At 40.7% G+C, this 72,089-nt stretch overlaps 2 protein-coding genes across 2 annotated transcripts; both read right to left on the bottom strand.

Annotated features, from left to right (window-relative positions):
* Positions 1 to 12,649: 12,649 nt before the first annotated feature.
* LOC132607880 (uncharacterized) lies at positions 12,650 to 15,457 on the bottom strand. The gene is made up of 6 exons (XM_060321957.1): positions 14,714 to 15,457; positions 14,470 to 14,620; positions 13,846 to 14,090; positions 13,607 to 13,735; positions 13,268 to 13,396; positions 12,650 to 12,901 (listed from the first exon to the last, which is right to left on the bottom strand). The coding sequence occupies exons 1-6, from the start codon at positions 15,455 to 15,457 to the stop codon at positions 12,650 to 12,652; spliced, it is 1,650 nt and encodes a 549-aa protein (XP_060177940.1).
* Positions 15,458 to 15,523: 66 nt separating this feature from the next.
* On the bottom strand, positions 15,524 to 16,387 carry LOC132607879 (uncharacterized). The gene is made up of 2 exons (XM_060321956.1): positions 15,815 to 16,387; positions 15,524 to 15,754 (listed from the first exon to the last, which is right to left on the bottom strand). Exons 1-2 carry the CDS (start codon positions 16,385 to 16,387, stop codon positions 15,524 to 15,526), a joined length of 804 nt encoding a protein of 267 aa, XP_060177939.1.
* Positions 16,388 to 72,089: the final 55,702 nt, after the last annotated feature.

The following is a 72,089-nucleotide window of genomic DNA, read 5'->3' as shown; positions in this document are numbered from 1 at the left end:
CCGATCGGGAGATTGATTTTGCCATTGATATGTTGCTAGACACTAAGCCTATATCTATTCCTCTTTATAGAATGGCACCCGCAGAATTGAAAGAGTTGAAAGAGCAATTGAAAGACTTTCTTGAGAAAGGCTTTATTAGGCCTAGTCCATCCCCATGGGGAGCACCCGTATTGTTTGTCCGAAAGAAAGATGGCTCCTTGAGAATGTGCATTGACTACCGACAATTGAACAAGGTGACGATTAAGAACAAATATCCTCTTCCAAGGATCGATGACTTATTTGATCAATTACAAGGTGTCAAATGGTTTTCAAAGATTGACTTGAGGTCCGGGTATCATCAAGTGAGAGTTAGGGAGAAAGATATCCCTAAGACATCCTTTAGAACAAGATATGTCCATTTTGAGTTCCGGGTAATGTCATTTGGGCTAACTAATGCACCGGCAGTATTTATGGATTTGATGAACAATGGGTTCAGGCCCTTCCTAGATCTGTTTGTGATTGTATTCATCGATGACATCTTGGTGTATTCTAGATCCGAGGCAGAACATACGGAACATTTGCGTGCTGTCCTCAGAGTTCTTCAGACTCGGGAGTTGTTTGCAAAATTTTCTAAGTGTGAGTTCTGGTTGAACTCAGTGTCATTTCTGGGGCATATTGTTTCAGCCGAAGGTATTCGGGTAGATAGCCAAAAGATTGAGGCCGTGATGACTTGGACAAGGCCCACAACCCCTACGGAGGTTCGTAGTTTTCTGGGCTTAGCAGGTTATTACAGGAGATTTGTTGAAGGTTTTTCTTCTATTTCTGCACCTCTCACAAAGTTGACCCAGAAATCAGCAATGTTTCAATGGACAAATGCTTGTGAACGTAGTTTCCAAGAGTTGAAAGATAGATTGACTTCTGCCCCAGTCCTGACACTTCTAGAGGGATTGGAAGGATATGTCGTTTATTGTGATACTTCAGGCGTTGGGCTAGGCTGTGTGTTGATGCAACATGGTAAAGTGATTGTGTATGCTTCAAGGCAATTACGGAAACATGAGAAGAATTATCCAACCCACGATCTAGAATTGGCTGCAGTAATTCATGCGTTAAAGATGTGGAGACATTATTTATATGGTGTCCATGTGGATATTTATACAGATCATAAGAGTCTTCAGTATATCTTCAAGCAGAAAGAGTTGAATTTGCGGCAACGACGATGGTTGGAATTGCTAAAGGATTATGATGTTGATATCTTATATCACCCCGAAAAAACAAATGTTGTAGCTGACGCCCTCAGCCGTAGATCTATGGGAAATTTGTGTGATGTACAATCAGAGAAAAGAGAAATGGCTTGTGAGCTCCAGTAGTTAGCCAGCCTAGGAGTTCGAGTAGTGGACTCAGATATCAGGGGAACCACCATTTAGAATTCAGCAATCTCATCGCTAGTAGCGGAAGTGAAAGAGCGACAATATGAAGATTCCATGCTAATGCATCACAGAGATACACTCCCTCAGAAAGAGGAATCATCATTTGAGATTTCAGAAGATGGAGTTCTTCGATGCCGAGGCAGATTATGTGTTCCCGATGTGGTAGGTCTACGCCACCAAATATTGAGAGAAGCTCATTGCTCCCGTTATTCTATTCACCGTGGAGCAACGAAAATGTATCATGATCTTAAGTCTATATACTGGTGGAATGGGATGAAGAAGGATATAGCAGAATTTGTAGCTCAATGTCCCAACTGTCAACAAGTACAATCGAGCACCAAACGCTGGGCGGATTGTTGCAAGCTATAGAAATCCCAGCTTGGAAGTGGGAAGTGATTAACATGGACTTCATTACAGGCTTACCCCGTTCTCAACGTAAGTATGATTCTATATGGGTGATTGTGGATAGGCTCACGAAGTCAGCTGATTTCTTACCAGTCAGAACGACATATGTGGCAGAACACTATGCAAGGCTCTATGTTAAAGAGATAGTGCGACTTCACGGTGTTCCAGTATCTATTATCTCAGACAGAGGAACCCAGTTTACAGCTAATTTCTGGAAGTCCTTCCAAGAGGGTTTGGGGACTCATGTGAGCCTTAGCACAACATTTCATCCACAGACCGATGGACAAGCTGAACGTACCATTCAGACTCTTGAGGATATGTTACGGGTATGTATGTTAGATTTTAGAGGTAACTGGGATGATCACTTACCACTCATTGAGTTTGCTTACAATAATAGTTATCATTCTAGCATCCAAATGGCACTGTATGAAGCGTTATATGGGCGAAAGTGTAGATCCCCAATTGGGTGGTTTGAAACAGGAGAGGCTAAATTGATAGGGCCAGACTTGGTCCAGCAAGCCATGGAGAAGGTTAAGCTCATACAAGATCGGTTGTTAGCAGCCCAAAGTCGTCAAAAGTCCTATGCGGATAATCGTCGAAAGGACTTAGAGTTCCAAGAGAAATATTGGGTATTCTTGAAAGTGTCACCAATGAAGGGTGTAATGAGATTTGGCAAAAGGGGGAAGCTTAGTCCCCGGTACATTAGGCTTTAAGAGATTGTGCGCAAAGTAGGCAAAGTGGCCTATGAGTTAGATCTACCTCCGGATTTGGAGTCAGTCCATCCAGTTTTCCATGTCTCGGTGCTTCGTAAATGTGTTGGAGATCCTACTAGGATCGTCCCAGTAAATGATGTACAAGTGACAGAAAGGTTAACTTATGACGAAATACCCATTGCCATACTAGATAGGCAAGTACAGAGGCTTAGAAACAAAGAAGTGGCCTCAATTAAAGTTTTGTGGAGAAATAATAACCGAGAAGAGATGACATGGGAAGCGGAAGAAATCATGAAATCCAAGTACCCACACTTATTTTAGCCCCCGGAAGAGGGCCAAGATGAGACATCAAGATCATAAGGTATGTATGTTTTCCTTTTTATGCATTTGGGTCGTGTGTGGCCAAATTCTATTGCTCTTATGTTGTGGCCCTGTGAGGCATTGTTATTATTGGTTGTTGTGACAGGATGGTAGTGCCACATTATAGGGGAAACTCTGGCAAAATTTTCATAGAATCCCCGAGTGCTTAACATTCGAGGACGAATGTTCTTAAGGGGGGAAGAATGTTACACCTCGGAAAATTTCCCGTTGATGTACAGTGAATGGGCTAACGAAGAGCATGAAGTGTATGGTATTTCAATAAGTAAATAATTACATTTGATGACCTTAAGTAATATTTCAAAGACATCCGATGTTGGACAAGAAAGTTGCCAAGAGAAGGCAAGGCATACGATAGGTATCGGACGAGAATTTTGAGTAACAGGTTGTTGACGGCTTAATGATGTTTTGGGGAAGAGTTATAACGTCCCTTAGATTGTTAATGAAGTGTTAAACAAGTGTTAAGAAGATCCCATAAGGATTGGAGATCAAACGAAGTAGCGAGAACAAGTTCAGTGGACTGATGGGTTATACGGCTCATTATACAAACCGTATAATGTTATACGGGCCATATAATGGACCGCAGAACCATCACAGTGAAGATCACTCACTGGTGCGATTATACGGTCAGTTATACGGACCGTATAATGGTCACTGGGACGAGTGGATGAAAGGTCCATTTCACGATCACTTATACGGACCGTATAAGTTTATACAGACCATATAACTGACCGTATAATGTCCCGATAGATCAGATTTTTGGTTTATTAAAAAGGGGACCAAGTTCATTATTTCATTTCCACATTTCACTCCTTCTCTCTAGAACTCTCTAGAACATTTCTCCCACAAAAATTCAAGAGATATTAGTGATCATCTACATCAAGCTAAGTGAATCAAGTGTAAGAAACCCATTAAAGTTCATCCAAAACAAGAAATCCAAGTGAACATGGAACTAGGGTTTTTCCCAAGTGAAGTGTTTGCACCCAAGGTTCATTCCTACACCATCTAAGGTAAGTTTTATGCCATTTCCTTGTTGTTTAAGGTACTTGAAAGTTGAAACACTTGGATTATATGAGGAAATAGGAAATGGGTCATGAATGTGGGAATAGTGTCACTTTTGAGTAAATGTTTGGATTGAGTTACGATTCTTGATACATTATTATTATAATCATGTTATAAATGATATTGAGAACATGGAATAGACCTTGTAAATAAAATAACGAAATTGTGTGATATGACCATGAATATGGATGAATTGAAATGTATGGAGAAGTAAGGATAATGTAGGTGAATAAAGACTATTGTTATGATATTGTGAATGTATTGTTGACGTTTGGGAGTTGATTTACGATATGGAGGAATGTAGCATAAACAAAGGAGATGTTGTCCGATTTTCTCTAGCTTTAGTCATGTATGCTAGCTATCTATTTCCAATGATAGTATGACTTTAATGAAGGTAGAAACGTGAGCATTGAAGAAGCACGTGCAAGTGATAGAATAGTTGAACGGAAAGGTATGTAAGGCTAACCCTTCTTTCATAAGGCATGGTTCTTTGGCCAATCATCTAAATCTCTTATAAGTCAATGATGTCCTCTAAATGGTTCCATCTTCAGAGCTATTAAGCTCATGATTCTTGATACGTATTACGATTGTACTAAGCTCTTTATATGACGAGTAAGCCTGTAAAGATAGATGTAATGAATGACAATAGTTGGGATGATAATGACAATGACAATAGTAACGATGCTTGAGCTATTATGTATATGTGTCTATGTATGACTATTATGGAACCCCGAGCTTATAAGGCCGGGTAGAATATGTATATAATTATATAACGCGCGCACACCTTTGCAGATGGTATGGATAGCCCTAAAGCCTTGGTAGGGCTAGGTAGATGTAACCCTGAAGCCTTGGTAGGGCCAAGTAGATGTAACCCTGAATCCTTGGTAGGGCCAGGTATGTGTAACCTTGAGCCTTGGTTGGCCAAGTATGTATGGAACTCCGAACCTTCGTGGTCGGGTATGCTATGTAAATGCTATGTATATGTTATGGTTATGTATATGGTATGAATATGAGTATGAATAAGGATATGTATATGAATACGAGTACGAATGTGGAACGGATACGGATACGGATACAAATGTATGTACACTAATATGTGTATGAAGTGGAAAGTCCCTATGAAAAGCAAGTAAGTGCTTACGACGATGATATTACTATCTCCCATCCTATGCTATTTCTTATGCTGCTTATTATGATTCTATATTGATATTGATCATGCTTTACATACTGAGTACATTCTTCATACTAACGTCCTTTTGTTTGTGGTCGTTGCGTCATGTCCGCAGGTGCACAGGGAGACAGACTTGATCCATAGCTACATTCTCAGGGACTACATAGCGGAGCTCCATTTCATTTGGAGCTATAGCTTTTGGGTACTTATTCTTTTGTGTACATTATTATGGGCATAGCGGGGTCCTGTCCCGCCTATATGATATGTCTTACTCTCTTTAGAGTCTCGTAGACAAGTGTATATGGTTAGATGTGTTTGGACTTGTCGGCCTATATTTTGTATATCATTTTTGTTAGCCTTGTCGGCTTATGTACATTGATATGGCATAGATGCCAACGATGATATAAAGGTATTGTTGTCCAATGGGACTAGCATGATGGATGAATAGAAATATATGTTTTATTATGTGGCTCACCTAGATATAAGTGTAACGGTAAGCTAAGGGGTGCCCGTCGCGGCCCTCCGGTTGGGTCGTGTCAATAAGGTATACCGGAAGGTTTTATAAGGAAATGAGTGGAAGAAATGGAGTAGTACGACTTTGGAGAAAGGATGGGTAATGTTTTGTGTGAACATTTTGGTCCAACTTGGGGGATGAATATCTCTTGGTATATGAAGTTTTTTGAAGCGAAACAAAAGCCTAAAATGAAGTTCTTCGAGTCTAGTTTCAACGCAACAAACTGCTTGTCGATAGGACATCGTAGTAGCGAATTATGGACGTTACAAGTTCGGTTGACAGAGCAGAAACTTAATCTCGCCTAAGTTTCGGTAGGTCTATCTTATGGGCGATTTTCGTGAAAATGTGTTGAAAATTTGGAACACCTCCTTAATGAAAGTTGTAGATCTATGAAATATCTTTCCAACGGTAGGTCACCTAATGCAAGAACAGTTAAGTACAAAAAGTTATGCCTATTTTGCTGAAGCCTGTCTTTGCTGGAATTTTGGTCCACGTTACGGTGAGGCGTTACGGACCGTAACCCGTGTTACGGACCCGTAACGTCAACTTTTTTCACCAAACATTCTGGAAATTTTGGTCACGTTACGGTGAGGTGTTACAGTTCGTAACACACTACCGTAACGTCAAGTTTTCACCCGAAAATTATAAATAGTTCAGTTATTTTATTCACTCCTCCATTTTATGAAAAACTCTAAGAGCGAAAACCATTCCTACAAGTCTTGAACTCAAAGGTGAGAACATCTTTATCATTATTTATCCATCCTAGCATCAAACCCATGATTCTTAACATAATTCTTGTAACAAAAACCTAGGGTTTGCAAAGTAATCCTTCTCAATATTACTCAATCTCGGGTTTTGGGTGTTCTTCACTAAGAAGGTGAATTGTTAAGATACGTAAAGTATAATTAAGGTACGTATCTCTTTTGAAAAATTATTTTGAATGAAAATCATTTTTTGAAACTATTGTTGGAAATACAAATTTCATTCAGGGTTCTTTAATAAATGAAAAGAAAAGTAATCTTTTCATGTTTCTTAAACTCTAATTCATGTCTAAATGGTGGTTAATGTGTGTGAGGAGACAAACCCACATTAAACCTAGATTGTAACAAACCCTATATATGTATATGATATTATGAACGTTTTCCTCTATAAGAGATGCTTAATAATGATGGTTAAGGGTTGGTAATGATATTCTCATTGATGAATTAGGACATGAAAATCTTTCGTAAATAAGTTAAACGTTTTCAAAACATTGATTGGAATGACTTATTCTTTCAATATGGCATAATGAACCTTAATGGAAATTGATGATGTGACTACATTACAAATGAATTATGAATTGGCTTCTATGCTATGAAAACTGGTTGTTGTGTTTTGCCTAGCTACTCGGGAGGAAGGGTAGCTACTATGGATCCTATTGTGTAATGCCTAGCCATTCGGGAGGAAGAGTGGCCACTTTCGGGTTCGCTACCTGGGGTGTTATTATGCCTAGCTATACAGGAGGAAGGATAACCACCGTTGAATTTCATATTCTGGTGTGATGCGCTGCTATGATTAGGGAACCTCAAAGGTCATCTCTTCGTTATAATTGATTTTTGGGCCTATATTGGCAAGTTTGATATTCCCTATCTTTTAATGGAACTTTTGTTAATAATCATGATCAACTTAAATGGCATATTTGGAGGTTGGAACTTGACAAGGACTTTATAACCTATTTTGATAATTGTCTTTCATTTAGATAAACAAGCTGAATAATTGTTTCCATGTTGTGTCACACTATCCTCAGAACTAATTTCTTTATATGTTATTACACTTTATTTTCATATCACTTGTTGTTCCCGAGGCATTGACTGAGTACGAAGTACTCAGGCATTCCATTGTTGTTTTTTATGGTATGTTAGGTAACGAAGAAGAGCAGGTTCGTGACATTCAGAACGTTTAGGAGAACTTGTTGATGCTGCTGATTTGGTGAGCCCACATGCTTGTTCGTGGGACACCCCATTTATTGATTCCATTTATTTATATTAGTTTTCGGCTGCGTCCTGATGAGTTAGACGTTTATTTCTTATTCTTAGAAGCTCCTTAGTATTCTTTCGGGCATACTATCATGTTGGTTGAATTATTTAAATTATAAAGACTTCTGCTGATTTTATTCTTACATCATGACTTGTTTAAATTTATTTTATAAACTGTTGGAGGTGATTATTGAACCTGGCGGGTTCAAGTGTCATTGAGCATCTTTTAGGTTCTTTCGATGTTGTTCATGACGTCGGATGCCGGTCACGTCTAGGGTGGGTTTTGGGGCGTGACAGAAGGTAAACCGTAACCTACCTGGCTACCGAGTTAGAGTCACAAACAATCAAATCTGTGCCTTGCCTTTCCGGAGAGCCTCCAAGTACTCAAAGTCTATCCATTATCGAATTCTAAGTTAGAAATAAGAAACAACGATACCCATATTGTTGTACCATCGTTAAGTAAAAAGGGAAAAACGGGCCAACAAGGGTAAAACGAGTATTCTAAAGATGGAATAGGTAACCCAATATTATAGAAGTTCAATTCTACTCCCCAATTGCTAAATTAGCTCAAGAATTGGCCAATTTCATCATTCAAGTCAAAAATCCCCAATTTGGGTATAAACCTGAACTTTTAATCTTTCAATACTATAATGGAATATTCAAGCCTACTGGTCACTAATTCATTAAATTCCATGCTTAGATTAGTCAAATATATAAACAAATCTCATATTGAAAGACTAAATATCAAATAAATAAAGTAAATGTCAAAACCTATCGTCTTCCTTAGCTTCTATAGATTTCCTACCAGGGATTCATGCTTAAGAAAGGTAAATAAATGAAATCAAGGTTAGAGAACTTACCCTAAAGAAGAATTTGCTTAGAACCTCTGTAATTCGCCTTAAAGACACTTAGGAATAATAAATGTAGGAATAGGAGATGAAGGGTATTACTTAGCATTAAATAGGATACTGATTTGCGTTTCCCACTGCAGCGATAATGGGACCACTACAACGGGACCGTTCCTTTGTCGTCCCCATCGCTACAGCGCATCCACTCCAGTGGAGCTCCATCTGTTGGAGCAGATTCCCACGAATCCACTAAGCTCGCCCCAGCGGACCAGGCTTTGCCGAGGCTGTTCTGCTACAACGCACCTAGCCGTGGCCAGGTAACAGACACAAGCAGATTGCTGGTTTTTCACTATCTCATTCCCAAAACTCGACAATCACCCGAGATCTCTCAGATGCAAACCAGATATGAAATCATACATAATAGATATGAAATCATACATAAGAACACGCTGCAGACTCACTCGTGCTCTCAAAATTTCCAATGGAGGTCTATTTGACCGGGTCAACACCCAATGGCCATAGACCAACTTTCCAACCAATAACCCAAACGCTCCCGAGTGCCTCGAGAACCAAACCGAACATCCCACCAAGTAATAATTGACTATCTAGAGCTCTTAAAATTGACAGATTTTTTTAAAAAGATCCGTTTACCCAAAAATCAACTATCGATCAACCGTTTTTCACTTCAAGGCTCTATCTCTCATAAGTCATCATAAAATTCACCAGAATCCCTCGGAAACCATGCCACCCATCTTCGCAGGTCAAAATCGTACTTATAGGACTCAAGGAAGGGTCAACAGGGGTAAATGGGTCAAAAGAACTATAACGACCAAACGGGTCGTTACATAAAATTTCAAGAAGTTCCTCAAAAAGAAGAAATAACATGGCAACCAAAACATATCTGAGAAGGGAAGGAGTTTTGAAAAATCTCAAGCTGGAGGATGCTTCAAGTGTGAGAAAACTGATCACATGATCAAGGACTTTCCACTATGGATAATAGAATGGAAACGTGAGAGAGCTAGGAGAGAAAGGAAGAAGGAACAGGTTCATGACAAGACAAACAAAGAGGAAGAAAAGGCTATGGAGGTAGCTTGGGGCTCAGATGATGAGTCGGAAGAAGAAGCTAATCACTCAACTCTCATAGCTGTTGAAGAGTCGGACTCAGACCCAGAGGAAAACACAAAGGTAAAGGTTCACAATCTGAAAAATAATCTGGATATTTTCTCTAAGAAGAAACTTATTTCCTTGATGATCACTCTCTTTGATGAACATCATGACATGAATATAAAAAGAGTTGAGTCATTTAATGCCCTCTCTTGCGTGAAAAATGAATTCATGGAGATTGAAGCCATCAAGGAAAGGGCTGAAAAGGAAAACTGTGCTCTAAAGGAACAAGTCACTCGACTAAGTTCATTCGTCTTGGCACTTCAATTTGAAGTTGTAGATCTATCCATTAATACTGGATCTGGTGAGACTAGTGACAAACTACTTAAGGCTTAAACTGAATTGAAAAGGATAAGAAGGGAGTTGCTTGATGAAGAGGATAGAACTAGAGAATTCAACAAAAGATTGTCTAAAGAAGAAGTTGATCTAGAGAAAGCTAACCGCTAGACGAAGGCTTCTCAATTACTCTCTAATCTCACCAGTAAAGCACAAAATGTAATTACTAGATTGGGGTATGATAGAAGTATTGAAGTAGAATTCATAGAGGAAGAACCGTGCACTCTCTGTGGAAAAACTGGTCATTGCAAACATAGATGCACAGTGAACATGAAACATAAGAAAAGAAATCTTAAATTTGCAAGGAGAAAAACCAAGTGTGACACCAGTTTTGGAAAAATTTAAAAAACAGGGTTCTTGTAGGATTGCCAGAATGGACAAGGAAGGAACTAATTTGTCCCATTATTCGAGGAAAAGGACCAAAGCTTGCATTGGTTCTCAAAATTAACCCTTGATTATTTTGCAGGTAAGAGTGGAAGAAGAAGGCAAACTAGACAGACATCTAAATAAGGGCTTTTTGCAGATACAAAACTGTAGACAAAAACTAACTCTACTCACTCAACATCAAATTTTTATACCCCTTGTGAAGCACAAGAAAGGTAGGCTGACAGAGGGAACATGTGCTGACAAATCAAACGAAGCCTTGGAAAATGAAAATTGGACTATGGATAATCATGTGGAGTCAGAAAAAGTTCACTATGTAGATAAGGCAAAAACTGGGAATGACTAAGTTTACATTAGTTTCTCTAAAGTTGGTTAGACTAATTGTCACAGATAAAGCAATGCGTCAATTGAATAATATTTTACTTAGCTTTGTACATTTACTTGTATGTCCTATACCATGATAGACATTTATATAATAAAATCTAATGAATATAGAATGTCATAGAAATTGGGCTGGCTTTTGAGATTGCTGAGAATCCATCAAAGAAAGGTATGTATAGCATCCTCATGTTTTAAATAAATATGCATACCATAAGGAAATACTTGCACCTCTTATTCTGTATTCAACTCTGAGTTCAAAAGAAATAGGGGGAAGAAATATTCCCACCATCATTTTCCATAAAGAACCCTTCACCATGATGACTCTTTGTGGGACCATTAAGTCAATCACTTCCCAATACTCTTACATGGTCTGAAATACCTTGAAACAAGCACTTTGTTCACTGCCTTCCTCAAGAATCCTACATCATCAGATTATCTCCAATGTAAAATCCACAGCCTCATTCGATTCTCAAATAGAACAATAAGCATCAACTTCCACTACTCCTAAAAAGCCCCAAACCATTTCTCCAATTACTCTCAACCCTATCACCATCACTACTGATACAATGTCAAACCCAACTATCCCTGAACCCTCCAACATAGAAATACCCATAAGTACGGTTTAAACCTCTAACCCACAAATCCAAAACTCTAGGAGAACCAAAGCAAAAACATGTCTCATAGATGAACCAATTCATTATGATGAGTCCCATTTCGATCCATCTCTAGTATCCTTCGTTGACCATTCTGATGTTCTCGAAACACCTGGTGATCTATTCGAAGTACAGAGAGATGAGACTCGAAGCCTTGCTTGCAAAATGTCCGAATTACAAGGAGTATACTATGAGGGTCCACTCGAGCGGGTAGCTCTAATTGTTATACCTAAGGTTGTGGTAATACAGGAGGTAGGGATAGCTCATGTAGTAAGATCTATTAAGAAATTAGTGGTTGAAAAGGACAAAGTAGATAAAGAAATCGATGAAGCACAAAGTAAGGGGGAAAACTTGGGAAAATCCATAGCTGAAGCAGTCTCACCTGATGGGTAACCGATACTAAAGATAGAGTAAGTTTTGCTGGTATTGGTTTTTGTTTTACTAAAGGCCACCATAAAGGTGGAATTTTATTAATAAAGAAAATATATACACATCAATCCAGAAGAGATTGATCCAGCTAAAAACAAAGAACAGAAAATAAGAAAATATCAATCCAACAAGATTGATCCTAAAATGAAAGAAAACACAGTAAATCTAGTGGCTTATGACCAGTAGAAGTAGACATGAACAGATTACACCAACTAGAATCCAAGAGCTTTGGCTTGATAACTTCTATCATACCTCAAAGTCTCACAGGTGGAAAGCTTCAAGTCATCTGAATCATTCTTCAGGCAAGCTTGAAAGTAGTTGTATATTGTTGTGTATATCACCTTCTGCATGAAAACCAGGTCACTATGTTGCTTGATCCATAACCAGTACAATCTACTACTTAGATCATGAGCATCACAACATTTATATTAAGGAATGAGCATGACAAGCACACTGATACCACCCTAATACATATGCTGCAATAACTCACAATCTGTTGAAAAACTGTACTCAGCAATGGTTTAAAGTTCTGGTATCAAAGACTAATCTGGTGCTTTGTCTTGAAGAGTTCTTAATCTCAAGTTAGGATTCCTATTTTTTCCAAATTCAGAATCTTCTTAGCTTGACTTGGTAATTCCTGAAAATTATGAAACTGAACTGCACCTGCAAAATCAAAAACAAAGTTAGTTAAAAAATCTGCAAGTCCATTTCCTTCTCTATGTATATGCTCCACAGTCACTCTTTGATCTTCCATCATCCTTTTGATATCATCCACCAACATTGAGATGCTCTAAGGGATCTTCCATTCACCATTTATAATCATCTTCATGGTCATGGAATCAGTCTCTTTAATCAATGGAAACAGTTCCTTTTCCACACAGTACATCAGACCCATTCTAATAGCCTCAGCCTTAGCAACAATATTTGATCCATCTATCAGAATTTTAGCAACTGCATGCACCAAATCTCCTTCTTCATTTCTGATACAAAAAGCAGTAGAACTTGGCCTTGGATTTCCTTTAGCAGCTCCATCAGTATTACACTTGTAGAATCAAGATGCAGGTCTCATCCATTTAATAATTATGCAGATAACAGTTGGTTTATATCCTTCAAAGAATTGAATAATCTGATGCCATCTAGTTGGAATATTTAGCCCAAGAAACTGAAATTTACATAACATATAAATGTTCAGATTTATGTCATATATCACTCTATTCAGATTCATATTACAACCATGTAGCCTATTGTTTCTCCACTTCCATATTTGCCACACAATGAAAGCAGGAACTGCTTTGTATATTGTCTTCAGTTTGAAATGGCATTTTGCTTCCCACCAACTTCTTATGGTATGTTTCATCTGAATACAATTCATGCTCAATCCAGCCCCTATATTAAAGAATCCCCATACCTTAGTAGCCAAATCTCCCCACAGAAACAGATGGTTGATGGTCTCAATCTGAGCAGTATGGCAGCAACAACACTTTGAAACTATAGGAATGCCAATACTTGCCACCACTTCATCAATTGGCACTTTAAACTTCCACAATCTCCACATGAAGAATGAAATTTTAAAAGGCACACCTTTGATCCACATATTCTGAAATAGTACTGTTACATTAGCCTTTTGTCTCAACAGCTCCCATGCACTACTTACTGTAAACCTTCCTGTACTTGTCATCATCCACCAAGGTCTGTCCCATTCATTTGATGCATATTTAATATCAATTTCCTGTATTATATGCTGCACTATATCTTCAGGAAACAGCTGCATGAGTTTGTTGATATCCCATCTTCCATTTGAAATAAGCTCAGAAACATCTTCAGCATGATCATTGATTTGCCAGGATTGGGGAACCACATAGCTGAGAGCACCTAACTTAGTCCAATTGTCAAACCAGATGTTTGAACTTCCAATCTTTGGCTCCCACCAGATTTCCTGCTCAATACTTTCCCTTGCTTCCAACATCATCTTCCAGACTTGAGAACCTCCCTTCCATTAAACCACTTGAGGAATTTGCTTCTTATAGTATTTGTTCCACATGAAATTTGCCCAAAGAGAACTAGTGGTTCTAAACTTCCACCAGAGTGTAGCACATAAGGCTTTGGACATGTCATAAATAGACCTGAAACCCAAACCTCCTTCATGTTTAGGAAGGCACATATTAAGCCAAGATGACCAATGTCTGCATCTTCCTTCCTCCTTATTATTCCAACAGAACCTTGTAAGGATCCTGTGTAGTTCTTTTATAACACATTTAGGAGGCCTTATAGCAAATAGAACATGAATTGGAATACGTTGAAGGACACTTGTAATCAACACTGCTTTTCCCCCATAAGACAGTAACTTGCCTTTCCAAGTTTGCAACTTGTCTTTGACTTTCTTCAATAACTCAGTATAATCCACTTTCCTTTTCTTGGCATGAGTAATTGGTACTCCAAGATATGTAAAAGGAAATTGCCCTCTCACAAATCCTGTTACTGCTGCAACCTGCTGACTTAACTCATCTGAAACTTTACTGAACATATAAAAAGAACTTTTCCTCTTGTTTATCAGCTGTCCAAATATTTTCTCATATTCCTAGAGAGTATCCAGATGATTCAGCTCAGCACTCCACTTTGGCATCCCATAACCAACAAAACCAGGCTGATCAAACAAAGAGTTTAATGCTCTTGAAAGATCTTCTGCAGCTATAATGAAAAGAGCAGGAGAGACTGGATCCCCTTGCTTGACACCCCTTGTAGAGTGAAAGAAACCACGTGCCTGACCATTTAGAAGTACAGAATACTAATTATTTGCCAACAGCCTCCATATAAGATCAATGAAAACTCCAGAGAATCCCATCTTCTTCATCACCTTACAGAGATATAACCATGAGACCCTGTCATATGCTTTTGTCATATCCAACTTAATCACAACATTTGATGGTTTTCCTCTCTTCCTTATATCAGTTACAATTTCTTGTGTAAATAATACATTCTCAATTATATTCCAGCTCTTAACAAAACCTGACTGATTTGGAGAAATCACCCTTGTGAGTAACTTGTCCACTCTATCATGAACTACTCTTGATATGAACTTATTGATAAAGTTGTTATGACTTATAGGTCTCATATCAGAGAAAGACTCAACAACATTCTTCTTTGGCAGCAAAACTAGATTAGTGTGAGTGATTGACTTGGGAAGAGTCTGTCCTTCAAAGAAAGCTTTAACAACACTAAATACATCAGCCTTGATCACCTCCCAACACTTCTGATAAAAGATCCCAGAAAAGCCATCAGGGCCACAGGTACTGTCCCCATTTAATTGAAACACTGCCTTCTGTACTTCCTCCATAGTAGGTTGTTCAGCAAGTAGCCTATTATCCTCCTCTGTAATTAGTTCAGGAATATGATTAAGAATTGGAGAATCTTCACTAACCTCCTCCTGAGTAAATGTCTTATGAAAAAAATTTACAGCTTCACCAGCAACTCTATCAGCATCCTCTAGCCAATTTCCAGTAGCATCTTTAATCCTCTTAATCTGGATTCTTTTCCTTCTTCCTTTTACCAGACTACGGAAATATCTTGTATTTTTATCACCTTCTGAGAAACAGTCCATCCCAAATTTTTGCCTCCAGAATTCTTCCTCATAGTGAAGATACAGTTTAAGTTTTGCTTGGGCCCTTTACATGACCATTCTATTTTCTTCAGATGGGTTCTCCTCAAACAAATGCTCTTTAATGTTAACTATATCCTTTCTGATGACTAGTTGTTTAAAAATGTCCCCAAAAGTAGCCTTACTCCATGTACTTAAAGCAACTTTCAGTTTCTTCATCTTGAGTTTAAAGGACAGAAAATGAGATAAGTCTGCTTCCCATTGCTGCTTAATAAAGTCAAGAAAAGTATCATGCTCCACCTAGAATTTGAGAAATCTGAATGGTTTGATAAAATTCTCCACTTCATCTCCACAAGATACAAGTAATGGTGCATGATCAGAACCAGTCCTTGACAAATGTTCCACTTCTAGCTGTCCAAACCAATTCTGAAATGTATCATTATGCACAATCCTATCCAATCTCTTAAAAATGCAGTCATTGGCAGCCCTACCATTCCACCAAGTGAAAGGACTCCCTTTGAAAGGCATCTCATGCAACTCATAAGAATTCAGACAAAAGGCAAAATGTTCATATTCTTGTGGCAATATTGGTAAACCTCCTATTTTTTCTTCTTCATTCAATATAACATTGAAATCTCCACCAATCAGCCAAGGAGATGTCATGTTACTAGCCAAGAAGTATAAATTATTCCATAACTGCAATCTCTCCACTTCTGAACATTTAGCATAGACCATTGTAACCACCATATCTCTATTCAATTCTTGAAACTTCAGCTTTACAGTATTGGATTGTTCAGTATCCAAAAGAACCTCAACATCTATATTGTGTTGCACAAAACACCAAATTTTACCATTACAGTTGAAATTAGCATAAGGCATTCCAAGTCTCCTTCTATAATTCTGAATCTGTGTATGATGCTGAAAAGGTTCCATCAGAGCCACCAAAAAGAACTTGTGATGCTTATTTAACATTTGAACTCTATGAAATGCTTGTTGTAACTTCACTGATCTTATGTTCCAAAATAAGGATTTAAAAATCATTTAAGAGATTTCTTAGAGTTATTCCTTGTTGAGTACCTCACTGTATGTGGAACATTAGAAGAAGTTTGCGTTCTTCCTTTTCTTGGCCCTTTGCTTTGTGATTTTGGAGATAATCCTGCTTCTATACACATCTGATGAAGATTCATATCAATAGCAGCACCATCAGCATCTTCTATCTTATTTTTGGCCAAAGTCAACTTATCTTTTTCATCCTGTAGCTTATGAGAAACTACATCATGCAAAGCCTTATTAGGAGATATCCTTAGAACAACACTTAGAGGCTAAACATCCTTGACATCAGGAATAATGGCCAAAGCTAAATTCCTTTGTTCTGCATCTGCAACTTTTTCAGGATAATAGCCAACCAACTGCAAGTTACAACTAGAATTATCTACCTCCTCATTAGAAATCTCTTCAGTCACCCTATCTTCATAAACCTGTATGTTCATATCACCACTACTCTCATTATTCATGCTTACATTTGTTGATAACAGTTGAGTGACCTGTTCCAACTCTAAAGTAGATTGCATTTTGCTATCATACTCAAGTATGTTATCAGATATACAGAAATTAGTTAAGCACTCTTTTGTGCTATCAGCATTGTTGTTATCAGGAATCATATCTGATCCAATGACAACATCCTCATTCTTATCCAGCACCTTATCTTACTCTATCTCTTTTTGTTCACATTGAGCTGAATCAGCATGATCATCTATAACTTTCAAAGTATCAGTTACAATTTTTGGCTGAGCCTCCAGATCATCAGATTGCATGTCTTTTCCTTGAACCAACATCTGAAGAGACTGAGTTATATCTTCATGCCCTTCAACACTGATAAGCTCCACTTCTGCAATTTTATCATAATCAGTTGTGATCATTTGATCTTGTGAATTCTCCAACTTGTTCTTCACTTTAACATTTGCTATCAGTTCTGAATCATCCTTCATTACCAATAAATGTTATTTCTAATCACCAAGACTTCTTTGATCTTCAGGAATAATTAACACCTGCTCCTGGCCATCATCTGCATTGTTATTTACGACTTCTACATCGAGATCATCTCCATTATTCTGGTTTTGTAACACCTTAAACTTGTTTTGGACTCTCATATTTGTATCTTTAATCTCAGTTGGGGTGATTTGTGACAACTTTGAATCTGAGTTATCCTGCTTGGCACTCGAGAAATCCCTATTATCTTTAACAACATTCCAATTCCCAGGATCACCAAGTAATTTCCCGCTGGCCAATCTCCTAGCATTAAATCTCCTCCTATTCTGAAAAAAATGATTCCTTTGATGATGTGCATCAAGTAATTTTCCATTTTCTACCTCATCATGTTTGACCTCATCTATCACAATAGCCTCCCCTTTCTTAATAGAATCATTTTCCACTTTCTCAATCTCATTCACTATATGCTCAGCATCCTTCTCATTGTTCTCATCAAATAGTGCTAGTTCTGGATGAAGTCTCCTGCATTCAGCCTCATTATGCCCTTGTAACTTACATTCTTTAAAATATTTTGGAAGATAATCATATTGTATCTTCACTTTTTCAACTCTAACCTCCTTAGAATCCTCATCTTCAATATCCATATTAACAAAATTAGATAGATCTGCCTATAAGTCCATAAGCACTTTGACTCTTGCACCACCTGGTCTTGTGCGATTAATAGTGGCAAGATCCACATAAAGAGGAATACCAACAGCAGATGCAAGTGAAAATAATGCCTCCTTGACAAAGAAAGTAGGCGGCAAGTATGGAAAGGAGATCTAGGAAATAACCTTTGATGTTTCTTGATCAACTTTAAACTTAGAATCATATATCAAAGGTCTCATTTGGTACGAATATACATCTCTATATTGTAAGTAATACACACCTTTTGAACAAAGAGTAACAAAGTCCTCCTTTGTCGAAAGTCTAACAAGCACATGTCTATCACGAAACAAGCCAATGGTGCACTTCCCTTTCATCCCACATTGAACAGGGTTGATAGATCTTAGTTCCTCCAATGATGGCCATCCATATGAAAATTTTCCAACAACTGCATGCTTCAAATCTTCCAATTGCTCCATCTGATCCACCTCCTTCTTAGTCCATCGCAATACTGGAACACCATTGCGATATTCCACCATTTTAACATAAAGTTTTGACGTACCATCTTGCATGGGATTAGGGTTTTGTGGCTGAAGTATATGTCTATAATCCATCATAGGTATTATAGGTTCATTATGGGAGTCTTTCATGGTTATAGTAGGTGTAGGAATAGATGTAGAGGTCTGGCCGGCTATCTGAGATGACTGACTAGTGGCCACGACGGCCATACTGCCGGCGGTAATGGTTTAAAAGTTAGGGTTTTGTATGGAGCTAGGGTTTACGTTGAGAGCTTTTTTTTTTATCGTCCAAATTTTTTAGGGGTTCGCTACGCTATTTTGCTGGTATTGGTGAATGGAAAAATGTGTTGAATGAGCTGATGGAAACTGTAAAATATGTAAAAAACAAAGTAGTTGTTAAAGTACTAGAAAGATTGGGTGAGGGTGATGTAAGGACAACTGAAACAAATTAAAATCTTGAACCCTCAGTTGATGCTTAAGAAGAATCACCGATAGTTGTAACCCAGGTGCCTATGAAACAAGTTTTTAAACCTGGTCTAACAAAAGGAAAGGACATTCTGATAGAATTGATATCCCAACCGGATTCAAACAAGGTAGGTGCTGAGAAAGGAAATAATGACGATGATGATGTGCTTAATACCGAGTTTGTGGTGAAGACGGTCAATATTTGTGGTTAAGACGGTCATATCCATGCTTAGAAAGGCATCTGTGAGCCTGTTCTAAGGCCTAAAAATGAGGTAACAGAGAAACAAGGTTCCTTCAACAGTATGCAGAACCCCACACACTAGGAGACAAAAGAGAAAGGCTGAGGAAGAACTGAAAAAGGCATTGTAGGAAAGCAGAAGAAGCACTGCTTCAAGAACAAGGGCTACTAAGCTTGCTTCAGTGTCCTTTACTGAATCAGCAGAGGAGACTGATACAACTGAGAGTAAAATAAGAAGAAAGAGTAAAGCTATAGTCACTCCAAAGACAAGACAAACTGCAACAAAGAAATGGGTCATGTAACGAAACCATTCTACCCTTGTTGACCAATTTCCGAGACTATTAAGTGGTTCAAGTGAAAACTGAAGGATTTAGAATCCTTAAGTGAAATATTTGACCAATAATTCAATTTTGGGTAAACGGACCATTTTTTTGGGTTTTCGTCAATTTTGTGAGGTCCAGAGGGTCGAATATGACTTGGTGGGGTGGATGGTTTAGTTCTCGAGGTGCTTGGTTGTGTTTCGGGTACTTGGTTGGAAATTTGGTCATTGGCCATTGTGTGTTGACCCGGTTAAATAGACCTCTGTTGGGAATTCCGAGACCTCAAGTGAGTCCGTAGCGTGTTTTTATATATGTATGCATGTTTGGTTTGTATCTGTGAGGTCTCGGGTGATTGTCGGATTTCGGGATTGAGACAGTGAAAAACCAGGATTTTCTAGTGTTTGGTATCTGCTGTAGCAGCACCAGGACCGCCATAGAGGGACTGCTATGGCTGGGTCTTGGCCGCTATAACGGGAGATCGATGTTGGGATTGGGCGTTACATCGGACAGATATCTGCTGTAGCAGATGCGTTGCAGCGAGTGAGGTCTTGCTAGCGCAAGCCTACTGTAGCGCACTAGCGATCGCAGCAGCGGAGTTGCGGGATTTCCAGAATCATTAAAGGTAAGGTAAAACCCTTAAAGCCCCTATCATTTCATTCATCACTTTCTAAGCATATTTGGGGCGAATTGAGGAGCTCTTGGATGAATCTTCATTGTGGTAAGTCTCCTAACCTAGTATTCATTGATTTAATCTTCCTAAGCTTGAACCCATGCTAGAAATCCCTTAGAATCTTAGAGAGAAAGTGGGGTTTGATGATAAAATCTTGAAATGAGTTCTAATCTTTCTAAAAGGGAAATTGTTGGTGGATTTGATGAATCTATTCATAGAATTTGATGATTTCATAACTAATATGCTTGAATCTTCCATTTGTGTTGATTAATTTGAAGGTTGAAAAACTAGTGTTCATACCCAAATTGGGATTTTCACTTGAATCTCCAAATTATCATATTCTTGAGTTATTTTAGCAATTTTTTAGTAGGATTGGACTCCTAGATCATGGAATTATATATTTCACTTTCGAAACGACCATTTTACCTTTGTGGACCCATTTCCCCCTTTCTCCATAGTTCAATTTGACCCAAATGATGAGTATAGTAATATGGGTGGTGTTCTTCATGATTTTTAATATATAATTCAAATATGATTAGACTTTGAGTATTTGGAGGCACAACAAAAGGGCAAGGCAAAAGTGTGATTGTCTGTGGCTCCTGCTCGGCTACTAGGTAGGTTACGGTTTACTTAAGTTAGACTTTGATTAGTCGATTGTATACATAGGAGAATTGATAGGAGAAAGCATGATTAGGCTTTCAGTCATGAAGTCTAGTTGGATATTACCTAGGTTTGTATGACTTCTGATTATGTGGGCTTGTCGTCGTTACTTTACGCATTGAATCATGAGCTGTATGTGTTATATTGGGAAGGAAAGGGTGACATAGACTCTTTATATTGATTGAGCTAGTTTGATTGATTCATACTGTCATTGAGCTGGGTTACCTATGTGTTGTATTGATAACCTCTATGTCTCGAATTGCAACAGTAAGATCAAGAGGCTAAGTATGAACATAATATCATGCATAAGTATATGTACAATAGACCCATGATGTCGACATTACTACTGTCACACTATGACTATGCTGTACACATGAACTGTCTGCAAAGCCTCTATGAACATGACTGAGGTATACAAGTCGGGACAGGGCCCCCGACGTACCCTTAACGCAATTCATATATATATAGACTCAGACTTGGCCATGCTCCAGGAAGAAGTGGAGCCACCACTCGAGACCAGTACCTGAAGGAAGCCTACGATGAAAGATCCTCGTCTCGTCTATCTACACCTGCGGGCATAAACGCAGCGTCCACATCAGTACAAGCAATGTACCGAGTATGTAAGGCATAAATAATAACATAATGAAAGTATGAAGACAACGTAATATAAAAGAGATTAGCTTGTGTCTCTGAAGAATGCCTTTTTAAGGCGAATGTCGTGCACGCTTAGCTTTTTAAAAAAAGAACTTTTCCGTATATAGCCATATATAATATCTTGTCCGGCCGTTAAGGCGCGGTAATATATATACATATATATAGCATCTTACCCGGCCATTAAGGCACGGTAATATATATATATAGCATCTTGCTCGGCCATTAGGGCACGGTAATAGATATAGCATCTTGCCCGGCCATTAAGGCACGGTATTATCTTGTCCGGCCATGTAGGCTCGGTGTTACCTGTCACACCCGACCTTACTAGGGTGTGATGGGCACCCGACCCCATATCCGGAGCCGAGCGAACCCACTGACTCTTATTACACATATAAACTCTTGAATCAATTAAGAATAAAATACATAGTGAGCTCTCAAATTTTTTTTCATAAGTAAAGTCTACCATCATATGGGACCCGTGATATGAAACATAATAACATATCGACAGGCGAAGCCGTCTACAAGCTGACACTCTATACCCACGACTCTGTCTGCAAAGTCTCTAACCTCGAACATAGCGTCATAGCACATATACTCTGACTTGGTAGCACTCCAGGACAAATGAAGCCTACCGACTCTGCTGGAACATCTTCTATGCTAACTTCGCATCCTTTGGGTGTACCTGCGTGGCATGAACGCAGCCCCCGAAGATGAGGGGTCAGTACGAGTAATGTACTGAATATGTAAGGCAAGATTAGTAACTTAGCAAGAAATATGCGTATGAACAATAACTGCATGGAAACATAGAACATATCATAGGATAAAAGCGTAACCTGTACATATGAGGGCCGCTGAGGGCGGATACCATGCATGCTTAGCCTTCTTTTAAAAAAAACATTTCTTGCTCATATATATAAAAATAGAACATGTCATATTGCCGAGGCGTCGGCAGCCGATCCATTTAACCATAAATATGTACATCCCGCGTCCGGGCATCCCGCGTCCGGGATGATGTCATGTCATATAATGCCAACTGGTTAGGTGGATATGCGTATATAACGCTCTGGCCTCATTCCCATCTTCCCCGTATACATATGCATACATCATGTATATATATCAGCGTCTATGGCGCTCTGGCTCTTTTATCATATACATAGACGTGTATCATGTACATATATCAGCGTCTATAGCGCTCTGGATCTTTTATCATATACATATACTTATAACATGCATACAACACGCTTGAGAGCCCAAGAAAACCATGTCCACGTCGGAGTGACGTATGGTCGGTAGCCTCCGATTACATTATGAAATAATCATGATCGTTATGCCTCACCTTGAAGGAACTAATATGATGAGGCGAGACTATCAATGAAAAATAGCATTAAGGGAAAACATGGGACAAGATCGTAAAGCCTATAAAACATTATTTCATGTACTTTAGAGTCTTTAGAAAAATAGAGTCATGACAAAGGAATAGGGTTGGACTCAAGAACTAGTCCATTATTCTTGTATTCATATTGAATCCTTCACTTAAGACTTTTAGGCATGCAATCGTTCTCGTCGTTCTCATCATAGACATATTCTCTTCCTTACATCGTCATTATCATTATCATCGTAGGATTATTCTCATTAGAATAGCTACATTACTTGTCATTAGATAAGCGGCATAAGGATCAAAGGTTTCCTTTAGGTTCTATTTCAAAATAGGTCAACCGGAACAATAAATAAAATCCGGGATCCATGGTGAAGCCTTACATACCTTTTTCCGCTCCTTACGCTTCTCCAAATTCACGTTCCAAATTCGCCAAAATCTACAATTAGGTCACATTTACCAAACCTTAGTTAAAGCATTTAAAAGTTGATTCATAAAGTAACACTTTGTCTGCCGAAATTTCGGCAGCATTTCCCCTGTAAATACACCATTCCCCAAAATCTAACTTGGCCAAATTCTTAATCGACAACAATCCGGGAATTCAACCCGGCCAAACTATCAACAATACCAACAATTTTTCTAGCAACACTTTAATATTCAATTCACGTATCTTTCAAAATGATTCAATCAACATACTTCTTTGTCCAACATTTTCCAATTTCCACAAGAACAATAACAACTTCACTTCTAACCATTTAATTCTCATTTCGCCTCATGAAATCCACAACGACATCAACTAGAACATCACATGACACCAATTCACCATAGCTTACAAAATATCACCATTCTCGGCCACAACATTACATACATATTTCCATGAATTTTTCCATCTTTTCTATACACTACGACAACAATCAAGATACTAGATAAAATTGGTTCATCATCCTTACATGCAACAACACACACACGGCCACACACACCATGCACACGACCACTATACAACATCCATGACTTCATGTTTTTCATCCATTTTACATCATGGAATTCACAACACAACAATCAAATTACTTAATAAAATTAATTTATCATTTCTACACCACTACTACTCTATTCGGCCAACACCATGCATATGCATATTTCATGAGTTCCATTCACTTCTACGTATCACAACATGCACAACCATCCATAATAAATATAAGAAGATTGGATTCTTACCTTTTCTCTTCAATTACTCAACTTAGCCAAGGTTGTCATCTTGCAAGAAAGAGGAAGATTTTTGTTTCAACAACTATACCATGTTAAAGAGGGCCTTCAAATTAGTAGGATTGCATGAAGAAATAAATTTTTGGAACACAACTTCCATGGCCTAATTTTGTTAAGCCTTGGCCGAAACCCTCCTTATCTCACTCTCTTCATCTTTTTTTTTGTTTGTTCTTGTTTTCCTTGTCTTGAATTGGAGGGTAGACTCATATATATATATATATATATATATACCTCCAAGCATGTGAGGGGCACATGCCCCTCTCTAGAAAATTCTTGCTTTTTCTTAAAATTAAAAGAAGATTACTAATGTCTTCTTAAGAAGCTTTGGCCCCTAACTTTTTAAAATTTACAAATAGCCCCCATTACTTATTAAATGGCCACATGCTCCTTTCTTCATTTCCTAGAGAATTCTTCTCTTTTTCTTGAATTTTTCTTAAAGAATTAAAAGATGACTCATTGTCTTTCCATGTACACTTTGGTCCATAGATTTCCATCACATGGCCAATATGCCCTTTTTGGAACCTTCATGAACTCCTTTTATAAAATTCCCATTTGCTCCTTGACTTTCCTCAATATTGCCATTCCGCCCCTAGCCTTCCACATTATTTCCACGACTCCTTTTTGTGAATTTCTCTTCTTATCCTTAACCTTTCTCAATCTCTCCATACTACCAATATTCATAAATAATATTCATAATCGACTTGTATACAATAATAAGTTTTGAAAATGGTCTCGCCCTTAACTTTCCACGACGACCTTGAAATATCCAAACGCACAATGTACGGGCTATAACATTACCTTACCCGGCCATGTAGGCTCGGTGTTATTTTACCCGGCTATGTAGGCGCGGTGTTATCTTACCCAACTGATCAGTGGGATGCAATGCATACATACATACATACACATAAAAATACATAAATGAAATTAACATCATCATTAGCATTACCATTGTCACTATATCATTCCTTGAAGAGTCAACCATCGTAAGATGAAACCGATAATGTCATGGAAGTCTCAAGAATCATGAACTTAGATAACATTGAAAATAGAATCATTATCTTTGCTATATCTCACCTCGAAGGAATGAGTAGCATGAGGTGAGACCATCAACAATAAGTAAGATCAAGGGATTCATGGCGTGGCTCAATAATCACATAATGCTCTCAAATCATAGCTTTGGAGTTTCTAGAAGAGAATCATCATCATCGTCACAATCATCATAGAACATTTTTCATTTAACATCATAAGAATCATTAAGAGTCATAAACTTCTAGCTTTTGAAAATGAGGCGGTTATGGAAACATTGATAGAATCTTAACATAGAAATCATGCCTTTGAAAGAAAGGGACGAGCCTTAAGATACCTGTTCAGCCTCCAACTACCTACGCTTATCCGTCCGAGACCGCAAGTCTACATATAAGACCATTCATACTATGATTAGGCCTATCATAGCATACTTATACTAAGCTTTCAAGTCAAACAACTCTATATTCTACCGAAAATCGGGCAGCATCTCCCCTATTTATATGCCTAGCTCGAAACCCCAATTCAGAAACCAACAACAACAACATCAATACCAACATTAGCAACATCACTTTCAACACCAACATGTGCCATAAAACAGCCCACACGCGGTTTTCCAACTTGCATAACTAACCAACTTACTATACAATTATTTAACAACTTTATCTCCGTAAATAAGCCTTAAATAATACCAAAAGAGAAAGATTCATACCTTTTTTCTTGTTAAGAAAGAAATATCCTCAATATCCACGCTAAAATCCACCGCAAAATAATACTAGAATCACAACCATGCGTTACCCGGACCTAAACCACTACTCTGCTACTTGAAAATTGCTCACTTTTGATTCCCTCACTTTCTCTCTTCTAATTTCTGGAGTTTTCTAGGAAAATCTGATGAAAAAAAGGGGGTTATTACCCTTTATATAAGGGTCAAATTCGGGTCGGATTCACTGTAGCAGTTACTGTAGGAGTACTGTAGCACGCGTTTCTGCTCTATCAGCCGAACTTGTGACGTCCATAATTCTCTACTTGGATGTCCTATCGATGAGAGGTTTGTTGCGTTGGAAACTAGACTCGACGAGATTCATTTTTGGCTTTTGTTTCACTTCAAAACACTTCATATAGTAAGAGATATTCGTCCCCCAAGTTGGAACAAAATGTTTACACAAAACATTACCCATCCTTTCTCCAAAATTGTACTACTCCATTTCTTCCACTCATTTCCTTATAAAACCTTCCGGTATACCTTATATACATCTTTCACTCATTAAATATACTTGATAATGCTTGCTCCTTATATTCCAAAGTGGTTTTGCTTAACCCTAACTCAATGTACTTATGTTTCAAATTTGATAAGTGCTCTCCGAAGATATGGGGTGTAACAATGTCTATTTCAATTCTAGACATTTATGTTATTTTCAGACATTTATGTACTTCTTAGACAGTATTATGATTAGAGTCCTTGTACGATTACTTTCGGATTTTGGGGTTGTAATAAGTAGTATTCCACACTTTCTTTTATTTATGGCATGACTTAGACTTGTTATTATTGTTTTTGTTGTTCTTTAAGTGTAAATTGGTTAATTAATTGGTTAAGGGGATGGTTCGCCCACTAAGAGGGTTAGTGTGGGTGCTATCACGATGGATTGAGTCGTGACAAAGTTAGTATCATAGCCCTAGATTTTTCGATCTCATTATACAAGGACATGTCTAGTAGAGTCTTGCAGATCGGTACGGAGACGTCTGTACTTATCTTCGAGAGGCTATGGGATAATAGGAAAATTCAAATCTTTCTTTCCTTCGTGCTACTTGATTCCAATTTCTATCTGGATGATTCAAATTGGTATCTGAACTTTTCATTCTATTATTTCACAGATGGTGAGGACTCGTGCTAGGGCAGCCGTTGATGAGGTACCCGAGCCAGCCGCCGGGGCCGCAGCTCAAGGTAGAGGCCAGGTTATATGTCGTGGATGCCGTAGATGTCGGGGAGCAACACCAGCCAGGAGGGGTTCCTGCGACTGGTCAGGCTAGTACTAGATCAATTTCCCCCGCACCTTCGACAGCTCTAGATGAGGGGGAAGAGTTTATATTGGCCCCAGCTCAGCCAGTTATTATAGCTACTCCACTGTTATCAGATGTTATAGTCCGTGTGCTGAACCTGCTGAATGGATTGACTGAGGTAGGTGTTTTACCTGTTATTCCAGATGGCCAGGGTGTGAGATTAGCTGACTAGATTCCTGACAGAGTCCGTGCTCCAGGAGCGCAGCATGCTGTAGCTGTGGCTCTATGTTTGGATGAGGCTCCAGGCCCGGAGATTTTTCCTAGACCAGTGGCTAGCCCGGTGATGACTGATGAGGATCATGATCTATTTTGGAGGTTCCCTGAGATGAAGCCTCTCGTCTTCTATGGCACAGAGTCTGAGGATGCTTACGAGTTCATTATTGATTGTCATGAGAGGATCTACAAGATGGGGGTGGTCAAGAGACATGATGTTGAGTTTGTGACTTTTCAGTTTTTGGGTGACGCCAAGTTATGGTAGAGGGCTTATGTGGAGTGTATACCAGCTGGGTTGCCTCCGTTGACTTGGACTCAGTTTTATTCAGTCTTTTTGGAGAAGTACGTTCCACGTACTCTGAGGGATAAGAGAAGTGACGAGTTTAGCAATATTGAGCAGGGGAGTTCTTCAGTTGCCGCATATGAGGCCCGTTTTCATTCTTTGTCCCGTTATGCTCTTCAGCTATTGCCTGCTGAGGAGGAGAGAGTTTGGAGGTTTTTGAAGGGATTGAGCACTGCTTTTGAAGTTGCCAACCCTTCAGCTAGTAGCCTCAGGAGCTTTATTTCAGGATGTGGTGGATCACGTCACCACGGTTGAGGGTGTGAGACAAGGACATCTATGCAAAATATGTTGATAAGAAGTACTGCAAGGGTGGTGGTTTCAGTGGTACATTTTCTAGAGGACAGGGTCAGTATAGGCAGAGTTCCCAAGTTTATTCGGGTCGTCCTATCTAGTCAGCTATGCAGGTTTTCATTGGAGGGCCATCAGGGCTCGGTCATTATTCTTAAAGTCAGCTAGAGGGTTCATACTCAAGACCTTCTAATCATGGTGGCTATTTTGGTTCTTCTCTTTTTGTTCAGTGGCCTAGGTTGGGCCCGGTGTGCTACGAATGTGGAGAGTTGGGGCAGGTTAAGAGGTTTTGTCCTAGACCTAGGTAGAGTGGTTCGAGTGCTTAGTACCAGACCCTTAGGGCTCCAGTTTAATTACCTAGAGGAGGAAGAGGATCTTATGATAGGGATCGTGCTCAGACTAGACGTGGTGGCCACACATCCGATAAAGGCGACACCCAGCCTAGTAGAGGCGGATGTCATTCAGGCACAGGTGGCCATCTTGCCGGTAGGCACGGGGCTCATTCAGGCCAAGGTGATCGTCGGGGTTCGCAGGCTAGTGGCGGAAAGGTTTATTGCTATCCATTTTCGGGTAGATCAGAGGCTGAGGGTTCCGATGCAGTTATTACAAGTAATATCTCAGTCTGTCACCGGTCAGCTATTGTTTTGTTCGACCCGGGTTCTATATTTTCTTATGCGTCCACATACTTCTCTAAGGGTCTCGATATGATTTGTGATTTGCTTGATACTCCTATTCATGTATCTACTTCGGTTGGAGACTTGGTAGTGGTAGATAGAGTCTACCGGTGTTGGACGATCACTTTTATGGGGTATAGTACGTGGATAGACTTGGTGATTCTTGATATGGTAGATTTTGATATTATTCTGGGTATGAGTTGGCTGTCTCCTTACCATGTGAATCTGGACTGTCATGGCAAGACAATCACTTTAGCTATGCCGGGTATGTCTAGACTTGAGTGGAAGGGTACTCCCAGTCTCTCCCCAAGGAAGATAGAGGTTGTTTGGCTTATATGGCCTATATTCTTGATACCATTGTTGACGTTCCATCGCTTGAGTCGGTCCTCGTGGTATGTGAGTTCACGGAGGTGTTTCCCACGGACTTGCCGGGTATGCCACCCGACCGTGATATTGATTTCTGTACTGACTTGGAGCCAGGGACTCACCCTATTTCTATTTCGACATATCGGACGGCACTAGCTGAGTTGAGAGAGTTGAAAGAGAAGCTTTAGGATCTTTTTAGCAAGGGATTCATTGAACCGAGCGTCCCCCATTGGGGCGCTCCTATGCTTTTTGTGAAGAAGAAGGATGGGACTATGCGGATATGCATTGATTACTGCCAGTTGAACAAAGCCACCGTTCGGAATAAGTACCCTATTACTCGTATTGATGATCTATTTGAACAGCTTCAGGGCTTCTGTATTTTCCAAGATTGACTTAAGGTCCGGTTATCACCTGTTGAAGATCTAAGCCGAAGATATTCCTAAGATAGCCTTCAGGACTTGGTATGGGCATTATGAGTTTCTTGTCATGTCATTTGAGCTTACCAATGCCCCAGCTGCTTTCATGGGGACTTGATGAATGACATTTTTAAGCCATACTTGGTTTCTTTGTGATTGTGTTCATTGATGATATATTGGTCTACTAGATAAGTAGGGAGGACCACATGAAACACTTGAGGATTGTTCTTAGTTTGTTGAGAGACAGGGAGTTGTATGCCAAGTTCTCCAAGTGTGAGTTTTGGCTTGAGTCTGTATCCTTCTTAGGTCATGAGGTATAAAAGGATCGGATAATGGTTGATCCTAAGAAGATTGAGGCCGTGAGAGATTGGGCAAGGACCACTTCAGTGATAGAGATTCGTATCTTAATGGGTTTGGCCAGTTACTACCGTCAATTCGTGAAGGAGTTGGCTTCCATTACTTCGCATTTGACCCGATTGACTCAGAAAGAAGTACCTTTTCAGTGGACCAACGAGTGTAAGGAGAGCTTTCAAAAGCTCAAGATTTTATTGACTACACCTCTGATTCTAGCATTGCCCGTGGAGGGAAAGGATTTTATGGTATATTGTGATGCTTCTCGTTCTGGGTTGGGTGCCGTGTTGATGCAGGAAAATAAGGTTATTGCCTAAGCTTCCAGGTAGCTGAAGATTCATGAGAAGAGCTACCCTACCCACAATTTAGAGTTGGCCACAGTGGTATTTGCTTTGAAAATTTGGAGAGACTATCTCTGCCGTGTCCATTGTGAGGTATTCACCGACCATCGTACCCTTCAGTATGTGTTTACTCAGAGGGATCTCAATTCTAGGCAGCAAAGATGGATGGAGTTGCTTAAGAATTATGACAGTACCATCTTATATCATTCGAGCAAGGCAAACGTGGTAGCAGATGCCTTAAGTAGGAAGTCAGTGAGTATGGGCAGTTTGGCTCGATTGATCGCTTCGAAGCGTCCCTTAGCCATAGAGGTTCAGACTGTGGCTAATAATTTTGTGAGGCTTGATATTTTAGATTTGAGTAGAGTGTTGGCTTGTGTTGAGGCGAGATCATCGCTTCTGGGTAAGATTAAGGCAAAGCAGTTGGAGGATGCAGGGTTGTGCAAGATTCGTGATAAGGTCTTGATTGGTGAGGCCAAGGAGGCCATGATTGATAGTGAGGGAGTCTTGAGGATCAAGAAAGGTGTTTGCGTTCCTTGTGTTGATGATTTGATTAGGACGATTTTGGAAGAGTCCCACAGTTCCAGATACTCTATTAATCCTGGTGCTACCAAGATGTATCGTGATTTGAGACACCAATACTAGTGGGGTCGGATGAAGAGAGATATTGCATATTTTGTTGCTACGTGTGCGAATTGTCAGCAAGTCAAGTATGAGCACCAGCACCCTGGTGGTGTACTTCAGAGGATGCCCATTCTCGAGTAGAAGTGGGAGCGGATTGCCATGGATTTCATTGTGGGTCTTTCAAAGACCCTGGCCAAGTTTGATTAAGTTTGGGTTATTGTTGATCGATTGACTAAGTCTGCTCATTTCATCCCAGTTCAGGTTACCTACACTGCTTAGAAGTTAGCCCAGATCTATATTCATGAGATTGCTCATTTGCATGGGGTCCCCATCTCCATTATATCTGATAGAGGCACTCAGTTTACGTCCCGTTTCTGGAGGACTTTACAGGCCGAGTTGGGTACTCGATTGGATCTCAGTAAAGCTTTCCACCCTCAGACGGATGGTCAGTCTGAGCGAACGATTTAGGTTTTTTAGGATATGCTCCGAGCATGTAAGATCGACTTTGGTGGTCATTGGGACTAGCCTTACCTTTGGAAGAGTTCGCGTACAACAATAATTAACATTCGAGCATCGATATGGCTCCGTTTGAGGCTCTTTACAGGAGGAGATGTCGATCTCCTATTGGATGGTTTGAAGCCTTTGAGGTGAGGCCGGGGGTTACCGATCTTTTAAGAGTGTCGTTGGATAAGGTTGAGCTGATTCATGATAAGCTTTTAGCGGGTCAGAGCAGGCAGAAGGAGTATGCAGACCGTAAGGTCTGAGATCTAGAGTTCATGATTCAGGAGCAGGTTCTGTTGAAGGTCTCACCCGCGAAAGGTGTGATGAGGTGTGGGAAGATGGGAAAGCTCAGTCCAAGGTTCATTGGTCCATTTGAGATTCTTGACCGTGTGGAGGAGGTAATGTAACGACCCATTTCGACTAAGTCGTGAGGGCACTTACCTTTCCCTCCTCGGTAAGCGAACCCTCAACCCAATGGTAAGTAAAGACATAATTAGATAAATCAATCAAGAAAAGAATAATTACGTAAGTCTCACAATAATATGTAAATAGAAATAGTCCGAAAATAAGAAAAATACCCCCAGGGTCTGGTCTAAGCCATACAAGAGCATCTAAGTGAAATTATACAAGTCTGGAATATAATAATACATCAATATGTCTATGTCGCAGAGTAGAAAGTAAGACATAATAATAAGAGGAGTCTTCAAGGCAGCGAACGACTTGCGTTCACCCTAGAAACTCGATGCTATGCTGATGGCGACTATCAGCCACGAGAGGTGGAAGCAGTCAATGCAGCAAGTGCAGGTTAGTATAAAACCACAGTACTGGTAGGTATCGTCGGCCGACTAAGTATGGCTAACATAATTTAGACAATAAAGCAAGATAGGCAAATAAATCAACAAGTATAAGTCAAACATAATCGGAACCAAGTACATGTCATCGCCTAAGTAGAGAATCAAAACCCAAATATGTCAAGTCTCAATATGTACAATTCGAAATCAACATCACAAGTAAAACACCAAATCATCTAAATATAAGCTACGATGCAATGCAATGCAATGCAATAATGTATGAATGCAAGGCAATACTGTGTACACATGTACTCCGGACGGAAGTATCGAGGTCTTGGTAGTACAACCAAAGGTGATTCACGAAGTTTAAGTGTCACTCGTCCCGGATCATTGCCTAACAGACAGACCAGACCCCGGATCTTTGCCCACCGGAGGTTTCTCTCCAGCACCACCCTGGGGTCCTGTGGAGTCCATGTACTCACTCAATCCAGGATTCCGGAACGAACATCGGATATCGAAATCTCACGTCACTCAAGTAAAAACCGAGCCCAGCTCATCACAGCATTTCATCAAGTATCAACTTACTCAATTCACGACTCCGGAATGAACATCGTATATTGGACTCTCACGTCACTCAAGCAAAAATAGATCCCAGCTCATTACAGTGTTTCATCAAGTATCATTAAGGTATTAACAGTGTATCGTGAATGGATGAGAATGCGTGCAATGCATGTGTCAACATCAATAATCTGATCAATATCACAAGTACCAACATGGGCACGCCAACAACATATCAATGTCACAAATACCAACATGGGTACGCCAATAATATTGCAGTGTCACAAGTACCAACATGGGCACACCAACAATATCAGTGTCACAAGTACCAACATGGGTACGCCAACCATATCAGTGTCACAAGTACCAACATGGGTATGCCAACAATAACAGGAAAGGCTACACAAGTGTTATATCCCGCATTTTGTGCAATCGGATAACTCAAGATAATCGCGGAAAGATGACAAACAAGGCCTCATTTTTATTTTTGTTTGGCATATGAGTTGTTTATGAAGAATTTGGAAGTGGGAATGTTGAGAAAGGTCAAGGGTATAAAGGGAAATTCGCAACATGACTCGTGGAAATATGGAGGAAGACGAAGGGTAAATTTAGAATTCGGAAAAATTTATTTTTCATGAAGTGCAAAATAGAACAAAAAAAAAATGGGCTTGAGTCATTTGGGCCATGTTGGCCGTCCAAATGATAGTGGGCTTAAGCCCACATGAAAGCTTAATGGACAAGGTTTAAAGATGACTAAGTCATCTTATTTCTCACATTATGTCACGACCCGGCTAGGGGGCCGCGACGAGCACTCGGTGCTACCCCACCCGAGCACCCCCTTATCGTACATAACATAACATCTAGGTGAACCATAAGTCAATTCGTGCTTTCCTTATCGTTAATCATATTGATCCCATTAGACGACCATCGTCATTTAACATATCATAGGCATCTGTGCCACATCGTAAGTACAAGGCCGACGAGGCCAACAAAAGATATACAAAACATGGGCCGACATGGCCGAACATCTCTACCCACATACACATGACTACGAGCCTCTAAGAGTATGACATATCGTATGAGCGGGACAGGACCCCGCTATGCCCATAATTATATACACAAAATAATAAGTACCCAAAAGCTACGGCTCCGAAAGAAATGGAGCTCTGCTATGCAATCTCTGAATAAGTAGCTATGGATCAAGTCTGTCTCCCTGTGCACCTGCGGGCATGACGCAGCGTCCACAAATAAAAGGACGTCAGTACGAAGAATGTACTGAGTATGTAAAGCATGATCAACATCAATATAGAAGCATAATAGATATCATATGAAATAGCATAGGAGGGGAGACAGTAATATCATCATCATCATGTCGCTTATTGCATACATCGTCGTTCGTATCCCATAATCATAGCCATACCACTTTGTGTTCATATTCGTATACATGCCCTTACTAAGTCTTATCACACTCATATTCATATTATATACATGGTCATATCATCTACATAGTATTTACATAGCATACCCAACCTCGTAGGATCGGTGTGTCATACATACTTGGCCAACCAAGGCTCAAGATCATACATACCTGGCCCTACCAAGGCGTCAGGGTTATCCATACCATCTGCAGAGGTGTGCGCGCGTTTCGTAATCGTATACATACTTTATACATAGTCATATACATATAGTCTTACCCGACATCATAAGCTCGGGGTCTTATCATAGCCTTTCATAGGCATACATATACATATATCATAGCTCGTAAGCATCTCTAATCTGATGTTACTCTCATCATCATTACTATCCTCATCATTATCGTTACATCTACATTATAGACTTACTCATCATAAGAGGAACATAGTATAATTACAGTACATATCAAGGGTCGTGAGCTTATGAGCTCGAAATGTCAACCATGTGAAGACAACATACTCATAAAGAGGAATTAGGAGTTTGGCCAAGAACCATGCCTTATGAAAGAAGGGTTAGCCTTACATACCTTTTCGTCAGACTATTCTACACTTGCACGTTTCCTTCCAATGCTAGCGTTTATACCTTCATTAATATCATAACAATGGTCATTAGTCATTGACATTATCCATATTATCTAGATTCCTCAATTTGCCTCTAATTCACCCACATTCATGGTCATAACACCCAACTTCGTCCATTCGTCTAAGGTGTCTAGTTCATGATCTTAATACCATTTATAACACATTCAAATCACAACACAACAACATTCATAACTCAATTTAAACTATTTCTCAAAATGTCACTATTCATCATTCATGACCTAGTTGACCATATTTTCTACAATCCATGTATTTTAATTCTCCAATACCTTAAACATCATGTAAAAATCATGAATCTTACCTTAGAAGTTGTAGGAACAAGCTTTGGTTGATAATACTTCTCTTTGAGCAAAACCCTAGTTTTTCTCCATTTGGATTTCTTGACTTGGATGATCCTTGATGATTCCCTTATCCTTGATTCACTTGTCTTAATGTTATTGATGGCTTATAATCCTTGAAAACTCATATAATAAATGTAGAGAGAAGTTTTAGAGAGAAGTGGTGTAATGTTGTAATGAAATAAAATAAGTCTTGATCCTCATATTTAATGAATTGGAAAATCTGTGCTGGGTGAACAGTGGTCGTCCATGGAGGTTTACGGTCCGTATTTCACTTTACGGACCGTCCCTCGTGGTCGTATTTAAGCTTAAGCAGGACTAGAGACTTTGGCCTGCATGCATGGTGATTTACGACCATGGTTTACGGGCCGTAAATCACTTTACGGTCCGTCCACCAGGTCGTATTATACCTCTTCCTCAGCTGGCAGAAAGTTGAAGTTTGGCATGCCAGTTTACGACCTGGCAGTTTACGGACCGTATACCAGTTTACGGTCCGTATTTGTACTTTACGACCACTGGCAGAAAGCTGAAGCTTTTGCATGGCAGTTTACGACTGCCAGTTTACGGACCGTATTGCACTTTACGGTCCGTATTTTGCAATATACGACCACTGGGCAGTTTTGCCAACTTTCAATTTTTCTCATTTCTCGACTTTTCATTCTAATCACCCACATCCCTTCACATACATTTCCCATGAAACATTATACACTCGCACTCCTCGCACACATCATTAGTTCATTTACTTGCGTACCAACGGGAAATTTTCCGAGGTGTAACATTCTACCCCCCTTAGGAACATTCGTCCTCGAATGTTAAAAGCTTGGGGAATTCCATAAAAATTTCGCCAGAGCTTCCTCTGTAATGTGGCACTACCACCCTGTCACAGCAGCCCACAATAACAATGCCTCACAGGGCAACAATACAACAACACTAGAAATTTGGCCACACACGACCTGAATGTATAAAAGGGAAAACATGCATACCTTATGATTTTGACGTCTCATCTTGGACTTCTTCCAAAGGCTGAAATAAATGTGGGTATTTGGATTGCATATTCTCTTCTGCTTCCCATGTCATTTCCTCTCGATTGTCATTTCTCTACAGAACTTTAATTGATGCCACTTCTTTGTTTCTAAGCCTCCGTACTCGCCTATCTAATATGGCAATGGGTATTTCATCATAAGTTAACTTTTCTGTCACTTGAATATCATTCACTGGGACGATCCTCGTAGGATCTCCAACACACTTCCGAAGCATCGAGACATGAAATACTGGATGGACTGACTCTAAATCTGGAGGTAGATCTAGCTCATAGGCCACTTTGCCTATTTTGCGTATAATCTCATAGGGTCCGATATACCGGGGACTGAGCTTCCCCTTTTTGCCAAATCTCATAACGCCTTTCATTGGTGACACTTTCAAGAATACCCAATCCTTAACTTGGAACTCTAAGTCTCTTCGACGATTATCTGCATAGGACTTCTGGCGACTTTGAGCCGCTAACAATCGATCTTTTATAAGCTTGACTTTCTCTATTGCTTGCTGGACCAAATCTGGCCCTATCAACTTGGCTTCTCCGGTTTCAAACCACCCAATTGGGGATCTACACTTTCGCCCATATAGAGCTTCATACGGTGCCATTTGAATGCTAGAATGGTAACTGTTATTTTAAGCAAACTCAATGAGTGGCAAATGGTCATCCCAATTTCCTCCAAAATCTATCATACATACCCGTAACATATCTTCGAGAGTCTGAATAGTACGTTCAACTTGCCCATCAGTCTAGGGGTGAAATGCCGTGCTAAGGCGCACTTGGGTCCCTAGACCCTCTTGGAACGATCTCCAAAACTTGGCTGTAAACTGAGTTCCTCTATCGGAGATGATAGATACTGGAACACCGTGGAGTCTCACTATCTCTTTAAGATAAAGCTTTGCGTAATATTCAGCCACATAGGTCGTCCTGACCGGTAAGAAATGAGCTGATTTAGTGAGTCTATCCACGATCAACCATATGGAATCATATTTACGTCGAGAACGGGGTAACCCTGTAATGAAATCCATACTAATCACTTCCCACTTCCAAGTTGGGATTTCTATAGCTTGCAATAAGCCACCCGACTTTTGGTGTTCTATCTTCACTTGTTGGCAATTAGGACACTGAGCCACGAATTCCGCTACGTCTTTCTTCATCCCATTCCACCAATATATAGTCTTAAGATCATGATACTTTTTCGTCGCTCCGGGGTGAACGGAGTAACGGGAACAATGAGCTTCTCTCAAAATCTGATGGCGTAGACCTGCCACATCGGGAACACATAACCTGTCTCGACATCGGAGAACTCCGTCTTCCCAAATGTCAAATGATGACTCCTCCTTCTGAGGGAGTGTATCTCTGCACTGCATTAGCATGGGATCCTCATATTGTCGCTCTTTTACTTCCGCTACTAACGATGAAACTGCTGAATTCTGAATAGTAGCTTCGCTGCTACCTGAGTCCACCACTCGGACTCCAAGGCTAGCTAACTGCTGAAGATCACGGGCCATCTCTTTCTTTTCTAGTCGTACATCACTTAGACTTCCCATCGACCTACGGCTAAGAGTATCAGCCACAACATTTGCCTTTCCGGGGTGGTACAGGATTTCAACATCATAGTCTTTTAGCAACTCTAGCCATCGTCGTTGCCGCAAATTCAACTCTTTCTGCTTGAAGATGTACTGGAGACTCTTATCATCTGTATAAATATCCACGTGGACATCATATAAGTAGTGTCTCCATATCTTTAAAGCATGGACCACCGCGACCAATTCTAAGTCATGGGTAGGATAATTCTGCTCATGTTTCCGTAATTGTCTAGAAGCATACTGTTATGTCCCGTGTTTTCGTATAATTGGAAATCGAGAAATAATTATGATTTGTGTGTTATAAGGAAATAATTTGATTTTAGAGAATATGACTATGTTGGTTATGGAATCTTTAATGTTAAGACATCGGGAAAGGCCGAGGGTAAATTTGCAATTTCGGAAATTAGTTTCGGGAATTACAAAACGGGACGTTTTATGATTGGGCCAAGAAAAATATAACATAAATTGAGGCCCAAGATTTGTGAGGGTGGCCAGCCCTAGCCAAGGCCCAAACCCATTATTTTAATGTCATGTGCTATGCACATGACTCCTAATGGATATATATCATCATTCCACACTTAGAATTATCAAAGAGCAAATACAAATTCAAGAACACCACAAAAGAGGGTTCGGCCGAAGCTAAAGGGAAGAGAAAGAAAACATTCTCCAAGCCTTGTTTGTAGTCCAAAGATCCTAATCTCTACATAGTTGTGAAGTACTCAAGGCCCTCTTCAATGGGGTATAATTAGTTTGGCACAAGGACTACGTTTACGACAAGTCGGGTTTTCAAGAAAAGGTAAGAATTTTGCCCCTTTAATGTTATAGAATTGATATGAATATGTTAAGGATTGAGAATAGACGAGAATCCCGTAACTTTGATGTATATAGAAAGTCGTGGGTGTGTGTGTATATGGTATGTTGGCCGTGAGTTATATGTAGTGCAAAGGTATGGGAGTTTTATCTTGTTTAGTTGGTTTGTGGCGTCGTCATACCATTTAGGACGTAAATGATTGGTTAGTGAATTAAATGGGCGTTGGAAAATGATTTCGGACGTTATCGGAAAGTGTATACCTTCGGTATAATTGTGTGTATCATTGTATATTTAGGGTGCTAAAGACTTGAAATATGAACTTATAATGATGTTAATGAATTCGGAATGAAACGACGCAAGTTAGAATGTTCGTCGTGAATTTTCGATGTTTTGAAGAATTATGGAAAGTAATGGATTTTGGGCAATTTCGTGTATGGCTTGGAATGTATTTTGAATGTGATGGCATAATCTTGAATGAGTGAATGAATACAATAATATGGATATAGATTTGGAATTTTGAAGTTTGAATGAAAGATTTCCAACTTGTGTAGTAAGGTAGGCTTTTGAAGTTTGAATATGGTGTATATTGTTGAATGATGTTTGGGTTGTTGTTGTTGATGTATTCTGAGCCGAGCTAAGCCTCGGGGATGTTAGATTTATAGGGGAAATGCTGCCGAAATTTCGGTAGACAAAAAATAAAGTTAAAGGCATTTTTAAGCCTAAGAATCTCAATTGGTAACTTTGACCATTTGCAGATTTCGGACGAAACGGGACTTGACTTTTGGGAGAGCATACGACGTCTGTAAGGTATGTAAAGCTTCCCACTCCTTCGTTTGGCATATCTTAGTATGATAGGCAAATATGAGAACTTCCGGAGCATTTCTGCTCCTCGAAACCCGATCCACAGAAAAGTTACTATTCATTCAATTCAATTGAAGCCTAAGGGCTCTATTTTGGCTAGAATGCCACCACTCGTCCGAAACCTATCGAAATGTGGTCGGGTAACTTAGAAATGATTATGTATGACCCTTCGGCCTATAAACGTTCGATAAATATGTTCGCCACCTCAATTCGACTCGAGGTGGGCCCGCTACCCCGAAACGCCCTATTTGTCTTATTGGGCTATCTTTGTGAATAAAGTTTGACATGATACTTTCGATTTTGGAACTTCCTCCTACGGGATATGTTTTGAATATTACGATGCGCTAAGTTACGTTTTGAGCTATACGTACTATTTTGGAAACGTTTTGTGAAATGAAACCTTATATCGACTAAGTATTCGATTACTTTGTATTATGAAATGACTTATGGGATTACTTTGTTTTGAAAGACTATTTTGAAGTATGATTTGCATTTGTTTGCTCACGACTCCGCTCATGCCTTATTATGACTTCGTTCACCGGTTCCCGGGCCGGTTTTGATTCGTGCGCCTTGTGATAATTCAGATGTATGCTGTGTTACGGTTCCCGAGGCTTCGCCATAGGGCCGGGTTCCGTTTGGAGTTATGCTGTGATATGGCTCGTGATGCGATACGCTCACCTATGATTATGTTTGTATTCGGGGATGTACGGAGATTTGAAACTGTCTGGTGTTATGCTGTGTGTGGCGCCAGCGTCGGAGTGGCGACCACGTTCCTAAGCGTTTGCATGATTTCGTTTGCATTATGTATACGTATATGATTTCGATACAGATTTTGACATACCGATTTGTACTCCACTTTGTCATTCGGTTTTGATCCATATTTCTGTACTCCGTGCTTTACATACTCAGTACATATTTCGTACTGACCCCCTTTCTTCGGGGGCTGCGTTTTGTGCCGCAGGTGCAGACATTGGTGATCCTCCGTAGTAGGCTTCACTCTTTGCTATTCCGGAGTACTCCTCTTTGATCCGGAGTCCACTTCTGGTATAGACTCCTTTTGCTTTGTATATATTCTGTACATTTGACTATTTGGGTACGGCGGGGCCCTGTCTCGCCATATGTCTTGGTTTTGAATTCGTAGAGGCCTGTAGTCATATATGTGGGGTAAGGGTCCTGTGTATGTTGGTTTGATTTCAATTCTGGTCTTAAAGCGGTCTGTTTGTTATGATGGCCCCAAATGGCCCTTATGCTTATGTTTACACTTTTGACCGGCGATGTCTATTCCGCCGCTCCGTTTGTATTTGATATGGTATTTTGATTTGGCGCGACCGCTTAAGACATATTTTCATATAAATTATGTTTGATATGATTTCGTAAAATTCGAAAATAAGTTTGGACCTTATAATGAATGTGTGATTCGGTCTGGGCACCCAGGTAGGGTGCCAGTCGCGGCCCACGGGGCTGGGTCGTGACAAAAGTGGTATCAGAGCAGTTTGTCCTCGGAATGTCTACAGGCCGTGTCTCGTAGAGTCTTGTTTATCGATGTGTTGTGCACCACATCTATAAACAGGAAGCTACAGGGCATTTAGGATGTTACTTTCTTTGGAATCTTAGATCGTGCGATAGAGCTGTGCTATTAGGATGATTTTGATCTGACTCGCTATTGTGTTTGCAGTGATGCCTCCGAAGAAGGCAACGGCGGCCCAGAAGGGAAAAGCAAGGATGGGAGAGACTAGCCAGGCACAGCGAGCTACCCGGGCTCGTGTTTATGATTTGCCTGAGGATGTGCCTCATTCTGAGGGGTCTGCTACACCCCCACTAGTACAGCCTGGAGCAGGACCTTCAGCAGCTCCAGAGGTCCGTGTACCCGCACCTGAGACTCCAGCTCCTCAGCCAAGGGCGGAGGATAGGACCCTGAGAGAGGCTGTACAGTTGCTGACTACATTGGTGGCAGGACAGGCTCGCAGATGCGGGCGGAGGGACGATGATGATGATGACAGGCGGGACAGCCTGAGAGTTCGGGAGTTTTTGTTATGTGGCCCTCCAGAGTTCTTCGGGTCTAAGCCCGATGAGGACCCCCATGACTTTATTCGGGGGATGCGACGCTCACTGGACTTGGTCAGGGCTTCAGAGACCGAGTCGGTTGAGCTGGCTTCGCACAGGCTTCGAGATGTGGCTACCCACTGGTACGAGACTTGGGAGCTGTCTAGAGGAGAGGGTGCCCCTCCAGCCACTTGGGATCAGTTTGTGACAGCATTCACCCGCCACTTTTGGCCCCCAGAGTTACGGCGGGCGCGGGCTGATCGGTTCTTACATCTACAGCAGAGGGGTCGGAGTGTTCGCGAGTATAACCTTGACTTTGATTCTCTGGCCCGATATGCACCGGCCGTGGTAGCAGATATGTCCGATCGGATGCACAGATATGTTATGGGATTGGACCGGTATTTGGTTGATAGCTGTATGGCAGTGTCATTGCAGGCAGACATGGACATTGCCCGACTTCAGGCCTATGCGATGGGTATGGAGGACCGTCGCAGGTCTGATCCTTCTGGCAGAGATCGAGATAGGAGGCCGCCCAAGAGGGATAGGTCCGCAGGTTATGCTGGAGATTCCCGAGGCGGACAGCCTCAGCAGCAGCAGTCAGATAGACCTTTTCCTCCCTCCGGCCGGAGTACTCAGTCAGGCAGCCGGAGATTCGATAGTACGGGACCGTCTGGGGCCGGTCAGAGCTCCAGAGTGGCAGGTTCGCAGGTGTCCAGGGGTCCCAGCCAGGCCAGACCGCCCAGGCCCCGTTGTCCTCGTTGCGGGAAGTCTCATCCCGGGGAGTGTTACCGAGCGACTGGAGGTTGCTTTTCTTGTGGTGGTCAGGGCCACTTTATGAGAGACTGTCCATTGGCTAGCGGTTCTGGTTGTACTTCTCAGCAGACAGGGTCAGCCGCCGGTTCTTCATCTGTTCCATCTGTTGCACGCCCTGGAGGGCGAGGTATTTCAGCACCGGCAGGACGCGGTCGAGGCCGCGGGGGCGTTTCAGGTTCTAGCGGTCCCTCGAACCGCATATATGCTTTGGCCAGCCGCCAGGATCAGGAGGCTTCGCCAAACGTCGTCACAGGTACATTACTGGTTTTCTCCAGATCTGTATATGCATTGATTGACCCTGGCTCTACCTTATCATATATTTCCCCGCTCGTTGCTAGTAAGATTGGGATAGTGTCTGAGCCTATAGAGCCATTTGAGGTAGCTACGCCGGTTGGGGATTTTATTGTAGCGAGACAGATCTATAGGGATTGTTCTGTGACCATCTATGATTGTAGCACTAAGGCTGATCTGATAGAGTTAGATATGCTTGAGTTTGACGTCATTATGGGCATGGACTGGTTGTCTTCCTGTTATGCTAATGTCGACTGCCAGAAAAAGGTAGTCCGTTTTCAGTTTCCAGGGGAGCCAGTCATAGAGTGGTTCGGATCTACAGCATCGCCGAGGGGTAAGTTTATTTCGTACCTCAAGGCTAAGAAGATGATCCAGAAGGGGTATATCTATCATTTGGTTCGTGTGCACGATACTGCCGCGGAGGTACCTACCCTTCAGTCTGTTCCGGTCGTCAGTGAGTTTCCAGATGTATTTCCTGACGAGCTCCCTGGCCTTCCGCCTGAGCGGGAGATTGATTTCACTATAGAGCTAATGCCGGATACGCAGCCTATATCTATTCCTCCGTACAGGATGGCACCAGCTGAGCTGAAGGAGTTGAAAGAGCAGCTGAAAGATTTGTTGGATAAGGGCTTTATCAGACCCAGTACATCACCCTGGGGAGCGCCGGTATTGTTTGTCAGAAAGAAAGATGGGTCATTGCGGATGTGTATCGATTACCAGCAGCTTAATAAGGTGACTATTAAGAATAGGTATCCCCTCCCCCGGATTGATGACTTGTTTGATCAGCTGCAGGGTGCTAGACATTTTTCAAAGATAGATCTGCGCTCAGGTTATCATCAGGTGCGAGTACGGGAGTCAGATATCCCGAAGACTGCTTTCAGGACCCGGTACGGGCATTATGAGTTCAGAGTTATGTCTTTCGGGCTGACTAATGCTCCAGCAGCATTTATGGATCTGATGAACCGGGTATTTCGGCCTTTTCTGGATATGTTTGTTATTGTGTTTATTGATGACATCCTGATTTATTCGCGATCAGCCGAGGAGCATTCAGATCATTTGAGGACGGTACTTGGCATTCTTCGTCAGCAGAGGTTATATGCTAAATTCTCTAAGTGTGAGTTTTGGTTGACTTCTGTGGCATTCTTGGGCCATATTGTCGGCGCAGACGGTATTCGGGTCGACACACAGAAGATTGAGGCTGTGCAGAATTGGCCCAGGCCTACTACACCGACAGAGGTGCGCAGTTTTCTGGGATTGGCTGGGTATTATCGCAGGTTTGTGGAGGATTTTTCTTCTATTGCAGCACCACTGACGAGGCTTACCCAGAAAGCAGCAAAATTCCAGTGGACAGATGCCTGCGAGCGCAGCTTTCAGATGCTGAAGGAGAGATTGATTACAGCACCAGTTCTGGCTCTTCCAGAGGGATCTGACGGGTATGTTGTCTATTGTGACGCCTCTGGTATTGGGATAGGATGTGTATTGATGCAGCACGGTCGAGTCATAACCTATGCTTCTCGGCAGCTCAGACCGCACGAGAAGAACTATCCCACTCATGATCTTGAGTTGGCCGCGGTGGTTCATGCTTTGAAGATTTGGCGGCATTATTTATATGGGGTCCATGTTGATATCTATACGGACCATAAGAGTCTCCAGCATATTTTTAAGCAGAAGGAGCTAAATTTGCGGCAGCGGAGATGGCTTGAGCTACTAAAGGATTACGACGTCGATATTCTATACCATCCGGGGAAAGCCAACGTGGTAGCTGATGCGCTTAGCCGCAAGTCCGTGGGCAGTCTGGCTGATGTCCCATCTGATAAGAGAGATTTGGTTCGTGATATTCATCAGCTGGCCAGCCTCGGAGTTCGTTTGGTGGATTCTGGAGATTCTGGGATTTCTGTTCGTCCAATTGCTGAGTCATCTATTATTCAGGAGGTAAAGCGGCGCCAGTTTGAGGATCCTCTTCTGATTCAGTACAGAGATGTGGCCCTTAATAAAGCAAAGACTCAGTTTGAAATCTCGCCTGAAGGAGTATTATTATATGACGGCAGATTCTGTGTACCGGACATTGCGGGCTTACGATGGCAGATTATGGGCGAGGCACATAATGCACGGTATTCTGTTCATCCTGGTTCCACTAAGATGTATCGTGATCTCAGGTGTTTGTATTGGTGGGACGGCATGAAGAAAGATATTGCTGAGTTTGTTAGTCAGTGCCCGAACTGCCAGCAAGTTAAGATCGAGCATCAGAAGCCCGGTGGATTGTTACAGGAGATGGAGATTCCAGCCTGGAAATGGGAGATGATTAATATGGACTTCATTGTTGGGTTGCCGCGTACTCTACGCAGGTACGACTCAATTTGGGTTATTGTGGACAGGCTGACGAAATCAGCCCATTTTCTTCCGGTCCGGACTACTTATTCGGCTGAGGACTATGCCAGATTATATATCAGAGAGATAGTCAGACTTCACGGAGTCCCTGTATCTATTATTACCGACCGAGGTGCCCAGTTTACAGCTAATTTCTGGAGGTCATTTCAGGAGGGATTAGGGACTCAGGTGAGCCTCAGTACAGCTTTTCATCCTCAGACCGACGGGCAGGCCGAGCGCACTATTCAGACACTCGAGGATATGTTGCGAGCCTGCGTTATTGATTTCAGGGGCAGCTGGGATGATCATTTGCCGCTTATAGAGTTTGTCTACAATAACAGTTATCACTCCAGCATTCAGATGGCTCCGTACGAGGCCCTTTATGGCAGGAGATGCAGATCTCCTATTGGTTGGTTCGACGTCGGCGAGACTAAGTTGGTTGGGCCAGATGTGATCCAGGAAGCTGTAGATAAGGTGAAGCTTATTCGGGAGCGACTATTGGCTGCTCAGAGTTGACAGAAAGCTTATGCTGATAGACGACGTCGACCGTTAGAGTTCCAGATTGGTGACTGGGTATTCCTGAAGGTGTCGCCCATGAAGGGCGTTATGAGATTTGGTAAGAAGGGTAAGTTGAGCCCGCTGTACATCGGGCCATACCAGATTGTTCGGAGGATAGGCGCAGTCGCCTACGAGCTAGACTTGCCATCCGATTTGGAGGCCGTGCACCCGGTGTTTCATGTGTCTATGCTGCGGAAGTGTATTGGTGACCCTTCCAGGATATTCCCAGTAGATGATCTTCAGGTGACGGAGCAGTTGTCTTATGACGAGCAACCTGTATCTATTCTGGCTCATCAGGTGAGGAGATTGCGCACTAAGGAGGTGCCTTCTGTCAAAGTTCTGTGGCGCAACAGTAACCGGGAAGAGATGACTTGGGAGGCGGAGGATGATATGAAGAAGAGATACCCCCATTTATTCCCTACGCCTCTTGTAATCTAGACTTTTGTATTTGTTGTACCAATGAAAGGATGGACCATGTGTGCTAATTATATATAAAATGGTTTTCCCGTTATGTTTGTGAGTTTTCATAAGATTTATTTAACATTCGGGGGTGAATGTTCTTAAGGGGGGGGAGAATGTTATGTCCCGTGTTTTCGTATAATTGGAAATCGAGAAATAATTATGATTTGTGTGTTATAAGGAAATAATTTGATTTTAGAGAATATGACTATGTTGGTTATGGAATCTTTAATGTTAAGACATCGGGAAAGGCCGAGGGTAAATTTGGAATTTCGGAAATTAGTTTCGGGAATTACAAAACGGGACGTTTTATGATTGGGCCAAGAAAAATATAAAATAAATTGAGGCCCAAGATTTGTGAGGGTGGCCGGCCCTAGCCAAGGCCCAAACCCATCATTTTAATGTCATGTGCTATGCACATGACTCCTAATGGATATATATCATCATTCCACACTTAGAATTATCAAAGAGCAAATAAAAATTCAAGAACACCACAAAAGAGGGTTCGGCCGAAGCTAAAGGGAAGAGAAAGAAAACATTCTCCAAGCCTTGTTTGTAGTCCAAAGATCCTAATCTCTACATAGTTGTGAAGTACTCAAGGCCCTCTTCAACGGGGTATAATTAGTTTGGCACAAGGACTACGTTTACGACAAGTCGGGTTTTCAAGAAAAGGTAAGAATTTTGCCCCTTTAATGTTATAGAATTGATATGAATATGTTAAGGATTGAGAATAGACGAGAATCCCGTAACTTTGATGTATATAGAAAGCCGTGGGTGTGTGTGTATATGGTATGTTGGCCGTGAGTTATATGTAGTGCAAAAGTATGGGAGTTTTATCTTGTTTAGTTGGTTTGTGGCGTCGTCATAACATTTAGGACGTAAATGATTGGTTAGTGAATTAAATGGGCGTTGGAAAATGATTTCGGACGTTATCGGAAAGTGTATACCTTCGGTATAATTGTGTGTATCATTGTATATTTAGGGTGCTAAAGACTTGAAATATGAACTTATAATGATGTTAATGAATTCGGAATGAAACGACGCAAGTTAGAATGTTCGTCGTGAATTTTCGATGTTTTGAAGAATTATGGAAAGTAATGGATTTTGGGCAATTTCGTGTATGGCTTGGAATGTATTTTGAATGTGATGGCATAATCTTGAATGAGTGAATGAATACAATAATATGGATATAGATTTGGAATTTTGAAGTTTGAATGAAAGATTTCCAACTTGTGTAGTAAGGTAGGCTTTTGAAGTTTGAATATGGTGTATATTGTTGAATGATGTTTGGGTTGTTGTTGTTGATGTATTCTGAGCCGAGCTAAGCCTCGGGGATGTTAGATTTATAGGGGAAATGCTGCCGAAATTTCGGTAGACAAAAAATAAAGTTAAAGGCATTTTTAAGCCTAAGAATCTCAATTGGTAACTTTGACCATTTGCAGATTTCGGACGAAACGGGACTTGACTTTTGGGAGAGCATACGACGTCTGTAAGGTATGTAAAGCTTCCCACTCCTTCGTTTGGCATATCTTAGTATGATAGGCAAATATGAGAACTTCCGGAGCTTTTCTGCTCCTCGAAACCCGATCCACAGAAAAGTTACTATTCATTCAATTCAATTGAAGCCTAAGGGCTCTATTTTGGCTAGAATGCCACCACTCGTCCGAAACCTATCGAAATGTGGTCGGGTAACTTAGAAATGATTATGTATGACCCTTCGGCCTATAAACGTCCGATAAATATGTTCGCCACCTCAATTCGACTCGAGGTGGGCCCGCTACCCCGAAACGCCCTATTTGTCTTATTGGGCTATCTTTGTGAATAAAGTTTGACATGATACTTTCGATTTTGGAACTTCCTCCTACGGGATATGTTTTGAATATTACGATGCGCTAAGTTACGTTTTGAGCTATACGTACTATTTTGGAAACGTTTTGTGAAATCAAACCTTATATCGACTAAGTATTCGATTACTTTGTATTATGAAATGACTTATGGGATTACTTTGTTTTGAAAGACTATTTTGAAGTATGATTTGCATTTGTTTGCTCACGACTCCGCTCGTGCCTTATTATGACTTCGTTCACCGTTTCCCGGGCCGGTTTTGATTCGTGCGCCTTGTGATAATTCGGATGTATGCTGTGTTACGGTTCCCGAGGCTTCGCCATAGGGCCGGGTTCCGTTTGGAGTTATGCTGTGATATGGCTCGTGATGCGATACGCTCACCTATGATTATGTTTGTGTTCGGGGATGTACGGAGATTTGAAACTGTCTGGTGTTATGCTGTGTGTGGCGCCAGCGTCAGAGTGGCGACCACGTTCCTAAGCGTTTGCATGATTTCATTTCCATTATGTATACGTATATGATTTCGATACAGATTTTGACATACCGATTTGTACTCCACTTTGTCATTCGGTTTGCTTTCGGTTTTTATCCATATTTCTGTACTCCGTGCTTTACATACTCAGTACATATTTCGTACTGACCCCCTTTCTTCGGGGGCTGCGTTTTGTGCCCAGGTGCAGACATTGGTGATCCTCCGTAGTAGGCTTCACTCTTTGCTATTCCGGAGTACTCCTCTTTGATCCGGAGTCCACTTCTGGTACAGACTCCTTTTGCTTTGTATATATTCTGTACATTTGACTATTTGGGTACGGCGGGGCCCTGTCTCGCCATATGTCTTTGTTTTGAATTCGTAGAGGCCTGTAGTCATATATGTGGGGTAAGGGTCCTGTGTATGTTGGTTTGATTTCAATTCTGGTCTTAAAGCGGTCTGTTTGTTATGATGGCCCCAAATGGCCCTTATGCTTATGTTTACACTTTTGACCGGCGATGTCTATTCCGCCGCTCCGTTTGTATTTGATATGGTATTTTGATTTGGCGCGACCGCTTAAGACATATTTTCATATAAATTATGTTTGATATGATTTCGTAAAATTCGGAAATAAGTTTGGACCTTATAATGAATGTGTAATTCGGTCTGGGCACCCAGGTAGGGTGCCAGTCCCGGCCCACGGGGCTGGGTCGTGACACATACGCAATCACCTTACCATTTTGCATCAATACACAGCCTAGCCCGACGCCTGAAGCATCAAAATAAATAACATATCCTTCCAATCCCTCTGGAAGTGTCAAGACTGGGGCTGAAGTCAGTCGGTCTTTCAACTCTTGGAAACTACGCTCGCAAGCATCTGTCTATTGAAACTTAGCTGACTTTTGAGTCAACTTGGTGAGCGGTGCAGAAATAGAAGAGAAACCCTCAACAAACCTTCTGTAATAACCTGCTAAGCCCAAAAAGCTACGAACCTCTGTAGGGGTCGTGGGCCTTTGCCAAGTCTTCACTGCCTCAATCTTTTGGCTATCCACTCGAATACCGTCGGCTGCAACAATGTGGCCCAGAAATGCCACTGAGTTCAACCAAAACTCGCATTTGGAAAACTTCGCGAATAACTCTCGGGTTCGAAGAACTCCAAGGACAACACGCAAGTGATCCGCATATTCTACGTCGGATCTAGAATACACTAGGATAGCATCGATGAATACAATCACGAATAAATCCAGAAAAGGCCTGAATACATTGTTCATTAAGTCCATAAACACTGCCGGTGCATTAGTTAGCCCAAACGACATTACTCGGAACTCGAAATGGTCATATCTTGTTCTGAAAGCTGTCTTAGGGATATCCTTCTCCCTAACTCTTACTTGGTGATACCCGGACCTCAAATCAATCTTTGAAAACCATTTGGCACCTTGCAATTGATCAAATAAATCATCAATCCTCGGAAGGGGATACTTGTTCTTAATTGTCACTTTATTCAATTGCCGATAATCAATGCACATTCTCAAAGAGCCATCCTTCTTCCGGACGAACAATACGGGTGCTCCCCACGGGGATGAACTAGGCCTAATGAAGCCTTTTTCAAGCAGGTCTTTTAATTGCTCCTTCAACTCTTTCAACTCTGCGGGTGCCATCCTATAGGGAGGAATAGATATAGGTTTAGTGTCTGGAAACACATCAATAGCAAAATCTATATCTCGCTAAGGAGGAAGGCCTGGAAGCTCTTCCGGGAACACATCCGGAAATTCGTTCACTACCGGAACTGACTGAAGAGTCGGCGACTCAGCTTCTACATCTTGAACTCGCACTAGGTGATAAATACACCCTTTCGTGATCATCTTCCTTGCCTTTAGATAGGAAATAAACCTACCTTTCGGTGATGCCGCATTCCCTTTCCATTCTATGACTGGTTCTCCCGGAAACCGGAAACGAACCATCTTCATTCGGCAATCAACATTGGCGTAACAAGAAGCCAACCAATCCATGCCTATAATAACGTCAAAATCTACCATTTATAGCTCATGCCAATCAATCATGGTACGACGATCACAAATCACAATCACACAATTCCTATATACTCGGCTAGCTATTACCGATTCACCCACGGGTGTAGACACCTCAAAAGGTTTGATAGACTCCGACTCAATTATAAATTGACCCGCAATATATGGAGTAACATATGATAATGTGGAGCCCGGATCTATCAAAGCATATACATCATGAGACAATACCGATAATATACCTGTGACCACATCAGGAGAAGACTCAAGATCTTGGCGTCCAGCCAAAGCATAAATACGGTGCTGAGGACCGCTAGTACTGGGAGCTCTACCTCTACCTCTACCATGGCCGACTGGCGCATTTGAACCTGGCCCCGTAGGGCATACAGATGCCGAAGATCCGGCTACCGACCCTGATGGTTGGGTCCTACCTCTACCATGTACTGAGGGGCAATCACGCATAATATGGCCTGGCCGACCACATGAATAGCAATCATCTGAACCAAATCGGCATCGACCCCAATGCATTTTCCCACATTGGGAACACGGTGGTACGGGTGGCCTTGACTGGCCCAAATCACCTCTGAACTGAGGTCCTGTATAACTCGGCCTCGGCCCTGAACGAGCAGATCTATCAAGGCCCTGGCCTGAAAACCGTGGAGGTCGACTGGTCATAGAATAGCCTGAATGGCTGGGAAGCTGCTGTCTGTGTCCACCCCTGGACTCGCTCCTCGAACCCGAAGGTCTAGCTCTCTTGCTATGTCCCCTATCTTGCTCACGTTCATTTCTCCGCTGCTGTAGGTGTTCCTCTAATTCCTGACCATGTGCCTGAATGCGTGCAATATCCATGCCATCATGAAGGGACGGAGTTAAGCATTTATCCATCAAGTGTGGCCCTAGGCCTTTCACAAACCGGTGCACCCGATCGCCCATATCCGCTACCATGGCCGAAGCATACCTAGCCAAGGAATTGAAGCGGAGACTATACTCTGTAGCACTCATGCTACCTTACCTCAGATTCAAGAATTTATCGACCCTAGCTCGTCGAACTTCTGGGGGCATATAATGACGGAGAAAAGCATCAACAAACTCTTGCCATACCGGTGGAGGTGCATTGGCTCCCCGCGAAGCCATCCAAACCGTATACCACTGGATTCAGACATCCCTCAATCTATATGACGCTAGCTCCACCGATTCGGTGTCTGAAGCATGTATCAACCGGAGCGTCCTTAGCATACCATCAATAAAGTCATGGGGCTCCTCCTCCAGTTTCGACCCAAAGAATTCTGGGGGTTTCAAAGCAATGAAGTCACGGGCCCTTGCACTAACAGCCCTGTCACCATGCCCTGAACTCTGCCTCTGAGTTTGGGCCGCAACCAACTGAGTCAACAAATTAATGGCCTCTTTGACATCTTGACCCGAAGCGTTTGGTGGAGGAGCTGGAGCTGGGGCTGAGGCTCCCTCACGCTCCTCAGTAATAGGAACTGTCTGGGAGGACTGAGATTAAGCCGCACTCTGGGACTCATCTTCCTCTACTACCGGTGGCGGTGCTCTTTCAGCCCGTTTTTCTGCCACCGTCTAGCCCTTTTGGGCTGCTGTAGCCTTTTTCTTTTTAGGCATCTCTGAAATACACAACACACGATTTAGGAACAAGAATTTCTTACGTCATAGCTCTATCGCACGATTCTTATGAAGAAAGAAGGTCATACATTTCTAAAATGTCCGCAGCTTCTCGTTTATAAGTGTGGCGCGCAACACACCCATAACCAAGACTCTACTAGACACGGCTCGTAGACACATCCTAGGACTAAACTGCTCTGATACCACTTTTGTCACGACCCGGCTAGGGGGCCGCGACGAGCACCCGGTGCTACCCCACCCGAGCACCCCCTTATCGTACATAACATAACATCTAGGTGAACCATAAGTCAATTCGTGCTTTCCTTATCGTTAATCATATTGATCCCATTAGACGACCATCGTCATTTAACATATCATAGGCATCTGTGCCACATCGTAAGTACAAGGCCGACGAGGCCAACAAAAGATATACAAAACATGGGCCGACATGGCCGAACATCTCTACCCACATACACATGACTACGAGCCTCTAAGAGTATGACATATCGTATGAGCGGGACAGGACCCCGCTATGCCCATAATTATATACACAAAAGAATAAGTACCCAAAAGCTACAGCTCCGAAAGAAACGGAGCTCTGCTATACAATCTCTGAATAAGTAGCTATGGATCAAGTCTGTCTCCCTATGCACCTGCGGGCATGACGCAGCGTCCACAAACAAAAGGACGTCAGTACGAAGAATGTACTGAGTATGTAAAGCATGATCAACATCAATATAGAAGCATAATAGATATCATATGAAATAGCATAGGAGGGGAGACAGTAATATCATCATCATCATGTCGCTTACTTGCATACATCGTCGTTCGTATCCCATAATAATAGCCATACCACTTTGTGTTCATATTCGTATACATGCCCTTACTAAGTCTTATCACACTCATATTCATATTATATACATGGTCATATCATCTACATAGTATTTACATAGCATACCCAACCTCGTAGGATCGGTGTGTCATACATACTTGGCCAACCAAGGCTCAAGATCATACATACCTGGCCCTACCAAGGCGTCAGGGTTATCCGTACCATCTGCAGAGGTGTGCGCGCGTTTCGTAATCGTATACATACTTTATACATAGTCATATACATATAGTCTTACCTAACATCATAAGCTCGGGGTCTTATCATAGCCCTTCATAGGCATACATATACATATATCATAGCTCGTAAGCATCTCTAATCTCATGTTACTCTCATCATCATTACTATCCTCATCATTATCGTTACATCTACATTATAGACTTACTCGTCATACGAGGAACATAGTATAATTATAGTACATATCAAGGGTCGTGAGCTTATGAGCTCGGAATGTCAACCATGTGAAGACAACATACTCATATAGAGGAATTAGGAGTTTGGCCAAGAACCATGCCTTATGAAAGAAGGGTTAGCCTTACATACCTTTTCGTCAGACTATTCTACACTTGCACGTTTCCTTCCAATGCTAGCGTTTATACCTTCATTAATATCATAACAATGGTCATTAGTCATTCATATTATCCACATTATCTAGATTCCTCAATTTGCCTCTAATTCACCCACATTCATGGTCATAACACCCAACTTCGTCCATTCGTCTAAAGTGTCTAGTTCATGATCTTAATACCATTTATAACACATTCATATCACAACACAACAACATTCATAACTCAATTCAAACTATTTCTCAAAATATCACTATTCATCATTCATGACCTAGTTGACCATATTTTCTACAATCCATGTATTTTAATTCTCCAATACCTTAAACATCATGTAAAAATCATGAATCTTACCTTAGAAGTTGTAGGAACAAGCTTTGGTTGATAATACTCCTCTTTGAGCAAAACCCTAGTTTTTCTCCATTTGGATTTTTTGACTTGGATGATCCTTGATGATTCCCTTATCCTTGATTCACTTATCTTAATGTTATTGATGGCTTATAATCCTTGAAAACTCATATAATAAATGTAGAGAGAAGTTTTAGAGAGAAGTGGTGTAATGTTGTAATGAAATAAAATAAGTCTTGATCCTCATATTTAATGAATTGGAAAATCTGTGCTGGGTGAACAGTGGTCGTCCATGGAGGTTTACGGTCCGTATTTCACTTTACGGACCGTCCCTCGTGGTCGTCTTTAAGCTTAAGCAGGACCAGAGACTTTGGCCTGCATGCATGGTGATTTACGACCATGGTTTACGGGCCGTAAATCACTTTACGGTCCGTCCACCAGGTCATATTATACCTCTTCCTTAGCTGGCAGAAAGTTGAAGTTTGGCATGCCAGTTTACGACCTGGCAGTTTACAGACCGTATACCTGTTTACGGTCCGTATTTGCACTTTACGACCACTGGCAGAAAGCTGAAGCTTTTGCATGGCAGTTTACGACTGCCAGGTTACGGAACGTATTGCACTTTACGGTCCGTATTTTACAATATACGACCACTGGGCAGTTTTGCCAACTTTCAATTTTTCTCATTTCTCGACTTTTCATTCTAATCACCCACATCCCTTCACATACATTTCCCATGAAACATTATACACTCGCACTCCTCGCACACATCATTAGTTCATTTACTTGCGTACCAACGGGAAATTTTCCGAGGTGTAACACATTATCTCTTAGAAATTTCAAGAACATTGAAGAACAAAAGATAGGGAGAAACCTAAGGGCCATTTTCGGCCAAGCTCAAGACCAAGAAAAAAGTTCCTTCAAAAATCTTTTTCTACCAATTGAAGGGTCCTTAGTAAAGTGAAGAGGTTCTTAGAGCAAGAAAAATTCATATTCTTGCAAGCTACAAGGCATAGCTAAGTGGGAAGTCAAGGAGAAAAGGTAAGAACTTATACTCTTTTATATGTCATGGATGTTTATGTATGTTGTAGTGTACAAAAATGGATGAAATTCATATGGAATATGAACATGGGGGTGTGGCCGTGCATGTATGTGTGTGTGTGGAAATTATGTTCTAATTATTTTATCTAGTGTTTGGTTGTTATTGTTGTGGATGCTATGTTGATAATGGAAGTTGAATGATTTTGGAGAGGTTGTAGTTGTGTATGCATGATGTTGGCCGTGAGTGTTGTGTGTGTGGTAGCCGTGTAGTTATGGTGTGGTGTGGAGGAAAATGAGTTAATTTTATTTAGTATATTGATTGTTGTTGTGTGGATTCTATATTGCTAATAAAAGCTTAATAATCTTAGTGAAATGGTAGAAGTTGGAGACTTGTGGTTGAAGTTTATGTAAATTGAATATTATGTTTTTACATGTATGGAAGACATTGATATTAGTATGGTGTTGTTGGAATATATATTATTAAGTTGTTATTGTTTTTATTGGAGTTGGAAGGCTTTGAAGGAAGTAGTATATTGATTGAGTTGTGATAATGTATCTTGGATTGAATATGGAAATTGTTAGTATGGTTGTTGACATTATGTTGATAGTTTGGCCGGGTTGAATTCCCGGATTGTTGTTGATTAAAAATTGGCTAAGTTGAATTTTGGGGATGGTGTATTTACAGAGGAAGTGCTGCCGAAATTTCAGTAGACAAGTGTTATCTTAAGATTCAACTTCTAAATGCTCTAATCAATGTTTGGTGAATGTGACCAAATTGTAGATTTTGGCGGATTTGCAACTTGAATTTGGAATAGCATAAGGAGCGGAAAAAGGTATGTAAGGTTTTACTCTTTCTTCCTTGGCATGTCTTAGGCATACTAGGTTGGATACGAGCCTCGGGGACAACTCTATTCTCCGGAATCCGCACCTAAAGTTACCCCTTTTTCATTCAGTAGAATTGAATTAGATATTCATGAATAGTTGGGAGAATTGCCTAGATATCTAGAACTTGTGCAAATGAGACCCGACTATCTTAAAACTCTCACAAGTGACGTCATGAAATGTAATGTACGTAAATTTTGTACGCTACCTCACTCGGCCCAAGGTGGGCCCATTGTTCCCGAATTTTCCTTATTGTTTCGTATGACTTACTTTGAAGTAGAATCCAAAGGAAACTGTTGATCCTTGTTCCGTTTATCAAACGATAAGTACTGTAACTATTCTAATGGAAATATGTCTATGATGACAATGATAACGATGATGATAAGAAAGAGAATATGTCTATGATAAGTATGACAAGAATGATTCCATGACTAAGAGTCTTAAGCCAAGGATTCAGTATGAGTATGAAAGTGTTAAACTAGTTCTTGATCTTTAATTCTATTCTTTAGTTATGACATGATTTTTCTAAAGATTACAAAGCATATGAATTGACGTCTATGATGCCCATGATTCCATTCTATGTTTCCTTTAATGCTATTCTCCGTTGATAGTCTCGCCTTAAAATACTCGTTCCTTCGAGGTGAGACAAAGCGATCACGGTTATTCCATAATGTAATCGGAGGTCACCGACCTTACGTCACTCCGATGGATACATGACTTTCTTTGGGTTCTCCTACATGCTTATATGGCATATGTATACGAGATATGTATATGTATATGGGGAAGGGGAAGGGACACATGTTTCATTGCCACCTGGTCAGCTGGCGTTATCATCCCGGACGCAGGATGCCCGGACGCGGGATATATGGGCGAGCCGACGTATTTCGGTACTATGTGGGCGAGCCGACATTGTTCGCTGCTACGATATGACATGATATGATATGACACGATATGATATGACATGATATGATATGATATGATACGATATGATATGATATGATAAGACATGACATGATATAAGTTCTATTTTCTATGTCTATGAAAAAGAAATGTTTTTTTTTAAAAGGGAAAGACAAGCATGCATGGTATCCGACCTGAAAGGGTATTCCTATGTACAGGTTACTTTCTTGTCTCACTATATGTCCTATGATCCCATGATATTGTTAATCATACCTTATGTTTCCGTTTGTATTATCTTCCACGCCTTACATACTCGGTACACTATTCGTACTGACGTCCCTTCTTGTGGACGCTGCGTTTCATGCCGCGCAGGTCAGCAGGTAGACAGATTTGACTCCTAGAAGCTCCATCAGCAGTACTGTGTCAGCGCTCCAGTTGTTCCGGAGCCTCAGCTTCTGGGTACTACTTTTGTGTACATATTCGGGTAGAACCCGGCCCTTCTTGTATATATATGTGTGCTATGTTTAGAGGCTCGTAGACAGATATGTACAGTTAGATGTTTTGTACTTTTGATTGTCCTTGTCGCAGTATAATGTGCTAGCAAAGTTTATTAGCCTATGTTTATAATTATGCTACTAATGTTACTGTTAGTAAAAAAAAAGAAGATATGGTATAGTTCATACGGCCCACTCGGAAATAGAGGTAAAATGATAGATAAGGGGTGCTCGGTACAAGTATCGGGTACTCGTCGCGGCCCCTAGTTGGGTCGTGACAACAAGTCATATAGAACTCTATCCTCGTATGAACGTCAACATATAAGATACTACAATATCACAATTAAGATGGAACAACAAATTTCAATAACTACTAACAACAAGTGGCATCAAGCCAATACAATAGAACAATCAAGTCACAACACAACGGGGTGGCTAGCCCCAATAACGCAACAGGGCCCAACCTAAGACAATATCCAACCCAACTTCATACCTGAAGGTTTTCATGCTTTCTCCGACAATATCATCTAAATATATGCTTCGTTACACAAAGTCTCACCAAGGGTAAGCCATAACCTACCTAGATGGCCGAACATCAACACTAACAATCACTCTATAGCCTTGCCCTTCCACTGAGCCTCAAGATCAAAGAAGTCTAGGCATAATCGAAATCAAAATTAGAAATCACGAAGAACCATATCTATGTTGCTATCATTCAAATTAGGTCAAAACCAACCCTAGAATTTGGGAAACGGGCCCTACAAGGCAATCAAAACCCATCAAGTAATTTCTAATTAACTCAAGGATTCATCCAATTTCGAATTTCAAGTAAAACCCCCAATTTTGGGTAGAAACCCTAACTCTTAGATTCAAGAATTCAACACAAATAATGGGAGATATATGATTAACAACCTTAGATTGATCATAATCTAGCATAAACTCCATCAATTTCATCATTAATAAGCCTAGATATAAAATCCATCAAAACCCACTTTTAATCTTCCATTACTAAGGGCTAACAAGGAAAGAGGAATCCTTAAGATGATTTGGAACAATGACATAGCAAGAAGGTTAGGAGAGCTTACCACCAAGAATCTTCTCCAATAATCCTCTAGAAGTGCTCCCAATATGAACCACTTTCGGAATAACAAAGAATGAAAAGACTTAGGGTTTTATATCATTTAAATACCCCAGTCACTGCTCCATCACCGCTTTCGCGGTCACTCAGACCGCTTCAGAGGCGCCGCCCCAGCGGTGCCGTGACCGTTACAACGGTCAAGCCCAAATGGCCAGGACCGCTCTAGCGGTAGGGTGACCGCTCCAGCAGTACCGTTTCTGCGGTGCTGGTGTCGCCAAAGCGTGCACCAGACACCAGAAACTACACCAAGTTTCACACTTCAATTCGATTTTCCAACTAATTCCCGAGGCCATCTGCTCACATACCACATATATAAACACACATAAAAACATGCTACAAATGCGCTCGTGGCTGCGAAATTCCCAATGGAGGTCTCGTTGACCGAGTCAACCTCCGATACCTTAATTTTAATTTCCCAACCCATGTCCCAAAATGCATCCGAATGCATTGGGAACTGAACCAGATATACACATTAGTTCTAAATAATCATCCGGACCTCTTGGAATCGACAAATTTTTGAAAACGGTCTGTTTACCTAAAAGTCAACTTTGAGTCAACTCTTTTTTGCTTTAAGCTCAAGCTTCACAAAAAGTCCCCCGAACCAAATCTAAACACCTCGGGAAGCATGTCAACGGTCCCCTCGGGTCAAAAAGGAGCTAACCAAGCTTGGGAAAGGGTCAAAAGTGTCAGAAGTGCAATAATGAACAAACGGGTCGTTACATTAAATACCAATTAAACAATCGCTCGTCCTTGAGAGACAAGGAAGCGAGGACGAAAAATTACTAAAATTGGCAATGACTGAAGATATCAGCCACGCACGTCAGCCTTCTCCTTACAGGAAAGATTCTCACCGAACAAACTGAATTGTTACACCTAAAATTTTTTCGTGTTGTTTGCGTTGTGAGTAAACTAACATTAGCTCAGAGAGGTCATGGAACCCTTATAAGGTTAAGGAGTACTCCTAACAAGTGTTAAGAAAGTGTCTAAAGGTTTTGGCATCAAGCAAATCGAAGAAAATAACTTTGTCAAGAAATTGAGTAAATTTTGGCAGAATTTTGGACAGAAATTTTGGGTCAAATTTAGAGAAGTATATATTTTAGCATATGAAGAGCTTTGAAGTAAAGTAAAAGCCTAAAATGAAGTTCATGAAGCCTAGTTTCCAACACAACAAATCGCTCATCGATATGACATCGGAGTAGAGAGTTATGGACATTACAAGTAAGGCCAGCAAAGCAGAGGCGCACCCAACTACAATGCTCGAACACACAGCTACAGTGTGCGAACATTCTAAGTCTGTGCAAACCGACCCTAGAACACTATAAAAGGGGGTTTACCCTTTATTTCTTCATCCAAACACCCTTAAAACTATCCCAAACTCTCTAGGACATTCCCCCAACTTCCATCCATAAAATGTTATCTCAAATCAAGTAAAATCACGGTATTAAGGCTCAGGAAGTGTATAGGATTTTGTAGCTCTTGTTCTAAACATCAAATCTTAACGAGACGAAGGAATCTATTGAAGATAAATAAGATTTCAAGCTCTTCCAACTTTGATTGAGGTAAGGATACTCTCTATTTTTTTAATATTATGAATGGTATTATGGAGATTTGGTTGTTAAGGCTTCGTAAAGGATAATGATTGGTTGAGACGTTGGGAAAACATCGTGTGGGATGTTTTATGGAATATTTTAGTATTGAGGATGATGTTATTGATGTTAGTATTATTGTTGTTGTTTTTGGTTGTTGGTATTGTGATTTCGGGCTAGGGATATAAACAAGGGAGATGCTGCCCGAATTTCGGCAGAGTCTAAAAAGGATTTAATTTGAAGGCTTAAGACAAGCATATGACTATAAGCCTAAAAATAATATGAATTCTCTTGAATGTAGATTTACGTGCTTAGGAGGATAAGCATTAAGTAGTTAAGGAGACCCAAAAGGTATGTTAAGGCTGTCCCTTTCTTTCTAAAGGCACGATTGATTCTTACAAACCTATACGTGTTTTCCATAACATTCTTATTCCCAAAAGCTAAAAGTTCATGATTCTTAGAGTTTCTTATGATACTAAAGATAAGTATGTTCCATGATGATGATGATGATGATTCCATTTTTGGAGATTCCACAGCTTATAGTTTTGATGCTATTATGAGATTATTGAGTTTATTTCATGATTTTCTTGATTTTATTCATCGTTGTTTATCTCACCTTATGATAATTGTTCCTCCCAGGTTAGATATAGCGATGATGATTGTTCCATAATATAAATCGGAGGTCACTGACCTTACGTTACTCCAATAACATAGAAACTTTTAATTGGGCTCTCGTGCAGGCTACTTATGTTATATATGTACATATGATATGAGAAAAGATGACAATATTATATACGCACATATTATATGAATATGGGGTATGGGAAAAGGGTGAAAGCATTATATACGCATAACCACCTGATCAGTTGGTATATTATGATATCCTCCGGGACGCGAGATGCCCAGACGTGAGATATATAGGTATATCATGATGATATAATATATTTATGGATCGGGCAACACGTTCTGCAGCACTATTATGTTATATATATGTATGAGAAATGTTTTTGTGAAAAGGTTAAGCATGCATGGTATTCGCCTTAAGAGGCATTCAAATGTACATGTTATCTCTTTATCTCATGTTATGTTCCCTATTTCTTGTTATGTTGCTATTCATGTCTTACATACTCAGTACATCGCTCGTACTGACATCCTTTCTTGTGGATGCTGCGTTCGTGCCAGCAGGAAGGCAGGGTGACGGATCTGATCCTTAAGAGCTTCATCAACGAAGTTTCAGGAGCGCTCCATTTGTTTCGGAACTGCAGTATATTGGTATTACGCTTTTGTGTATGTACTTGGGCACGGGGAAGTCCTGCCCCGTCTTTATGGATTCTTGCATTCTATATAGAGGCTCCTATAGAGATGTATGTAGTTAGATGTCCCCTAACCTTATTAGTTCATATTGTTGTATAATATTTTTGCAGCCTTGTTGGCTCATGATGATGGGCCTAATTGTTGATGATTATATAGAAATGTGCCGTTATCTTGTGACATATGCCCTTATAGATCATGACACCCATGAGCTATCTTTGTGGTCCACCTAGAAATAAGTATGAAATTTATGTTCAGTGGTGCTCGATAGGTTAGCTCCAGGTACCTGTCGCGGCCCTCCAGTTAGGGTCGTGACAAACTGAATCCCCAACGAATGATACAGAAACTACCAGAACAGTACTTTTCCAACAAAAAACCATGGAAAACTGAATAAACATTCGAAAAATCTGGTGAAAAACTAACTCATAGAACAAGGGTCCAACAACGGGTAGTCTCAACGGCCAATACACCTAGGGATCACTTGCCTCTTTCCTAAATCACAAGAGACCCTTGCCGGGTGTAAATTAAAACCTGATCATTCACTCTACCAGTCACTACTCTCTAACTTAGCTCAAGCTCCAATTCTCATAGCTCTGCATTCGAACTTCCTTCACAATTGATCCTCGACTAATAATTTGCTTTTACTTGAATTCTTTGATTGGATAACACTGCAATCCTGAACACGATCAATAGGCCCCACAAACACTTTCCCAAACCAACGTAATCCTCTGAAATCTGGTCAAAAACCATAGCCCATTCTGAACTAATAAAATACTCCGATTCCGATAAATCCTTCTCGCACATCTTCTAAAGCCATTACTTGCACCGCGATTTCTTAGAAACATATGAACATATACCAAAATTCTGAACTCATAACTTACTCTCGCCAGAAGAATCCTTGATTCATCTGCAATCTCTACGCAATTCTATCAAAACTGATCTTACCAACAACCAACTTGGCCAGTTCCAAATCTTTTTTAACCTTCAAATCACAATATAGGAATCATACCACTTAATATCTCGTCGAGCAAACAACTGATCACTATAGAGACCTCTCGCACAACAGTTCCTCCTCAAATCTGTACTAGGCTCATTGTATACTCTTATTCTATCCCAATTAACTGTTCCCAGAAAGTGTCATCAAATCACTAGGAAACCCTATCATACGTCAATTCTGAGCCAAAATGCACCGAATCTTTAAATATCTTCATAGAAATATAACCATAGACCATTAAGCTTCACTCGAACCATGCTGACCCTGAATGAATGGACAATTCTCGAATATCACCAATTAGTTGTTTGAACTGAATCCGAATTCCCGAACCCAATCACCGCCATATCATGCGTCACAATTCCTGTCAATCATTTTTGACTTAACAAGGTAAGTCCTATCCAAGTTATCAACTTAGTACTGAAGAACTATACCCTACAATTTCAATCTTCATATCTCTCAACCTTTACCCGATACGCAAATCCAATACAAACCCGAACTTTTCGACGCAAAACCTGAAGCCTCATATAGTAATTATATAACCATCAAATCACTCATAGTACCACCTCGATATGCTCGTAAATTCTTTGAAAGTATCCAATCTTACACTACCGCTCGAAATGTCACATAATTACCCCCAAGTCCTTAGTAACCAAATGTTCTTACCCAAACTGTCCCGTCAATAATACATGCAATCATACTATATTACCACAAATAGGTTCTCACTTCGAAAATATACTCCAGCATCACATAATAGGTATTCCACAATCCTTCACGAACCCAAACATGATACTTCCATACAACTGTAGCAAGCGATACTAATCCTTTCTCTCATAATCAAACTCATTCGCTGTAGACTGTTACGAACTTTTCCAACGGTGTACCACCACACCACTTCTTACAAATCTCAACATGTTGGTTCATTAAAATTTTCTCCTCACTAGTCGCTGATCACAAACCTCAAGGAACACGGTCATATCACATAGCCCATTCCTGTAGATTTCCTTCTTAAGCTCGCGCAATAATCACACCTCATCTGAATATGTAAGACAACGATGCCACAAACTAAATAGACTCAAGTAATCCCAAGATGTTCCTCATTCTTATCGATTCACAATCAATTATACCTTTCTCGACTCGCCAATTTCCCAATTTCTAATCACTTCACGATCATCGATACTGTAATCAATCCTTGAATCCACTCCATCGAACACCACATAATCATAAGTCTCGTACACTAGCTGAATCACACTTGGAGATAATAGTAGGCCACAAACTCTATCCATTATAGTTTCCTTAAAGCTTACCACTCTAAAATGAACACTCTCTAAATCCCACGTATCACACAAACAGTCTAAATAATATCCTTATGTATCCCACTGAATCGTCCTTGCCCGAATTTCCTTACTCAATTCCTTAGTGTTACTAGTCCTCGAAAAATCACCTGTTACCTCAATCATCGAATCTGAAACCTCTAACCACTCGCGCACCGATCCCTTTTTGTTCAATCACATAAGCCGAGAAATAACACCATCAGTAGCGGAATCTAGATAATTTTACACAATGAATACAAGGTTCCCAACCTTAGTCCAACACTGACCTCTGTTAGTCTATGACATAACTGGACATTCCTACTCATCCATAACCCTCAAGCCCACTCTACATTGTACAATCGCAACCAATCTCTCACCTCACTAACTCGTGTTTCAATGATTCCTTTCTACCCTTAACCTCAAAGATGCCAATCGACCTCATCGGTCACACCCCTTATGGCTCATCATGGTATAATGGTCCCGCAGTCTAAACATGACTCAAGTAATCACGTTACTTCCCCTTAAGTCTTATGAGCCTCAATATCCTGAACCCGATAGCAAGATGCCTTATTGTAAACCTTCAGCTCTCGTATTGTAACCCTTCAGTTCCCATATTTTATCTCAAATCACTCTATCACTATCAACCAACAACACTCAAATCCACTCGATCCTCTAAACCAATCATCCATTTGAGCTTAACGAACCACAAACAATATCAATACTTCTCCTCAAATCGAAGTGTAGCAACCAGTAACTTCCCACGTCATTAACGCATCGCATAAGCCTATAATTGAAGTCGTTTCTATCAGTCGATTACTAGCTCCGCAGAAGCCTACGACCCGGTCAAATTTACCGACCAACGATGATACCATAGCATTCACTTGATAACGGAGTAGTCCTTTAACATTATCTAACTTATATCAAGAATAACCTTAGCACCAGTCGCAACCTCATCCTGGCGACCATGCCAGATGCCAATTTTTCCTTTCCCAATCTCTCGGAAAGTACTCATATCCAAGATATTCTAAGAAGTCTTACTGCGCTACACACTTGCACAAATGCTTCCTTCATGTCCTTATTGTCAACTTCTTTTCTTTATTACCTGCGATCACAATACGTTTGCCCACATTCGTTGGTCATCACTAAACTTACACTTGTTCTCATATATCGAAGTCAAATACTCTACCATTGCTGAATCGTCGACTGCCATTGGTTCACCAGCGTCACGTACACCATCATAAATCCCTGACAAAGCTAAAGCCAAACCGATCATAAGATCGAACAACCCACTATTGTTAAGCCATAATTGCACTTTGTCACTTCTGAGCAACCCAACGCTGAAACATGGAGACCCTGTAACCCTCTGAACTACCTTTCCATTTCTCACGAGCCCTTACAATAAACGAATCTAATCGCGACTCCACACAACAATGGAGTCTAATTGCGACTCCACACAATCAAACCGCAGGCCATAACTAGAGACTGAACTTGATCACCTTCCCGAATTAGAATAACATATCTCACACCAAGCCACCACACGTCATAGATCAACCATCCACATAAGAATTAAGAACGAGTGTCCATCCTCCATGGGTGATTAAGATAAGAACGTTCAGATACCAATTGGAATCGACCAGATGCCAATTTGAATAAAGTCGTATGAGAGAATGAAAGAATTTGAAGTTTCCTAAATGTCTTATAGCCTCTCGCAGATAAGTACGAATCTCATTGTACCGATCCACAAGACACTACTAGACATGCTCTTGTATTATAGATCGGGTAACCTTGGGCTCTAATACTAACAACTTGTCACGACCTATTTCGACTAAGTCGTGCGGACACGTACCTTTCCCTCCTCGATAAGCGAACCCTCAACCCAACGGTAAGTAAAGACATAATTGATAAATCAATCAAGAGAAAAAGAATAATTACGTAAGTCTCACAATAATATATAAATAGAAATAGTGTTGAATTAAGGAAAATACCCCCAGGGTCTGGTCTAAGGCATACCAGAGCATCTAAGTGAAATTATACAAGTCTAGAATATAATAATACATCAATCTGTCTATGTCTCAGAGTAGTAAGTAAGACATAATAATAAGAGAAGTCTTCAAGGCAGCGAACGACTCGTGTTCACCCTAGAAACTCGATGATATGCTGATGGCGACTATCAGCCACGGGAGATAGAAGTAGGCCCAACCTAGAACTCTGCATTCATAAAGGAATGTAGCAAGTGCAGGTCAGTACAAAACCACAGTACTGGTAGGTATCATCGGCCGACTAAGTATAGTTAACATAATTCAGACAATAAAGAAAGATAGGCAAATAAATCAACATGTATAAGTCAAACATAATCGGAACCAAGTACACATCATCGTCTAAGTAGAACATCTAAACCCAAATGTGTCAAGTCTCAATATGTCCAATCCAAAATCAACATCACAAGTAAAACACCAAATCATCTCAATATAAGCCATGATGCAATGCAATAATGTATGAATGCAATGCAATGCTGTCACATGTACTCCGGACGGAAGTATTGATGTCTCGGTTGCACAATCCAAGGTGACTCGCGAAGTCTAAGTGCCCCTCGTCCTGGATGTTTGCCCAACAAACAGACGAGACCCCGGATCTTTGCCTACGGGGGGTTCTCAACGGCACCACCCTGGGGGACCCGTGGAGTCCATGCACTCACTCAATCGATAATTCTGGAATGAACTTAGGATATCGGACTCTCATGTCACTCAAGCAAAAATGTAGCCCAGCTCATCACAGTGTTTCATCAAGTATCAACTCACTCAATTCACGAATCCGGTATGAACATCGGATATCGAACTCTCATGTCACTCCAGTAAAAATCGAGCCCAGCTCATCACGGTGTTTCATCAAGTATCATCAAGGTATTAACAGTGTATCATGAATGGATGAGAATAGGTGCAATGTATGTGTCAACATCAATAATCTGATCAATATCACAAGTACCAACATGCGTACGCCAACAACATATCAATGTCACAAGTACCAACATGGGTACGCTAATAATATATCAGTGTCACAAGTACCAACATGGGTACGCCAACAATATCAGGAAAGACTACACAAGTCATATAGAACTCTATCCTCGTATCAACATCAACCCATAAGATACTATAATATCACAATCAAGATGGAACAACAGATTCCAATATCTACTAAAAACCCGCGGCATCAAGCCAACATAATAGCACAATCAAGTCATAACGCAATGAGGTGGCTAGCCCTAATCACACAACAGGGCCCAACCTAAGACAATATTCAACCCAACTTCATACCCGATGGTTTACATGCTTTCTCCAACAATATCATCTAAATATATGCTTTGCTACATGAAGTCTCACCAGGGGTAAGCCATAACCTACATGGCTAGCCGAACATCAGCACCATCAATCACTCTATAGCCTTTCCCTTCCGCTGAGCCTCGAGATCAAAGAAGTCTAGAAATATTCAAAATATAGATTAGAAATCATAAAGAATAATACCTATGTTGCTATCATTCAAATTAGGTCAAAACCAACCCTAGAATTTAGGGAAACGGGCCCCAAAATGGCAAAACGGGAAACTCGGGGGTAAAATATCAAATTAAACACTAGGCGATCAAAACCCATCAACTAATTGCTAATTAACTCATGGATTCATCCAATTTTGAATTTCAAGTAAAACCCCCAATTTTGGGTATAAACCCTAACTCTTAGATTCAGGAATTCAACACTAATAATGGGAGATATATGATTAATAGCCTTAGATTCATCATAATCTAGCATAAACTCCATTAATTTCATCAGTAATAAGACTATATATATAATCCATCAAAACCCACTTTTAATCTTCCATTACTAAGGGCTAATAAGGAAAGAGGAATTCTTAAGATGATTAGGAACAATGAAATAGCAAGAAGGTTAGGAGAGCTTACCGCCAAGAATCATCACCAATAATCCTCTAGAAATGCTCTCAATATGAACCAATTTCAGAATAACAATAAATGAAAAGACTTAGGGTTTTATATCATTTAAATACCCTAGTCACTTCCCAATCACTGCTTCTGCTTTCAGTCAGACCGCTTCAACTGTGCTGCCCCAGCGGTGGCTTGACGGCTATATCGATCAAGCCCAAATGGCTAGGACGGCTCCAGCGGTACCGCTGCCGCGGTGCTCGTGTTGCCAAAGTGGGCACCAGACACCAGAAACTACACTAAGTGTCACACTTCAATCCAATTTTCTGACTAATTTCTGAGATCATCTGCTCACATAACACATACATAGAAACACATAAAAACATGCTACAAATGCGCTCATGGCCTCAAAATTTCCAACAGAGGTTTCGTTGACCTAGTCAACCTCCGATACCTTAATTTTAATTTCCCTACCCAAGTCCTAAAATGGATCCGAGTGTATTAGGAACTGAACCAGCTATACACACAAGTTCTAAATGACTATCCGAAACTCTTAGAATAGACAAATTTTTGAAAAAGGTCAGTTTACCCAAAAGTCAACTTTGAGTCAACTCTTGTTCGCTTTAAGCTCAAACTTCACAAAAGGTCACCCGAACCAAATCTAAACACCCTGGGAAGCATGTCAATGGTCCCCTCGAATAATAAAAGGAGCTAACCAAGCTCAAGAAAGGTCAAAAAGGTCAGAAATGCAATAATGACCAATTGGGTCGTTACAGGTAGCTTATGAGTTGGCTTTACCTCCAGGTTTATCCAGTGTTCACTTGGTGTTCCATGTGTCTATGCTGAAGAAATATCATTCTGATGGTTCTTACATCGTTTGTTGGGATTCAGTCTTGCTTGATGAGAATTCGTCTTATGAGGAGGAGCCTATTGCTATTTTAGATAGAGAGGTTCAAAAGTTGAGGTCAAAGGAAATAGCATCAGTGAAGTTCCAGTGGAAGCATCCTCTAGTTGAGAAGGCTACTTGGGAGACCAAGTCCGATATACGTAGTAGATTTCCCCAACTTTTCACTCAGTCAGGTACCCTCCCTCTTGTTTCCTTCCTTGTCCCTTCGAGGACGAACGGTTGTTTAATTGGTATCTGATGTAAAAATCCGATAGGTCGTTATGTGTCTTTTGACCATTTTACTTCTATTGATCAAATTCTGAGACTATTAGGAGGTTCTAGTGAAAACTGAAGGATATAGAATCCGTAAGTGAAAGTATTTGACCAATAGTTGACTTTTGGGTAAACAGACATTTTTTGGGTTTTCGTTGATTCCATGAGGTCTAGAGGGTCTTGGCCGCTATAGCGGGAGATCGATGTTGGGATTGGGTGCTACAATGGCCAGATACCTACTGTAGCAGGTGCGCTACAGCAAGTAAGTTCTTGCTAACGCGAGCCAGCTGTAGCGGAGTCGCGACCGCTGCAGCGGAGTTGCGGGATCTCCACAAACATTAAAGGTAAGATAAAACCCTTAAGACCCCTATCATTTCATTCATCACTTTCTAAGCATATTTGGGGTGAATTGAGGAGCTGTTGGCTGAATCTTTATTGTGGTAAGTCTTCTAACCTAGTATTCATTGATTTAATCTTCCTAAGCTTGAATCCATGCTAGAAATGCCTTAGAATCTAAGAGAGAAAATGGTGTTTGATCATAAATTCTTGAAATGAGTTCTAATCTTTCTAAAAGGGAAATTTTTGGTAGATTTGACAAATCTATTCATAGAATTTGATGATTGCATAACTAATAGGATTGAATCTTCCATTTGTGTTGATTAATTTCAAGGTTGAAAACTAGGGTTCATACCCAAATTGGGGGTTTCACTTGAATCTCGAAATTAGCCTATTCTTGATTTATTTTAGAAATTGTTTAGTAGGATTGAACTCCTAGATCATGGAATTGCATATTTCACTTTTGAAATGACCATTTTATGTTCGTGGGCCTGTTTTCCCCTTTCTCCATCGTTGAATTTGATCCAAACAATAAGCATAGCAATATGGGTGTTGTTCTTCAAGAATTCTAACACAGCATTTCGAATATGATTAGACTTTGAGTATTTGGAGGCGCAACGAAAGGGCAAGACAAAAATGTGATTGTCCGTGGCTCCTCCTCAGCTACCAGGTAGGTTATGGTTTACATAAGTTAGACTTTTATTAGTCGATTGTATACATGGTATAATTGATGAGAGAAAACATAATTATGATTTCGGGTATGAAGTCTAGTTGGATATTACCTAGGTTGGTATGACTTCTGATTATGTGGGCTTCTCGCCGTTACTTTATGCATTGAATCATGAAGTTTATGTGTTATATTTCGAAGGAAAGGGTGACATAGACTCTTTATATTGATTGAGCTGGTTCTATTGATTCATACTGTTGTTGAGCTGAGTTACCTATGTCTTATTGTGGCATATGGCATCGTGATTTCGTACTTTCATTGGCATATGCTTTCATTGGTTTACCATGTCAGTGTATATTCACTCATTCATGGTACGGATATGGTTGATGGAAGCCTTATGATGATTTTGATGGGAACTGTGACACCCTTGAGGTAATTATGGTATATGAATCCGGGTCCGAGGCTCTCTTCGGGCGGAGGGTATGTGAATCCGGGTCTGATGCTCGTTTTGGAACAGAGGATATGTTAATCCAGGTCCGAGGCCCTTTCTAGACGAATGGTACATGGACACCATGGGTCCGCCGCAGGTCATGACTATCGTGCGATCAAGGCCTTTAGCATGTGTGTACGGTTGAGATACTTATCATTGATTGCACTGTATTGGATATCATCTTATTCTTGTGATTCATTGTTGATTGGTATTGTTGTTGTGGTAGTTGTATTGTTATGCCTATTTGTTTATCTTGCTGGTTTTACGATTTTATGCATGATACTAGTCTTAGTCGGCCTATGATATCTACCGGTATATAGTGTTTGTACTGATACTACATTGCAACACCCTTTTTGAGTGCAGATTGTGTGCCAGGGACGTCTTCCAGACCTCACATCTAGCATGAGGCTACTTCCTGTCCAGATTTGAGGGTGAGCTTCTATCCATGCCATGCCGCCTAAAGATCTCTCCTTATTGATGTCTATTTCACTTCTGGACATTTATGTTATTTTTAGACATTTATGTACTTCTTAGACAGTATTATGATTAGAGTCCTTATACGATGATTTTCAGATTTTGGGGTTGTAATAAGTAGTATTCCACACTTTCTATTATTTATGGTATGACTTATACTTGTTATTATTGTTTTTGTTGTTGTTTAAGTGTAAATTGGTTAATTAATTGGTTAAGGGGATGGTTCGCCCACTTGGGGGGGGGGGGGGGTTAGTGTGGGTTCCATCACGACGGATTGGGTCGTGACAGATGAGAAAACCTGTGTCATTAAAGGGAAAATCTCTATTCAAATTGATGGATCAGCCAACTGAAAGTGAAAAGGATGAATTATTTGAGTAAGAGGATCAAGTCTTCAAAGACAACTACGACTTTGAGGACTTAAAAGACCCAACGAAGCGAACAATCCTGATGATCAAAAGGTAGTCACTACTGAGAGGAAGAGTAGTCACTGGTCATGGTGGATCGGAGATAGCCATACTATTAGAAAGGATTGAGTACCAAGGTTCGAGTAACCTGTCCCTTCCAAGAGACAAAAAGAGGAAGATGTGCAAGTAATAGGTTACTGAATTCTATATTAAGGCCACGTTTAATGGAGAGCAATTCTCTAGCATAGTGCTATGAGTTAAAATTGTGTTGAATGCTGAGGGATGGGCAAGGTATGCTAAGAATGAATGGCCATTACTTCAAGGAATGGTAAGTGTTGTGGATATGACATGAAAATTCTCAAACAACTCAGCAGCCAAGAAGCATAAAAGGGTACTAAAAAGAGATCTACCTAAGCTCTATCAACTGTATTTTGAAGTTTTTCATCGCATGGTTGTACCTAGGAAGGAAGGGAGGGATGAGCTAAGCTTCTTAGACATGGAACTCATGGAGCTTCTTGATACTAGAGTCCAAATAAATCTCCCTAGTCTCATGATTCAACACATGCACAGGATCTCTCTACAAGAAAATAAAGGCTATGGATTAGTGTATGGTTCTGGTTGGCTAAAATGTTTTAGTACTTCAAGGTTTCTATCAAAGTATGGCAATATCAGAAGGTGAAGGATGTTAGTTGAAATATGGAACGGGTTGATTAACCAGTTCCAATTGAGGATGGTGATGAGGAGCTGCAAAATCTTAAGGGATCAGCTCATAGCCAAGGAGGCTGAGATTGCAGCATTGAAGGATAAACATTATTATGACTTAGATATGTTTCATGTCAAGTATGAACATGAATAGGAAATCCTAAATGCTCAGCTTGTGAGTCTGCAGACTGCACTAGATAAGGAGAAGGCAGATAACACTAAGACTATTCAGGATTTGGTCGCTGCCCTTGCCAAGGACTCCTCCTTGACCTCATAACCATCTTCCTAGTTTCCCTCAGCCTTCCCTTGTGTTTATTTAAGCTCTTGTTCTTTATGTTTGTTTGATAACTCTATGATGGTGTGCTTTTTCACTAATAATGGGAACTGTTTTGCTCTCTTATATTTATGTGCTATGTTTTGTGTGATTCATAATATTCAAGAAGATAGAAGTTGAGATAATGTGTCTATTATGTGTATATGTG

The sequence above is a fragment of the Lycium barbarum genome, chromosome 8 (assembly GCF_019175385.1).
Source record: "Lycium barbarum isolate Lr01 chromosome 8, ASM1917538v2, whole genome shotgun sequence".
Classification (NCBI taxonomy): Eukaryota; Viridiplantae; Streptophyta; class Magnoliopsida; order Solanales; family Solanaceae; genus Lycium; species Lycium barbarum.
Note: the sequence above shows the minus strand (reverse complement) of the source record. Positions and strands in the feature narration are given on the sequence as shown.

What these genes read in the sequence shown, in the direction of transcription:
- LOC132607880 (XM_060321957.1), bottom strand. Translation starts at nt 15,457, where the DNA reads ATGGACTGTTTCTCAGAAGGTGATAAAAATACAAGATATTTCCGTAGT. An exon ending in CATGGTTATATCTCTGTAAG is followed by an intron (nt 14,621 to 14,713) that starts GTGATGAAGAAG and finishes CTAAATGGTCAG; the next exon opens with GCACGTGGTTTCTTTCACTC. An exon ending in TTATGGGATGCCAAAGTGGA is followed by an intron (nt 14,091 to 14,469) that starts GTGCTGAGCTGA and finishes AGAACTACACAG; the next exon opens with GATCCTTACAAGGTTCTGTT.
- LOC132607879 (XM_060321956.1), bottom strand. Translation starts at nt 16,387, where the DNA reads ATGGAACCTTTTCAGCATCATACACAGATTCAGAATTATAGAAGGAGA. An exon ending in CTGATCATGCACCATTACTT is followed by an intron (nt 15,755 to 15,814) that starts GTATCTTGTGGA and finishes CTCAAATTCTAG; the next exon opens with GTGGAGCATGATACTTTTCT.